This window comes from Juglans microcarpa x Juglans regia, chromosome 2D (genome assembly GCF_004785595.1).
Source record: "Juglans microcarpa x Juglans regia isolate MS1-56 chromosome 2D, Jm3101_v1.0, whole genome shotgun sequence".
Classification (NCBI taxonomy): Eukaryota; Viridiplantae; Streptophyta; class Magnoliopsida; order Fagales; family Juglandaceae; genus Juglans; species Juglans microcarpa x Juglans regia.
This window is the reverse complement of record NC_054596.1, coordinates 20977311-21049399: the sequence shown is the minus strand read 5'-3', so window position 1 is coordinate 21049399 and position 72089 is coordinate 20977311. Positions and strand designations below refer to the sequence as shown.

At 37.3% G+C, this 72089-nt stretch overlaps 2 protein-coding genes, 1 non-coding gene and 1 pseudogene across 3 annotated transcripts; all 4 read right to left on the bottom strand.

Annotated features, from left to right (window-relative positions):
• Positions 1-4832: 4832 nt before the first annotated feature.
• Positions 4833-10346, bottom strand: LOC121248883 (annotated as a pseudogene).
• Positions 10347-24371: 14025 nt separating this feature from the next.
• On the bottom strand, positions 24372-24479 carry LOC121251323. Its single transcript, XR_005937990.1, has one exon. It is a non-coding gene; the product is annotated as a small nucleolar RNA R71 (small nucleolar RNA).
• Positions 24480-36432: 11953 nt separating this feature from the next.
• On the bottom strand, positions 36433-39433 carry LOC121248882 (protochlorophyllide reductase). The gene is made up of 5 exons (XM_041147492.1): positions 39272-39433; positions 39036-39134; positions 37849-38383; positions 37101-37459; positions 36433-36962 (listed from the first exon to the last, which is right to left on the bottom strand). Exons 1-5 carry the CDS (start codon positions 39323-39325, stop codon positions 36807-36809), a joined length of 1203 nt encoding a protein of 400 aa, XP_041003426.1. The 5' UTR covers positions 39326-39433; the 3' UTR covers positions 36433-36806.
• Positions 39434-51997: 12564 nt separating this feature from the next.
• LOC121248881 (ethylene-responsive transcription factor ERF054-like) lies at positions 51998-54811 on the bottom strand. The gene has a single exon (XM_041147491.1). The coding sequence runs from the start codon at positions 54186-54188 to the stop codon at positions 52791-52793; it is 1398 nt and encodes a 465-aa protein (XP_041003425.1). The 5' UTR covers positions 54189-54811; the 3' UTR covers positions 51998-52790.
• Between the last annotated feature and the right edge of the window lie 17278 nt (positions 54812-72089).

The window sequence follows — 72089 nt, the reverse complement described above, 5'->3', positions numbered from 1 at the left end:
TTTAGCTCATGTCTACACAATGCATATCAGAAAATATTTTTCCTTTTCCACACAGATTTCATGAGTAATGCAAATAAGCGACCGATGCTGGTTTTGTTTCCCAAGTTCTCATTTCATCACAAAATATGCAAGTTTTAAAAAAGTCAACCTCAGTTTTATTCACTTGTATAAAACCTAGAATAGGAACTCCGCTTACTTGACTCTTGCAGCGTATTATCTATGCCTTGAAAACGATCTCTATCAGTCTCGTCACCTATGCATAAAAATAATATATATAAACTAAGTGTTAAAAACCAACAACACAATTTCGATCTAAAAATTTAAGACCCAATTTCTAAACCATATTTCAGCAAATTTAATCCAACTCAAACAACCAAATAACAATCTGGACAGCCCACACTTCAACCCAAAATACCATATACCAACTTCAATATTGTCCTATACGTCCACTAAAACCAATGTCAACTCAAATAATCAATAAATTACACTTATTTCAGCAGCTCATAACCCCAAGCAATCACCAACAATTTAACCAAAACAATATTACACATTGAGCGTTTCTCTCCGTTCACAACTCCACAAAAGAAAAATCCCAACACTTCTAAAGGTTAATCGGCACCCAACAAGACTCACTTCTATATATTTCTAAAACACCAATCCAACAAATCATATATTATTCTACAAGAGAGAAAAAAATACCCAATGAAGTGAAAAACTTAAGGTTGAAGGCTTAACGTTTATGAGAAACCGAGTAGAACGACGTACTCACTGCACTACCACAAACACAAGACGCACATGAAAGAAAATCCACCAAAACCATGGACTGCACTTTGAAAAAAAATTTCTATTCAATAACCATTTCGAGTAAGAGGAAGAGAGATATGAAATCTTAAAGAGAAAAAGAGAAAAGAAGATATTTACCCACTGGAGAAGCTCTCGGCAACCAAGACTGAAATTTTGTTCTACCCCAAACTGCAGCTCCAACAAATACTGAGCAAAAGAGGGATGTGAGAGAGAGAGACGCAATAATCTGCAGCAATAGAGGGACGCGGGAGAGAGAAGTGCAGTAATCTGCAGCAATAGAGGGACGCGAGAGAGAGAAGCACAGTAATCTGTAGCAATGGAGGGATGCGACAGAGTGAGAAATCGATTTTGAGGGAAAGGAAAATGGAGAAAATTTAGGGCATGAAATTTGGACTCACGGAATAGACCAAACGAAAAGAGATGGAATCGGGAAGGGAAAGTGGGTAACGGGTGAGAGAGAGAGACGTCTGGGAGTGGGGAAACCAGAAAAATCGAAAGAGAAAGAGAGGGAGAAAGAATCGGGGGATGCTGAGGAAGAAGGGGAACTTACCCCAAAACGGTGTCGTTTCAAACCCTTCCAAGAAAAGGCTAGGCCTTTACGCACGGGTCTGGGCCTCACATACTTTGGGCCTTACAGCTTACCACCTTCATCTTTATTCATTTGGCTTGCTCTTTTCACTCTCTACTATTTATTTAATTTTAGTTTAAATTTTGTGATGTATTTTTGAGATATTTGGCTTAGACTTTTGGGCAATTTATTTGCTATTTATTTACTTCGTGTTATTTATTTTTTTCGCTTCTTTAAGCTTTGATTTAACAGTGATTATAATTGCTATGGATTGATTTTGAGAATTTGTGATTTGAATACAAGGATGAACTCTAGAATCTTGATTTTGGGACTTTTCAATTCTCAGTTCGTATTTTGTCAATTACCTTATAATCTAGCTTAATTCTTAGCTTAGTTTTATTAATCTCTTAGTTCTATTACATACTAGATTAATTAAAGCTTAATTAGGACTTAAATAATTTCAATTTTGTTATTTAATTTTTAGATTAATTAAGATTTTTTAGTTTAGTTGATTCCTTGATTATTAATTTCAATTTGTTAGTCTTTTACATTTCATTTCGACACTCAAAAATTCAAAAATATGAATTTAGTTCATGACTAGTACCATTTTCATTCCCGTTGCACTCTTCCGTTCATTGCACATATCACTACTTTTATTTTCTCTTTATGAATATTTTCACCATTTTAAACGAGTTTGATTTTATGTAACTTTTCCTGAGGAGACGATCTAAGAATTTATTCCTAATTATTATGCGACACCCTCCTGCACTTGGGATAGCCTTTGTGCTACTCATTTTTAAGTGAGTCATTAGGCATCCTATATATATATATTAGGCATATAGATTTTTCATGATATAATAGTGTTATTGGATTATCTAAAAAAACCTACATTGATCGTGTTTTGCATATGTTCAATATGCAATCCCGCTCTTCTGAAAAAGTACCTATTGTGAAAAGTGATACACTTAGTAAGCCTCAATGTCCTCAGAATGATGATGAGATAATTCATATCCAAGTAGTTTCATATGCATCAATTGTTGGTAGTTTGATCTATGCTTAGGTAGGTACAAGATTGGATATTGCTTATGTTGTGGGTCTTCTTGGGAGATACCTGAGCAACTCGGCTTTTTTTTTTTTTTTTAACAGAAGAAGAAGAAGATGACGGTATCTCAATTTTTTTGATAGCCATCACTTATGGCAAAAGAATACCGTGGTTACAACCGGATGCTTAGGGGTTACATATAATCATAAAATCTAAACCTAGGCATCAAAAAAAGATATAGACTAACTCAAACCTAGGCAACTCAGGTTTGAGTCACTAGAAAGCTACAAAGAAAGTATTGAGGTATTTGTAGTGTACTACTAAAGATTATATGCTAATGTATTGTTAATCTTATATTCTTGATGTTGTTGGGTATTCCAATGCCAGTTATGCAGAGTGTCTAGATGATAGAAGGTCCATGTTTAGATATATTTTTATGTTGGCAGGAAGAGTTGTTTTGTGGAAAAGTGTTAAACAAACACTTACAACTTCTTCAACTATGGAGGTAGGGTATGTGCTTTGTTATGAGGGTATATATCATGCTATATGGTTGCGAAATTTTATTTCATGATTGCGAAGCCGCTGGCAATATTTTATGATAATTTTTTCTATCTCGTATTTGGTTTAGACATGTTATGATAATGGACAAATATGATTTTAGAGAGTGGTTTGTTTGCCATGTACTAAAGATGTTGGGAGACGGAGAAAAACCATAGCTAAAAGCTCTCTCTCCCTTTTCTCTCCAAAGAGCCGCCCTAACAAAAACCCAACCCTGCTCGCGGGGGGGGGGGGGGGGGGGGGGGGGGGGGGGGTTCGGCTCCTCCCTCCTTCCTCCCATCTGGTTAGACCAGAGACTGTGTAGCCCTTTATTTTTTAATTTTTTTGATTTATTTTTCCATCCAAAGTATGGCGAAATGCGGATCCTTCAAACAGCCGAAGGCTTTCGTCGAATGGAGTGGCGCATGAGTCATACGCGCGGGTCATAGTAGCTCGTGAGATCCACGCGTCATCGGACCAGGAAGCTTCTACTGCTGCCATGTGCAGTATTTTTAGGACCAGGGACCTCGATTTCTTCAGACTCAACCGGCGACCATACTTCTAGCATCACCACCACAGTCTCTTTGTTTCTTGTATTTTCCTTTCATTCAAGTTGGATATTCGAATCTACATTTGTAATACATCATTTTCACATCTATCTTTATCTTTATTGTTATTTCCTTTTGTTTAGTTAAAAATATAAAAGAAATAATCTCTTGAACATTTTGTCAATAGAGTGAAAGTCCTCTCCTCCTTTGGAGGTGGGGTTTGAAATCTCTGCTTTAAGCAGAGTGTGGTCTCTCAGACGGTTTGTCTGTAGAGAGTTATAGAAGTTAAGACCATACAAGTCATAAATGTTTTGTGTACTGGAGAAGCCCCAACTATGAGTAGTTGACTTATAATTTGAAATTTTTCCTATATGTATTAAGTCAAAGATGTAACTTTATTTTTATGAATGAATGAAGTCTATTTTCTATAAAAAAAAAAAAATAATAATTTTATATTAGCTTTTCCTTCCAGAATCACCATATGCTTCAACTCGGCTGGTCGTAACAACCAATGTCCTGGAAAATCTAGAAAAAGCAAAGGTAGGGTCATGGTGGTGCATCTAGCTACAACGGTGCCAATGCTCACCTTAAATTCATTTAATTTGTAACATATCCTTCATGATCTGTATTCAAATTATTATTCTTGTAACGGAACTTATCATAAATACATATATGGGTTGTGATAGGGTTACCACCTAAGTGTATTTTAATTTTTTTTTTTTTTTTTATCATTTTCTTTTTAAGTATTTTTTTAACATCCTTAATCATTAAAAAAAAATTTAAAAAAAAATATAATTTTACTAATACACACTTCCTTAATCATTAAGTAAAAAAAAAAAAAATTTAAAAAAAACTCAAATACATAAAGAGTAATAAATGAATAGTAATAGAATAGTAACTCTATCATTATTCAATACGTATATAGCCTCAACATCAATTACGGTGAGGCAGAACAAACACTTTATTAAGGAAAAGATAGGAATTTCAATAATGGGTGCTGATGGTATATTTTTTTTGTTAGTAATTAAAGTGTTTTCTAATGATGTTATGACTTTTTTTAAAATGTTTAAGATGATTAAAAAAATACATGAAAAAAAAAAAAAGAAAAAGAAAGAAAATACACATGTTGGGAGAATTCCTCGGTAATTCTCGGTGGTTGTAGTCCCACCCGTTTATCAAACACTACTCTTCAAACTCTCACAACCAGTAAGCAACAGTCGGATAACTTGGTTGAATTATTTCCATCTATTAGCCATGAGTTTAAAAATATCGAACCCAAATTGACACCAAAATGCAGGAAATCCAAGTTCATATATAATATATATATATATATATATATATATATATATATATATATATATATAGTTTTAGAACCATTTTCAAGATTCAAGCAAGCACATCTTGATGACAAACTCACACGTGAAAGAGGGTTTCAGTGCTTATTCCTAAGGATGCACTCTAATTTCCAGGTAGTAGTAACAGTATCCTCATCAGACACTATATATGTTTGTCGAGGAAGGTGATGATGAGCTCATTCACCTGCTTTGGAAGCTGTTCATGGACAAAATGGCTCCCTTCTGGCATAAATTTGATTTCTAAATCAGGTACAATCTGTTTAACGGCTCCACTCCTTATATAATCCTCCATTCCTGGAAATTTCAAAACATAGTCCTTCTCACCCATAATTAGCAGCGATGGAGCTTTAACTTTTGGGTCAGTTATGCCGCAGTCCACTGTTAAACTCCTGCACCAAATTAAGGAATAACAAGTCAAATACGTCTGAATGTCAGTTTTGGGAGATGCCTATGTTTTTTTTTTTTTTTTTTTTGATGAAAAGTTAAAAACTTTATTAAATAGAGCTCTATAACAGAGATTGAATACACTGAGGGATTTCCTCCAGTACAATGATAAGAGTCACTGATGCCTAAAGCATTTCTTCCTAAGGCATGAGCAACTATGTTATTAGCTCGTAAAGTATGCTTCACAGACCATGAGTTAAAAGATGCCAATGTCAATCTAGTTTCTGAAATAAGCTGTCCTGGGTAAGAATCTCTCTCAATAGATGAATTGAGACCTTGTATCACTTGCAGTGAGTCTCCTTCCAAGATTATATCCTTGTATCCCAGATTTTTGCAAAAAATAGTGGCCTGTAGAGCTGCATATGCTTCAGCCAGTAGAGGGTCAGGGAATAAATCTCTCTTCATTCTCAATGAAGCCAGCACCTTCCCTTCCTACTCACGAATGACAGCACCTAACCCCACCTTACACTGAATCTTGTCTAAGCTGCATCCCAGTTCAACTTGAACTTACCTCTTGGTGGAGCCTCCCAAGATCTGTGTGAAACCAACCCAGAGGAAGCCTTGTTGTTGGTTTGTCGAATCCGTTTGAGGTCCTCTAATAACTGTTTTGATTGTTGTACAATGGCATTAGGATGAAAGAAAGTATCCTTGAACACGTACTCATTTCTTCTCTTCCAAATCTTATATGATATAATGGCAAACTCAAGCATTTCTTCTTCATCTAGCAAACCAAAAAGACCTTCTACTATAGCTTTGAGAGTATGATTCTGGAAAGGCAAACTCAAGCATTTCTTCTTCATCTAGCAAACCAAAAAGACCTTCTACTATAGCTTTGAGAGTATGATTCTGGAAACTTGACTTTTGGAGCTTTTTGGCACTTTTGCCCAATACATCACGAGCAGATGCCTACGCTGGTTTCATTAAAATCAATAGGTTGTTTGTTTTTTATTTTGTGGTATCTTTGAATTACTCTTTTATTTTGTAAGTAAAGAAATCGCTCTTTTCTGTAATTTTCGGCTTAATATTTAGGTATTTATGTATCAACACTCTTATATATGTATTTAAAAGAGAAATATAAGGACGTTAGTCAAGAGTTCAGTCATATGAAGGTTGAAAATAATGCTCATTTCTCAAAATAATAATAATAAAAAGAAGTTAGAAGATGAATTTAAGCCATTTTCAGCATGTTTTGTTTTTTTTAAATTTCTTTGGTTTCCTTTCATTCTTATTTAATAGAAACAAACAAAGCCTTAACCGTGGGGGAACTTTTCTTTACCTGTAAGGAACCCGCAATGCAAAACGGAATCCAGATTTCTCATATAAGGATGCATAGACTGAGAGATCTTCCTCGGAGAACCATGGTGGCAGAGGAGTAGATGGGTCATACAAGTCCATGATTTCTTGACCCTCTGCTGCTACTGGAACCTCACTTCCGGAGAAGAGAAGGTAGATGTTCCTTATCACTGTCTTCACATCAAAACGGCCAAAATCCGCTTCTGCCCTCCCTGGCTCCTAGTGACATAACATCATAGCATTCATAAGATCAACTAGAGTTCACTTGGAGACAATTCCATGTTTATGTCTAAACTATTACATATACCTGCCACCTCGTTATATAGAAGCCTTCAGGAAGGAGATGATTTTGGATGGCGGAAGGACCAGGTACTATGAAAGGAACACCAAGTGTTATGACGCCTGTCACCCTTTCTGGGTGGACAGCTGCCACTAGGTATGCCGGCATAGCTCCGAAGTCCTTCCCAACAATAAAAGCCTGCCACGAAAACACAAAGTTGCGGAGATACACGTTGCAAGTTACATTTCCAAGGTCACATTTCATGCACGGAAATGAAATACAGCTAACAATAGAGAAAAAGTTTCTTAGGTGATGAAATCCTGTCAAAGTCGATATTATCAATCTGTCTCTCAAGTCTTACCCTTTTTTTTTTTTTTTTTTTTTTTCAAGAAACTCGCATTGAAATTAAACGGGAGAATACAAGAGATGAGAGCAGATGACCTTGATAAAAACCTTTTTTATTTTTTTTGAAATTGTTGTGTATATGATAAAAAAATATATATAAAACAGGAATGAGACCAATAAATTAGACTGGGGCCCATATTTTTTGGGCCAAGCAAGGAGGGGATTGCTAAAATCCAACGGGTGGAATTGTCGAATGTAGTTTGTAATCTGCATCCGCAAAAGAGGCATCCGCGAAGGAGGCATTGCATTCGTTGATTCTAGAGTCGTTGACGAAGATCTTCATATCATTTTCCCCTAGATTCTCGGTTAAGAAAAGTTGAAACATAGTCAGATAGCTAGGATCGGAATTTCCAGATCGTTGACAGCATTTGGGAGGAATCCCTGGCAGAGTCGGCGCCTAAGCTACACGTGCCGGCAGATACTGGGCAAAAGGACCAGGATTCGACAGTGGGGAATCCAGTTGTGCTGCATGTGTGGTGGTAGGAGGCTGGAAAAATGTGCCGACACATCAAAAAGTCGCATGGCCTGAGAGGCGCACGTAGTTCACGCGAAGGTCGTTTGGAGGCTGCCAAGCACAGTGGAGGGGCGCGCTTTGTGGTCCGAAGGCCAGAAAGCATCGGCTGAGAAGGAGGAGAGGGAGGACTTAGGAGTTGACCTCCTCCCTCCCATTCGTCCCCTCCGGCAAGAGTTTCTGGTGGACGTAGGTTAAAGGATGAACAGAGTGACAAAAAACTTGGTACGTTTGAATAACGAGAGTAGATGAAAAATTCTCGAACTTTCTTTATCAAATATTATTCAAATATAAAATATTTTTTAAAATTTAATTTAAAATTTTTTTATTTAATTATTACTTAATTTTTATAATTTTTATAATTTTCAAAACAAAATATAAAAATAATAATAATATATTATTATTATAATTTTTTTATTTAATTTTTTTTAAATTTAATAAAAAATTTTACCTTAAACATTTTATAATACTATTTTATTACTATTTATCAAATTTTAAAACTATCCTAACACGAGGGGACTTTGAAGTCTAGCGGCAAAGGTTACTTTAATTTTTAAAAGAAAATAATAGGTTAATCCCTCTTATTATTTATTTATTATTTGTTTTTATATTTAATTTTTTTAATTTTATTTAATAATAAAAAAATGATTATTAATAAAATTATATATATTTTTTTATTTTTTTTAATGATTAAAGAGGGTAAAAATTTACTTGAAAACATAATAAAAAAATAAATATATTATAAATAATAAATAAGTAGTAAAAAAATAATTATTCAAAGTAAATAATACACTTCTCGCTGGGCTACCGCCGGTAGCTCTCCTTCTTATTTTTTATTTTTTTAATATATATTTTTATTTAATAATTAAAGATGTATTTTTTAATAATATTATATTTTTTAAAAAAATATTTAAAATATTAAAAAATATATATAAAAAAAAAAACAAAAAAACAAATCTTAAAACTAACGGTAGTGGTTGCTGCAGAGCTATCCATTATCCAACTATCATTTCTAAGTTAGGACAAATTGTCAGTGACATCTCACCAGCAGTATGGATCTCACAGGTTGACAGGTGTGTGGTAATGTACGATATTTGACAAAATGAAACCTAACACATCATGTTAGTGACGACGTTTGTACCGACTTATGAAAATTGGTAATGTACGATATTTGAATTTTTTTCGGCTATGAAAATTGAGAGCCCTACAGTTAACTGGTATCAGATATATTATCAATTTTATCAATTTTTTTTTTCATTCGTTATTATTTATTATTTTATATTTTATATTCTATAAAAAATATTCTTATATTTTAAGAAAAATATCTCTATATCTTATAAAAAAATTATAAATATGAGATATAATAATAAATAATAATTGATAAATTATTTTTTTAAAATTGTAATTATACAGAAAAAAACTCACTAAAAAGGTTACAAAGATGTAATAAAAAAATTCAATTTTTAATAGTAGGTTTCATCTTCTATTAAAAAAAAAAGTGTGTCTGATTTGTATATTTTTAAATTTATTTATTACAAAAAGAGATATCATCGTAAAAATGAACATATTAATTTTAAAAAAATTGATTGGTTTGAGGATAGAAAGTACAACGATTAAAAAAAAGTGAGGTTACTTTACTCTTTTACTCTTATTGTTGGTCGTGCCGTTTCGTATTTTTTTAATATATTTAAATATTTTAAAAAAATAAAAAAAATATAATAATATATTTAAAATTATTTTTTTAATTATTAAGTAAAAAAAAAAATTGACCGGCGGTCAAAGTTAGAGGTATAGTAATTTTATTCTTAAAAAAATGGGTAGATTATCAACCTATTCAAAAAAATGGGTAGATTATCAACCTATTCATATACTGTTAATATGTTACGTTTTTGATAATCTGTGCAGCTTTCGATTTCAGGAATGGTTCAAACTTGAAGAAACTAAAGTAGTTTAGGAGAACTGGGTTTATTGTTGTTTTCGAAGATTTGTATGGATGGGATTTAATCCCTGTATATATTAATTCATTATTAATGGCAGATTATTACCTTATCGATTCCCAAAGAATCAAGGAGGCCAAGAACATCATCAACAAGGTCTTTGAAAGTGGCTTTCTCCGGCTCAGGAGGCTGCTCAGACAGTCCATAGCCCTGAAATCTATGGCTATTGCTCGGTACCCAGCATTTGCAGCAGCAATCATCTGGTGCCTCCATGTATACCATATTTCTGGGAACCCATGCAAGAACACCACTACCTTTTCACCTATATACCAAAACCCATTCATGATTATCGATCATAGAAACTATAAAACTAAATTGGATGAAGCGAAAACAAAATAATAAGCATATGGGTCGTACCGGTTGCATTAATCTCGGCTACATGAAGCTTCAGTCCTCTTACTTGTACCTGGCTGTGCTGGATCTTTTCCATTTCTTCTTACGGGATGAGAGATGGGTGAATGAACTGACTTAAATAACTGAACTGTGATTCTTCTTCTTCTCCTGGGAATCTTTTTTTCTAATAAGGTACAGGGAGTACTGCAACTGCTTACATCTCACGGCTGCGGTGCCCCTTTATATATTATGAAAAAGTTTTACGGCACACATTTTTGTAATTATCAATATTCTCTGCCCATTGAGGCATTCTTTTAAACATCTTATCTGTTTATCTTTTATTGCTTTTAACATGGTATCACGAGCCCCGTAACAGACTCATCGTCTTTATCCTGGCACTATGGCCTCCTCAAACCCAACCCCCCAACACACACCACCTACAATCAACACCTCCATACTCAACTCAACTAGTTATTTTGTCAGTATTAAACTTAATATTGATAATTATTTGTTGTGGAAGGCACAAATGATTCCTTTTCTTGAAGGACACCAGTTGTATGATCATGTGGATGGTACCTCTACCATACCAGACCTCATGATCAAAGACAAGCCAAATCCAGAATACACCAAGTGGTGCTTAATAGATCAATTTATAATTTCTGCTCTTAACTCCTCCCTCTCTGACAATGTGCTTGCTCAGGTGATGGAGTGTGAAAACTCTCGTGAGATTTGGACCGCATTGCAGGGGCTTTTCATGGCTTAGTCCTTAGCTCACACAATGCAAACTCACTTTTAGCTTACAACACTCAAGAAAGGCTTCGAAAGCATTACTGAGTATTATAACAAGGCCAAATCTCTATCTGCATCCTTAAGTGCAGCAGGTCAACCCCTTTCTTCCTCTGAGTTCATAGTATATTTACTTGCTAGTTTAGGCTCTGATTATGAATCACTTGTTACATCCCTTACGACTCGAGCCGAACCACTATCCTCACATCAGATTTACAGCTTTCTTTTGAACCATGAGTCTTGTATAGCTCATCAGTCCCATTCTCTTTTGTCTAGGAATCCTTTGTCTGCCAATATCACAGTCACCAAACAGAATCACTTCTCTCCCAATACATCTCCCAACTATCGTGGAAGGGGTGGTAGATTTGCAAGGCATGGTCGTGGGGGTGGGCGAGGTCCTCTGAACTCTTTCACCAATCGGACTGACTCTCGACCCACACGTCAGGTTTTCCATAAACCTGGACATATTGCTTTAACCTGCTACAATAGATTTAATCAGTCCTGTCAAGCTCTATTTCCTCCCTCACTCACTCCACCTCAGTTCAATGCCAACCTTACTACCACAAACCCTCCTTCTGTCCCACCACACTTTAATCACTGGTTTCCAGATAGTGCTGCATGAAATCACTTTACAAGAGACTACAACAATCTCAACTTAGACTCTATATCATATCAATGCTCCGAGCAAGTCAACATTGGAGATGGCTCTACCATACCAATCCAACACACTAGTTTGGCTCATCTTCATACTCCTAATGGAAATTTTCTATTCACTTAGTTATTACATGTTCCATCTATGTCTAAAAATCTCTTGTCAATTAGGCAATTTTGTCTAGATAACTCTGTGTTTTTTGAGTTTTACTCCACTGGTTTTTGTGTGAAGGATTTACAAACGCAGGAGGTTCGACTTCAGGCCACCCCTAAGGATGGCATTTATGTACTTCCTTCAAGTGTTTCAGCCTAACCTTCCATCTCTTCAACTCCTCAAGCATTGGTTGGCATTCGCACTAATCCATCCATCTGGCACATGAGACTCGATCATACATCTCCTAGAGTTACTACTTTTGTTATCAACAAGTTTCAGCTTCCAGTAGATGCTAAGTCTAATTCTCCCACTTGTACAGCTTGTTTTCAAGCTAAATCCCATGCACTTCCCCATCCTCCCTCTCCCTCCATCTCTCAAACACCTTTTCAATTGTTATTTTTAGATGTTTGGGGTCCGGCACCTACCCTTTCTACAACTGGATGTCGTTTCTATCTTGCTATAGTGGATGATTTTACAAAATATTGTTGGTTGTTTCCACTTCAATCCAAGTCTGATGTCTCATCTATTTTTATTGCTTTTCTTCGTTACATCAAAAATCAATTTTCTACTAATGTTTGAACCATTCAAATTGATGGCGGGGGAGAATTCCAACCCCTTCGAAAAATTTTACAAGAGTGTGGCATTGGACATAAACTCACTTGTCCTTACTCTCATGCTCAAAATCGGAGCATTGAGAGACGTCATCGACACATTGTTGAGACGGGTCTTACTTTATTAGCTCAAGCTTCCATGCCCTCAAAATATTGAGTGTTTGCCTTTCAAACTATAGTATATTTGATTAACCAAATGCCAACATCCATTTTACAAAATCAGTCTCCATTTCAAAAATTATTTGGTGATACACTAGATTATAAATTTCTTCGCATTTTTGGGATTGCTTGTTGGTCAAATCTTTGTCCCTATAATAAATACAAAATGGATTTCAGATCAAAACTGTGTGTTTTTATGGGTTACAGCCCCGACCACAAAGGGTACTGCTGTCTTCATATTCTGATGGGCCAAACTTACATCTCTCGGGATGTACAACTTGATGAGGCCCACTTTCCCTTTAATACCTCTGCCTAGTCAAATTATGTCTTGACCCCTTCACGAACAATTACATCTATTGCTGCTGACTTTCCCTCCTTTACACCATTAACTCCTTTGGTTAGTTCTCAGTCCAACCCGTCTGTTTATCCTGGCCCATCGCACCAAACAAACTCTTCACAAAATCAACCTTGCTCACCAACTCTCAGCCCATTGCACACATCTAAGTCAATGGCCAGCCCGCTTCATCACTCAATAGACCAAACATGATCATCTTCTTCAACATCGAACCCTAGTGCATCTGCCGACATACAAAATCCTCACACATCCTCTGCAGATTCCTCATCAAATCATCTTCTCTCCTCTAAACATCCCATGGTCACTCGATTACAAGCTAAAATAAGTTGTCCTAAAATTCGAACTGATGGTACTGTTGTTTGGCCCCTTCCCGACCCTCTCTCTCACTTGTAGAGTCCATTCCTACAATTATTCCCGAGGAACCTAATGCATATACTGAGGCTGCCAAATACCCTAAGTGGAGAAATGCTATGAAACTTGAATTTCAAGCTTTATTGCAGAACTCCACTTGAAGGCTAGTTCCAGCGTCTCCCTCATTTAACATTTTGGGTCCCAAATGGATACTTAAGACCAAAAGAAAAGCTGATGGCACGCTTGAAAAGGCACAAAGCGATTCTAGTTACCAAGGGTTATCATCAACAACCTAGGGAGGATTACACAGAAACTTTCTCACCTGTTGTAAAACCAGTAACCATCCGCATTCTCCTCTCTTTGGCTGTCTCTTCCAATTGGCCCCTTCATCAACTAGATGTCCAAAATGCTTTTCTGCACAGTGACTTAGAGGAGGCTGTCTACATGAACCAACCTCCTAGTTTTATCAATCCCGACTAGCCGAAGCATGTGTGTAAGCTCAAAAAGGCTATCTATGGTCTCAAACAGGGGCCAAGGGCCTAGTTCTCCAACCTAAGTGCTCAACTCATCTCCCTTGGTTTTCAAGAGTCCTGCTCAGATTCTTCCCTGTTTATATTCAGAAATTCAACCCATGTTGTGTTTGTTATAGTATACGTAGATGACATAATTGTCGCTGGCTCCAATTCTCAGCTTATTTCTGAATTTATTTTTACTCTTGGTTCATATTTTCTAGTCAAAGATTTAGGACAATTGCATTTTTTCCTTGGGATTGAAGTCGACTGAAATACAAAGGGTTTGTTTTTGAGTCAAAACCGATATGTTTCAGAACTTCTAAGGCGCACAAACATGCATAATGCTATGTATGTTTCAACACCAATGTCTACTTCAACAAAACTCACTGCTTTTGATGGAACCTCATTTGAGGATCCGCATCTCTATAGGAGCGTCGTTGGAAGTTTACAATACCTAGCATTTACCCGTCTTGACATTTCATTTTCACTCAATAAAGTTTTCCAATTTATGCATTGTCCAAAAAATTCTCACTGGCAAGCTGTCAAACGAATTTTACACTATCTGCATCTTACTCCCAATTTTGGTCTTCATTTCTTAAAACAGTTTTCACATATCATTTCAGCCTACTCTGATGCTGACTGGGCTGGTTGTCCTGATGATAGAAAGTCTACAAGTGGATTTTGTGTCTTCTTTGGTTCGCATCTTGTTTCATGGGGCTCCAAGAAACAACCCACTGTAGCTCGGTTATCAACTGAGGCAGAGTACAAAGCTGTGGCCAACACGACCTGTGAAATTATTTGGATTCAATCTCTTTTGCAGGAACTTGGAATATTTTTGCGAACACCACCTACTTTGTGGTGTGACAATTTGGGGGCCACCTATCTCTCAGTCAATCATGTTTTACATTCATGTACTAAACACGTGGCCTTGGTTTATCACTTTGTACGAGACCGAGTTGCATCTAAATCTCTCATTGTCTCATTTGTATCTAGCAAAGATCAAGTGGCTGATATCTTAACAAAACCAGTCTCTTCAACATGATTCAATTTATTGCGATCAAGCCTCACCATCACTCAAGTGCCGCTTGATTCGAGGGGGATATTAAGGAACAAATGATACCTGGACAACAAAGCAACCAAAAGGCTGAAAAAGAAATTCACCAGCTGCATCACACAGCTCACGGCAACACTGCAGGACATGGCTTATAGCAGCATTCCATAAACATCCACAAGGCGCCTGCAATAAGTAAAGATGAATTACAGAATACCCATGTAACAAAAAAATATTCTCTGTAGTTACATGTGTCAACAATATAGGAAAAGAGGTTGTTATGAATTGTGTCTATAAATAAGCGTGTAAATGTTAGAAGGTGGTGTGGGAAAAAAGGCTCTGTTCTTCTTATCAATATACTCTGCCCATTGAGGCATTCTTTTAAACATCTTGTCTGTTTGTCTTTTATTGCTTTTAACATGTAGCATTGTTGACTGTTATCAGTAGAAAAAAGACATTAGTTTGGATAATGAGATGATATAAAATAATTTTAGATAAAAATTAAAAAGTAATATTATATATCACACTCTCATTTTATTTTGATCATATTAAGTAATATGTGATACATTAATTACCATTAGATAATAAAGAAGCATTAAATAAATAATCATTTAGTGGTAATAAATATGTCACATCATACCTAATGGATGCAAGTGGCATGGTAGTATGATATATAAAATTTTTTAAAATTAAAAGTTAAATAAAATATTATTAAAATATTAATTTTTAATATTATTATTATTTTTAAAATTTAAAAAAGTTATTTTTTTTATTATATTTTGTATAAGAAGGGAAGATTTAATACACATTTTTTGTTTCTTTTTTTTTTACAAAGGAAACAGTACTAAAAAACTCTTTCACTGGGTACGAGTATAAAAAACCTAGGCAGACTGAGTATTGAATTTAGAAAAATTCTACTCTGCCGCCCCAAACGTACTGCTTGGTTTGACCGCTCGGTATTTTTTTTTTTACCGAATGATGAAAGAAGTGATTTTAAATGTATCGATGTATTTAAAAAAAAAGACATTTAAATACATTAAAAAATGTGAATAGAAAAATGAAAAAAAAAGTTGTTTTACAACTAGCAGTAACACCGAGCAGTGTTACTCGGGCGGCAGAGTAGCACCGCTCTTGAATTTAATCTAATGACTGCTTCAAAAATTTGGTTAGTTTTTATAGCATTGGTTTTGAACTGGATTGCAGGGGGATTTTCCTGCCGGGCCCATTGGACTTCGGCCCTATAAAAACCGGCCCAAGGGTATCCTTGCCGGTAGGAAATAGGGGTGTACCAAGGAGAGACGCCAAATGGACGTCAAGACTAATCAGCCTAACATTGCACAACCCACTTCAGAGCCCAAGGATCTGCACAGAGCGTAACGGAAAATGCGGAGAGCCCTTGATCTAGTGGTGCTAGACCATCTACAAAACATATGGCTTAGACAGGTCAGGAAACCATGTCTCATTAATGGCATTACTGCTAAGTTACACACCACGTTTATGAAACCGATGCAAAGCCACGCCTCATTAAAGGAGGTGTGACAACAGACGCAGGAGAAAAGGCACAGACTTTGTGGTGGAAAATACCATTGACGCCTTCCCCAGACCACATTATCCATGTACTGAAAAGCTCTCTCGGATCTCTAGACTACTATTTACAAATTTCCAAAAATATTTACTAACTTTGACATCGAAGGTTACCCAACCCTTAGGCCACCCTCTCATAGCCGCAATCTTCTCTACCTTTTGCAGGGCTAGTTTTCGAAGACCTAAGTTGTTGGAACTTGGCCCAAAAGTGTGCAAAACACGATGTTAAGTGTGGCACCGACTGTGGGATCGTAATAGGTCTTGCGTGTCTTTCGTGCACTCAAGGCAGCCCATTCCAGGCAACTCAAAGATTTGCCAAAGCTATTGAAGATATGGAAATAGGCCAGGCAGAGAGCCAGGCGCACAGGAATGGAAAGGCCGCAATGGGAGATGGCCATGCATACGTGGATGGGGTACTGCCTATAACAGAGGATACCGGCGCTCTGCCGCCAACCCCAAATCGCGTGGAGGTTATAAGCGAAGTTCGAGATGAGCAGGAGCTCTGGAAGGCCAAGCCAATTGGACCATTGGAACTTGTCACGCTCCACCCAAATCGACCAGAAGCTACGGTGATGATAAACAATGAAATGGCGTCAGAAGCTCGAGACGCCATGCAATAACTCCTCGTTGAACATCTAGATGTGTTCACATGCCCAGGATAGTGCCTGAAATCATACAACACAGCTTGAGTGTGGATCCAAAAGTCAGAGGGGTAAGGCAGAAGCACCAGAGCGTTAGTGTGGAAAGGAATGCCACCATAGCTGAGGAAGTAGACGACTACTGGGGTCAGGGTTCATCCGAGAAGCTAGCTATCCAGAATGGTTGTCTAATGTAGTGTGCGTGAAGAAGCCAACGACAAATGGAGAATGTGCGTCAACTTCATTGACCTCAACAAAACTTGTCCAAAGGACAGCTTCCCGCATCCTCGCATCGACCTCATTGTCAACTCGATGGTAGGTCATCGCATGTTCAAATTCATGGATGCCTACTATGGGTATAACCAAAGCCGTATGAAACCCGGACACGAGGAGAAGACTTCGTTCATCATAGACCGAGGCTTGTACTGCTACACGGCGATGCCCTTCGGTCTTAAGAACGTGGGGGCCACCAATCAGCAGTTGGTCAACAGTATGTTCAAAGACTAGATAGGAAGGAATATGGAGGTCTATATGGATGATCTGGTAGTCAAGAGTAAGACCTTAGAACAACACTTGAACGACTTAAGAGAAGCTTTTGCGATACTGTGGCAGTACCAAATGAAGCTGAACCCGGCAAAGTGTGCTTTCGGTGTTGGGTCGGAATTTTTTTGGGATTCATGGTATCCGAACGAGGTATCGAAGTCAATCCCGAGAAGGTGGAAGCCATTCTCAGTATGATCCCACCACAAAATATAAACAAAATGCAAAGGCTGGCTGTGTGAGTGGCTGCCCTTAACAAATTCGTTTCAAGATCAATTGACAAATGCCTACCGTTCTTCAAAGTCTTGCGGAAAGCGAAGGCATGGGACGACGAGTGTGACTAGGCATTTGAAGCCCTTAAGAAGTACCTTGCCAGCCTGTCACTCCTTAGTCAACCCTGGTGGGGAGAAACATTGGTATGTGAGGAGGAGGGGATCCAGAAGCCAGTCTACCATTAGCCGAGCATATAAGGGAGCTAAAACCCAGTACCCACGCATAGAGCAATTAGCTTTTGCATTAGTAGTAACCACGCGAAAGCTACGCCCATACTTTCAAGCTCACCTGGTGCAAGTCTTCACAGAGACTCCTTTGAAGAAGGAAGGTATTGCAATGACCGAACACCTCAGGATGCCTTATGAATTGGGTGGTAGAGTTGAGCGACTTCGATATTGATTACGCGCCTCGAAACACCATAAAGGGGTAGGTGTTAGCAAACTTTGTCACCGAGTTCACAAGGTTCCCAACAGAGGACAATGGTGTGCATCCTGTAAGCCTTGACAAGTATTCGTTGATGGCGTCTTGTCAGGTTGGAGGGGAGTGAGGGTGCACATCATGGCACTCAAAGGAGAAGAACACAATTACGCCATTGAGTTGGCGTTCAAAACAACAAATAATGAAGTAGAGTATGAAGCGCTGCTTTCAGGATTACATGTAGCCAGAGCTCTGGGGGCTACAAAAATCAAAGTTTGGGCCAATTTTCAAGTGGTAGTAAATCAAGTGTGGGGGACGTTTGTTGTAAATAGTGAAAAGTTAAGGAGATATTTGGCATTGGTAGAGGCTGAGCACCCTCACTTCAAATACTTCCAAATTCAATAAGTGTTGAGGACGAAGAATCAGAAGGCGGACAAGCTGGCACATGTAGCATCCGGACAGAAGAAACTCCCCCTACCAGAAAATTCGGTGGTTAGAACAGTGAAATTACCCGCTGTCGAAGTCGAGGTAATGGAAATACAACCCAGGACCCCAAACTGGGCAAAGAACATAATCAGGTACTTGGAAACCAATGAGGTACCTAAGGACCGATAAGAGGCGAGAAAAATTAGGAATGGAGCAGCACACTACGTAATGATCGAGGAAGTCCTATACTGACAGGATCACTCGACACCTCTCTTAAGATGCATCTCCCCGGAGGAGGCGCAATACATGTTAGCAGAAATACACGAGAGAGTTTGCGCGAACCATTCGGGAGGACGGGCGCTAGCTGGAAGGGTGATGAGGACTGGTTATTACTAGCCTTAAGCCCTGCGAGACGCCAAGGATTATGCATGAAAGTGTCAGAACTGCTAGGAATACACCTGAATTCTCCTTTGCACACCAGAGAGGTTGACATTGATCACATCGCCTTAGCCGTTTGCCTAGTGGGGAGTCGATTTAGTTGGCCCGCTTCCCCCGGGCAAATGAGGAGTCAAATTCGTGGTACTAGCCGTGGACTACTTCACCAAATGGATCGAAGCTGAGGCCTTAGCCACTATCATTGTGAGCAATATCACGCGATTCTTATGGAGGTTAGTGGTTTGCAGATTCGGCATCCCACACACCATCATCTCAGACAATGGAAGGCAGTTTGATTCAGACCACTATCGAAATTGGTGCCGAGAACTGGGAGTTAATTTCCGATACTCGTCCTGAGGGCATCCTCAGTCCAATGGGCAAGTCGAGACAACCAACAAGAATCTGATGAGAATGCTTGAAAAGCGACTTGAAGACAGAAAATGAGCATGGGTGGAGGAGCTTCTCGCTGTGATGTGGGCGTATCGGGTCACGGTGAAGACACCGATCAGGGAGACTCCCTTCACCTTCACGTATGGTCACAAGGCAATGCTGCCAGTAGAAATTGGACTCCCCATGTGGCGCCCTCGACCCCCACCTATTATTTTTGTGGAGTTCGTGACACCGAGATCATGACCACAAGGATCACGCACCCCAACGATCAGTGCTCAAAGTGTGTACAACATACAATAAATGTACAACATATTATTCGCAGCAGAGAAAAATAAAAGGTATTTCTTTATTAAGTACCAGAATTGTACAAAAAGCAGTAAAATAACTTTACAAGAATTTTACAGTTTTTCGACAGATAATTTAAAGAAAACAAATAACATAAGGGAAACAAATCCCAAAACGCTGAACAACATATCAACAACTTAAGCTTCTGGCGGAGTCGGTCCTTCAGGTTCATACTCAGGCTCTGCGTCAAACTCTACGGCACCATAAAATGGAACCGTAGGGTAAAACACCACAATGAGATTATGACATCTCAGCAAGTAATTAACCAAAACAACATCCAAGAGATTTAAAACACATTTATATAAACACGCGTCCCTATACGGACAGAATAACAACCCACATTCAACTTCCCAAAAATACCATTTTTATACTTACACCAAAAATCCCATTTTTGGTCCCAATCATATTTATTATGAAATTACGCATGCACCACGGTCTCCCCTATGGACCGTCCGCACACCTTGGCTCTCTTCGTCACATCACGAGTAACGTCCGTGCATGAGACTTCGTAACGAGCGATGCCCAGTTCATGCCCAGCACGTACATGGCCAAGTATCCCCTAACCTCGCTAGCCAAAAGGTCACGGAATCGGTACGAGAGCGTTACCGTCTTGTTCGTTCCCGTCGTCGCCCTGCGACAACTCAGGGGATGTCACGTTAGTCTGTTACGCTCCCGAGTGACCGGAAGAGCTCCACCGAGATAATACCCCATCTCGACTTGGGGTCGTGATACACATATACCCACATATTCAGTAACCAATACAACAGACCAGGTAACATCACAGCACATTTTAATAAAACCATAAATATACAGTTCAATCATTTAATAGGAATATATAATTCATTTATAAAATTAATCATTTATTTACAATTTCACCATTTCACAATACACGTCATACCCCGTCCTCCAAACCGGGCCAATGGCCCAATTCCAAGAAATCATTACAATCAACAGTTACATAAAAAATGACAGTTTACAAAATACAAAGACAACAACTTTATTAATAAAACTAGGAAATTACATACACACGAAGATTGGAAATAATCTGAAAGATCAAGCGAAAGGGCGTTGCTCAAGATGGCGGCTCAACGGCAGCACTCGGCGGTGCTCACGGCTGCGCAAGGTAAAACTCACAGTGACGCACGACAAAATTGTTCTAACACACTTGGATTTTCAACCAAAATTCACCACAAAAAATTATAAACTAAGAATCAAGAGGGAAAAACATAACACAAGAAGGAGCAAGAATCATCGATATGTTTAAAATGAGGAACCCATGGCCTATTTATAGGCCAAGCACGGCGGTTTGCGAGACTGCGTGTCGCACGGGTGGAAGAAAGGTGAAAACGGCAGCTCAAGCCGTGGAGGAGAGATGGCATTTGGTACGGACGCGTGGCGTGGTAGCTGGACAGCGCAACCTGAAGCTCACTACCGGTCGACACAGAGCTGCTCAAGGCGAAAGATGGTGGCCGCGTGGAGTGGCAGCTGGACAACAGTTCTACGAAATCCCTAGCCGATCGACAGCAAGAAGAAAAAATAATAGAAGGAGGAGGTGGCTCACGGCAACTGCTGGAACAAGAAGGAAATCAGAAGAAACCGGAAGAAACTAGAAGAAGAAAGAAGAAAGAAGGAGCTTAGCGGCGCAAGGGAGAAAGAGATGAAGCCCTAGAGGTCATCCTCCAAAACGACGCCGTTCGGAATAAAGGGCTGGGTTCTTCATCACCGCACGGCCTGGGCCCTGCTGGGCTGGGCTTCGGCTCAATCACACACACACACAAGGCTGAGTTGGGCTTCGGGCTTCACACAACACTAAGCCCAAAAACAAATACTCACACACAGCCCACAATATATAATCACTACAAATAAAATTACACAAAAAAAAAAAAGATACTAACACATATATATATATATATAAAAATAATAATAAGGAAATTAAAAACCCAACATACCAAAATAATTAACAATAAAATAATACATTTAAAAATAAAATAAATAAAATAACACAATAATATTTTTAAATAAATAATTAAAAACCCATAAAAATAGGGATCTTACACCCCACGTAAAGAGTTTAGCACTTCGAGCAAGAACCCAATAGCGAATGACTAGAATAACAACTAGACCTGTTGGAAGAAGTCCGACTAAGAGTTGAGATAAAGGTCACAACTAGCAAGAGAAGGGCCGAGAGGCGATTTAACAAATGCGTGCGGCCTAGGACATTCAAAGTCAAGGAACTAGTACTCAAGGAAACAAGAACTACAACGCGAGATGAAAGAAAGCTAGGCCCTCGAGGGAAGGGCCCTTATGTGGTCATTGCCACAAATTGACCGGGCACTATTGCCTCAAAGACTCCCAAGGAAACGAACTACCACACCCATGGAATGCCGAGCATCTGCCCAAATATTACTACTAAGCCAGTTTCTTGCCATAACTTCAATATGTCCCTACGCACCTACTACAGGCCTTAATAAAAAATATTTTTGTCCTGTTCAATGACTAATTTATGGAACATAACATAACGCGCCAAGTGAGCCCTCAATCGAACAAATCGGTCTACCCCGTCAGCAAAGTTGATGAGTGTACGAAAGTGCACTCTAAATACCCTATTATTGGATTAAAATGTTAATATAAATCATTAGAATTAATGTGTATTCTTGAATTGAGTTTTTATTTACTTTGGGATACTCCTAAGCAGATTTTTATGTTTAATTTCAGATTCTATAAAAGAGCAAGTCCAAACCTATTTAAATTTAAGGGACTTTCAAGTGGGCAAGTCGTTGGAACAATCTAAAAACTTTCAACGAGTGTAGGACTCTTCAAATAAGGATAATGATGGGGTTTGAGAGTAATTTGGATCAGAGTCCAAAATGCGCTAGGAGACAGAATGGACACACTTTAGTATTTTAATCATAACTTTCCACTTAAATATCATATTGATGTGATTCTTGATGCATTGGAAAGCTATCGTAAAGAGCTAAAAAGTTGTCTCTAATAAGGATTTCCAAATTCAAACTCCTGAAGTGCGTAGATGGTTGCCAAGTTGAGTCTTAAAATTTAAGCGATTTCGTGTGCAGGAATATGAAGACATTAAGGTTTCTTTCCTACCCTATTTAAGCATATCATTGGCACGAAATTGGAGAGTTTAGAAAAGGGGAGACGGCTCAATTTGAAGGAGGAAAATCTGAAATTAATTTTCATGGCCACCGTTTGCTCTATTTTTCTCTTGAGATTTTTGTTGTCCATTATATTTATGGGTAACTAAATTCTCATGTAGGGTTAGGATGAACTTGCACATTAGATGATATTTTTAATTTATTCTTGATTTATGTATTTGATTTTCAATTGCTAAAACTTTTGTTTTATCATTGTCAATTCATTGTTAATGTTTTCTTCTCCGAATAATTATAGAATTTATTCTATTTATGGATTCAGTCATATTTTTTTTATTGAATGGATTAGCTATTTGATTATGTTTGGATCAATTATTTATCTATATTGATTTAATTTTTTGCTGCAATATCGCTTCCTGAGTATATTGTCTTCGTTGGATTTTCTCAATAATGATAATAATTTACATATTTTAAAAGTGGTGAATGATTTCTCAAAGGGTTACATTTGGTTTAATCTTGGTTTATAAATCTATATCTTCCGATTGAGAATATTAGAAATTGAGTTCCCAATTGAGTTACTCAATGAATTAAGAATAATTTAAATACCATATTTGTGCAAGGGATTCCCGACGCCTTATTGTTTGTCAAACTTGAGTACTTTTTTCATTAGTCACTTTGCTTCACTTTAATTTGCATTTAAAATTAATCTTTGTTCTCTATTAATCATTTAATCTATTTCTTTAGTTTCTTTATTCCTTCTACAATTCTTTTAATTTGTCTCTCTGTGGAATCGACACTCCAAAGTTGTGCTAGAACTACCGCATTATTCTTTGGGCGTAATCAAATTTTAGTGTAGTTGCTGGGGAGACATTAGAAGAATTGCTAGATAGGTTTTTATTTCAGCAGTTTGTAAAGGCGGTAACTTCATTCCCTCTTTTAGCTTGCTGCATTATTTTTTTTTCTTTCTTTTCATAGTATTTTTAGTTTTTAGTATTTTGTTACCTTGTATGCAAGGATATAGAGACACTTTGGGTAGATTTGTTTGTAGGCCTATGGAAAAGTCAAAATCAAGTTTTTTAAATCCTTTATTTGACAATCCATCTAGTCTCGAGAAAATGAGTAAACACGAAGATCAATCCATTAGAACTCTTCATGATTACCTCCACCCTACACGCACAGCCACACCATCATACATGATGTTTCCAGCTAATACTTGCCAACTGGATTTTCAAACAGGGATGATACAGTTACTCCCTACTTTTCATGGCTTGGAAAATGAAAATCCATATGTGCATATTAGGGAGTTTGAGGAAGTAGGTTGATGTTGTGAGACTTAAGTTCTTTTATTTCTCTTTGAAGGATAGAGCTAAGAGTTAGCTATACTCACTGAGACCCCGATCTATTGAGTCATGGAGTGAGATGACTTAGGTTTTCTTTAATAAATATTTTCTCCAACATAAGACCAACGCATTAAAAAGGCAAATCTCCACATTTGCACAAAAGGACAGTGAGACTTTGTATCAGTCTTGGGAGAGATTTAAGGAGTTGATGAGTATGTGTCCTCACTATGGGTATGAGAATTGGCGCTTAGTGAGCTATTTTTATGAGGGACTTACACCTAGAGAGCACCAATTTGTGGAGATGATGCGTAATGGTGAGTTCTTACATAAAGATTCTACTGAGGCTATAAAATACCTCAATGAGCTTGTTGAAAAAGCTCACACTTAGACTGGACCTAGTGTTGCTGAAAGCACAAATAGGTCATGGCCTGCAGGAAACTCAAATGGTAGTGGAATTTATCATCTCAGGGAAGATGATAGCCTAAAATGCTAAAGTTGAGATGCTCACTAGGGAGCTAGATGTGTTAAAGACTAAGAATTTAAAGCCAACACACGTGGCTAATCATGCAGAGTCTTTTGGACCATGTTTTGTGTGTGGTGGGGTAGATCACCTTGCCCAAGAGTGTTTCACATTTGCTGAGATGAGAGAGATATATGACGAACAATGTAATGCCTTAGGTATGTACAAGAAGCCTTTTACTCCTTACTCTGATACCTATAATCCAGGGTGGCGCAATCACCCCAATTTTAGCTGGAAGTCTGAAATCCAGCCGCCTGCACAACCCTCTATATCATATCCTACACCATATCATGCACCTTCATCTTCTATGAGTCCTTTAGAAAACACTTTGCATGCTTTTATTAAGGCACAAGGTAAAACTAATCAAAAGGTTGAATTTTTAATTACGCAGGTTGTTGAAGAAAATAAGAAGATAAAAAGCCAAGTGTCTAAATTGATGAGCTCCTTGAGTGTCAATGAGCATGGCAAGTTCCCTTGTCAAGCTCAATCCATACCCCAAGGTCAACATATGGCTAAAGGAAATTTGAAGGAGGTCAATGTCATTGTGACACGAAGTGGTAAGTCCTCACACATCCCAACAACTGATAAGTCAGAGGATGTTGAAGAGTAACAAAGTAAGGATAATGCTGAGTTGCCCAAAGAAGCTGAGGTAATCAAGAGTCCAGTTAAGGTACCATTTCCTCAAACTTTAAAATCTGGTATACGAACTTTGGATTATAGTAATAAAATCTTGGATAACCTCAGGCAGGTAAAAATCAATCTTCATCTTTTGCATGTTATTAAACAAGTTCCTACTTATGCAAAAGTTCTCAAAGATTTGTGTACAGTTAAGAGGAAGCACCATGTTAAGAAGAAAACATTTCTAACAGAGCAAGTTAGTGCTCTAATTTAGCAGCGAATTCCTCCTAAGTACAAGGATCCTAGTTGTCCAACCATTGCATGTAATATTGAGAATTATGAGTTTGGGCAAGCGTTGCTGGATTTAGGAGCTAGTGCAAATTTGATGCCTTATTCCATTTATTTGCAATTTGGTTGGGGTGAAATTAAGTCTACTTCTGTTGTGCATCAATTGGTTGACTGTTCAGTTAAAAAAGCAAGAGGGATAGTTGAGGATGTTTTGATCCAAATTGACAAGTTTTACTACTCTGTTGATTTTTTTAATTTTGGATACTCAGTCGTTGTTGACTCTAACTCTAAGATTCCTCTCATATTAGATAGACCTTTCCTTGCTACGGCTAATGCACTAATAAATTGCAGGAATGGGCTGATGAAACTATCTTTTGGAAATATGACCATGAAGGTCAACATTTTCCACATCCATAATCAGCCTAGGGAGGATGATGAGTGCCACTAAACATACATGATTGACACATTCATAGACAAGGGAGGGAGTTCACACAACTCATGATTCTGATTCCCTTGAATATTTTATTGTTAATTCTGAGTTTGATACTATGAATGATTCATATGATGTTGTTGATGTTTGTGCTATTTCTGATGAATCTCGATTATGGCCCACATATTTGGCAATCGAAATTTGAGGAGCTGTTTAAGAAAAGTGAAAAGCAGATTCCTTCAAGCATGGATAGTCTCAAATTGGAATTGAAACTACTGCCCTCAGGTCTTAAGCATGCATCTCTCGCTCGGGGTGACACTTTTCCTATTAGTGTTTCTTTGAAATTAAATGCTGGTAAGCATAGGAAATTTCAGTTGATTGAGTTGGAAGAGTTGAGAAATGATGCTTATAAGAACTCTAAAATCTATAAGGCTAAAATGAAAGCGTTTCATGATAAAAAAATTCGTAGGAAAACGTTTAAGCCTAATGAACTAATGTTCTTATATGATTCTAGACTCCATAAGCACCCAGGAAAACTTAGGTCTAGGTGAACCGGCCCTTTTGTAGTGAATAATGTTTTTGCAAATGGGGCGGTGGAAATAGAGGATCTTAAGGATGGTCGGATCTTTAAAGTAAATGGTCAACGCCGTAAAGTATTAATTGATAGATAAGTTTTGGAAGTGAAAGACATTCCATTTGTGGATCCGGTCTATCAACCTTGACCACACCACGCATGTATATTTTTCTTTATTTGTTTTGTTTGTTTTATTTTATTTTTGTTTTCTCTTATTTTCTTTTTTTTTCCTTTTTGTTTGTTGTTTTTTTCTTTGTTTTTGTTTGCAGGTTAGTTTCATTTTGTCATTTCAGGTTACCATCTTTGGTGCTTAGCAAGCTACCCATGTCACTCATCAGGTGTATTCTACCATTTTTAGTTATTCTCCCTTCAAATTTGAATCTTAAACATTGAGGACAATAGTTCATTTAAGTTGGGGGGTGGTGGTGCAAATTTACTATTGAAAATTTTTGTTGGAACTATGTGGCATATTTTCATGTGTCAATTTTTTTTTTAATTTTGCATCACACGTCATCATTTTCACATGTGTACTCATTCTCATTCATAGTCATCTTCTTGAATTTACCAAACCCACCATAATCATTTTTGCTGAGGCATTCACAGAACCTCTAATGCACTCATCTAAGGTTTGTGGTAAGATGGTGGTTTGACACATGTAGCTAGAGAACTCTTTTGCTTAAGTATTCATGTGAGTTTTGGAGATGATTGAGAGCCTACAAATGAAATAAATTGTGATAAACGTTCATTGATTTGTTGAATTGGGCACTTCTTATGAGAATATCATTACATGGTTTGTGGTAAGATGGTGGATATACTTGAGATATGACGAACGTCAACTTAGGATCAACGTTTGAGCCTTTCAAGCTAACCCTTTCCATCATAGACTCCTAGTAGCCAACTTTGAGCTAATAAACACATGTAGCTTTTTCTTTTCATATGCTCATATTATCCTTACCTCTCGACATTGGAGTATAACCTACACACTTATTTTCCCTACCCTTGTTACTTCCAAGTGTATATTAGATGTGAAATTCTTATTTTTTTACACGGAATAAAAAATAAAAAAAAAAAGAGAGAGAAAAGGGAAGAACATAAGTTACAAAGTGTTCAAGTGAGTGAGATCCAAAGGCAAAAATACCAAGGCTAGGTAGAAATAGCAAAATAAAAATGTGACATAATTGTTCACCAAATTAAAAAAAAATATAAGAAAAAAGAGGCATTATTCGATGATCTGAAAAGTCAGAGAGTACATTAAGTGAGAAGTGTGGTTTACGGAGATATTTAATAAGATTCCCTTTGTATGTACTTGGAAGTTTTTGAATCCTTTTTTATTTTTTTCATATAACCCCGAACCTAATCCACGTTACAACATTTTGTGTTGACCGTTCTGATTCTAAGTAAGGTTTTGGAAAGAATGGTTGAATTCTCATTTGTTAGTGTTCCTATCATGAGATCAATGCTTACTTGTTGCTTGTTCATAATTACCTAAATCTCTATGTGATTGTGTGTACACCATTTGTCAACTCCATAGAGAGAGTCCTTATACGAAACACTATTATACCCGTGAGTTATGGAGTTGAACCTTTTGCTTGAGATGTTCTTGATGTTGCATGTGTCAAAGTTAGTGGTAAGATGGTTATAGCTTGGAAAACACACACACACTCTGTGAATTGCTATAAGTGGATTGATCTTGATGGGTTATTAGATTCCTTAGTTTGTTTTTTATATGTGAATCTGGAAAATGTGAATTAGTGGTCTATTTTAGTGATTCTCATCTTTTTAGCATAGAAATTGCTAGGGACTAGCAATAAGCAAGTTGGGGGTGTGATGAGTGTACGAAAGTGCACTCTAAATACCCTATTATTGGATTAAAATGCAAAAATATTAATAGAAATCATTGAAATTAATGTGTATTCTTGAATTGAGTTTCTATTTACTTTGAGATACTTCTGAGCATATTTTTATGTTTAATTTCATATTCTATAAAAGAGCAAGCCAAAACCTATTCAAATTCAAGGGACTTTCAAGTGGACAAGTTGTTGGAACAACCTAAGAACTTTCAACAAGTGTAGGACTTTTCAAATAAGGATAATGATGGGGTTTGAGAGTAATTCGGATCAGAGTCCAAAATGCGCTGGGAGACAGAATGGACACACTTTAATATTTTAATCCTAACTTTTCACTCAAATATTGGATTGATGTGATTCTTGATGCGTTGGAAAGCTATATTAAAGGGCTACAAATTTTTCTCTAATAAGCATTTTCAAATTCAAACTCTTAAAGTGCATACGTGGCTGCTAATTTGAGTCCTAAAATTTTGGTGATTTTGTGTGCGAGAATATGAAGACATTAGGGTTTCTTTCCTACCCTATTTAAGCATATCATTGGCACGAAATTGGAGAGTTGAGAAGATGGGAGACAGCTCAGTTTGAAGGAGGAAGATCTGAAATTAATTTTCATGGCCATCGTTTGCTCTATTTTTCTCTTGAGATTTTTGTTGTCCATTATATTTATGGGTAGTTAAATTCTCAAGTAGGGCTAGGAATGAACTGGCACATTAGATGGTATTTTTAATTTATTCTTGATTTATGTATTTAATTTCAATTACTAAAACTCTTGTTTTATCATTGTCAATTTATTGTTAATGTTTTATTCTCCGAATAATTATAGAATTTATTCTGTTTATGGATTCGGTCATACTTTTTCTATTGAATGGATTAGCTCTTTGATTATGTTTGGATCAATTATTTATCTTTATTGATTTAATTCTTTGCTACAATATCGCTTCCTGAGTATATTGTCGTCGTTAGATTTTTTCAATAGCGATAATAATTCATGTATTTTAAAAGTGGTGAATGATTTTTCAAAGGGATATATTCGGTTTAATCTTAGTTTATAATCTATACCTTCCGATTGGGAATATTAGGAATTGAGTTCCTAATTGAGTTACTCAATGAATTAAGAATAATTAAAATACCATTTTTGTGCAAGGGATTCCCGACGTTTTACTGTTTGTCAAATTTAAGTACTTTTTTCGTTAGTCACTTTACTTCACTTTAATTTGTATTTAAAATTAATCTTTGTTCTCCATTAATCATTTAATCTATTTCTTTAGTTTATTTGTTCATTCTACAATTCTTTTAATTTGTCTCTCTGTGGAATCGACATCTCAAAGCTGTGCTACAACTACCGCATTATTCTTTGGGCGTAATCAAAAGTCAACTTCAATAAACAAAATCTCTAACAACTTACCTCCCTGCGAGATAAAAGGGAAAGGTAGGCCCATAATGATGCCTTATTCCTCTGACAAAGGAGTGCGGGTCAGTCCTCGACCACTAGAAGACAAAGGCTTACCTTCCTCGTAAGCGTCAAAGGATGGGAGCAAGTTCAGTAACAGATTGCCTGAATGACTTCCTTCCTGGCAGGGTACCATAGGGAAATGTGGGTCTAAATGTTGCATTATCCCTTATACAAAGAAGAGCGGGATCAGTTTCGTAGCTACCCGAATAATCTACATCGATCCCCGTAATGACGAAATGTGGGATCAGCACCAGTCTGATCCAAATGTACCATTTCCTATGATGTCAACGGGCGGAAGCGGGTCCTGAACAAACAGTCTAAACAATTTACCTCCCTACGAAGGATGATAAGTGAGCAGGCGGCTTGACCTCCTCGTCTGGGAGAGCAGGCCAGACCTGAGGCTGCCCAAATAACTTACCCTAACCTCCATCATGAAAAAGGAGTTGATTAGCCACATCGTGGTTTGAACTACCTCCTTGTGGGGCAACTGAGGGAAATATAGGCCTAAAGGTTTCCTTATCCTTCCTACGGAGGAGTACGGGTTAGACCTTAGCTACCCGAAGGAAAAAGCTTTTACCTTCTTCGTAAGCGTCAATGGGCAGGTGCGGGTTAGGGTTAAGTAATAGATTGCCCGAACGACTTACTTCCCTGCGGGATACCATAGGGAAGGGTAGGCCTAAAGGCTACCTTATCCCTCCCGTAAAAGAGAGCAAGATCAGCTTTGCAGTTGCCCGAATAATCTACCCGACCCCAGCAACGAAGAAGTGTGAGATCAGCACCAGCCTAACCCATATTTACCCTTCCCCACAGTGTCAACGAGCGAAAGCGAGTTCAATAGCAAACTGCCCGAACGACTTACCTTCCTACAGGATATCATAGGGAAAGGTGGGCCTAAAGGTTGCCTTATCTCTCCCGCAGTGAAGAACGAGTCCAGCCCCAGGGCTACCTGAATACTTACCTTAACCCCTCCCATGGTAAAGGAGTGGACCAGCTAGAAGTGGACCAGGTACGTCGTTGTCTGAATTACCCCCTGGGGTTGAAAGAGACGGTTTGGCATGAGGCATTCTGACCTCTCCCAGCGGAGAGCGGGCCAAGTCCACGGACTGCCCGAAAAAGGAAGCAAGAAACAAAAACATCATCATCACAAACAAAGGGGGTGTAGACTGGGCATCATCAACAAGTACCATCCAGCATAGGCCGGGGAGCGCAGTTTTGCAACACTAATTCCTGTAACGAGGAGTTGGGCATAAGGCTACCATGGGCTCCCAACGGCAACGTGAAACAAGGCCAACAGAAAGAAGGCAAGCCGAAAAACCACCAACAGGCGGGGTCGTCAATTGCAATCAGGCGCCGATGGGGTGGATCGCAAGAAATGCTGCAAGGAGAACCTTCATAGCCAAGTTCTACCCAGACTGGCCCCCTTTAATAATAAAAAAAAAGAAAAAAAAAAAGAAAAAAAAAAAAAAAGAGGAGAGGAGGAAGAAAGAGATGCGGCGAGAAAAGTGCGGAAACCATAGAGCCAGATACAATCAATGAAAGATAATTTTATTGATTACTGAGAACTACAAGGAACAAGTTACATCATAAAGCCGCATAAAGTCGTAGGACCACAAGGAACAAGATTACATCATAAAACTCATATCTTCAACAAAACAAGTTTCAGTGCTGACCATAGACCTATAAGGTAAAACGACTAGGACTAAGCTGGAAAGACCATAAGACCACAAGACCACGCTATTCTCAAACTGACGTAGAACGAGATAAGTAAAAAATCTCCAACAACGATGAAGATACTGCCAAGAATCGGAACATCTTGGAGTTGATTTCTACGTTAAAAATCGCTTACCAAATGAAGGTCATTCACCACTACAACCAAGCTCGATCGAATCACTCTTCCATATGAGCAACGAGCAAAGATTTTGACCTTTACGACGTGTCAATAAAGCCCGAGGTTACCGCAAAACATCAACAGGGATGTAATGAGGCAACTAATTGAGTTGTATGGTGATCGCATCATCTTGGAAGTCCCCAAGATAGCCCATCGGCTATGGAGAATGGCTTTGAAGTCGAGCCCTGTAAGCAAAAGGGCGAGAATGAGTAAGACACAATAAGCAAAAGGGCGAGAACTAGAACAAGGGGCCTGGGACCCCGATAGCAGAAGCTTGGCAAGGAGATCTATTCGAAAAATCCATCCTCAACGAGCGGGTTCGTTCCCTGCAGGGCCATCACCAAGGCCGCTTGGAATTAGACTCTTCCCGAGAATGTTACGTCGCCGCTGGGACTACTCGTGCGGGGGAAAATCCCCCACGCCCATAGCCTGAAGGTCAAACTGGGGGTTCTTAAGAATGTAAATCCTCATTTGCTCTAAGCCTTCTGTATAGCCTAATTTCCACGCTCATCCTGCAAGCTCCGGAGGATAACTTCGCGGCCTTCAAGGACCAACTTATTCACTTCTAGGGCATCCTCCGCATCTTTCCTTCGATGCATTTCCTCCTCCAGGGTCTTCCTTGTCATCGTCGCTAACTTGTTAAGATTTTGAACTTGGGTCTCGAGCCATTTGACCAACTGACCACCTGTGTCTCACTACTGGTGCAGTTCCCGAATATCGGCCTACAACTGCTCGAGCTTTAACTAGCACTGGTCAAGGGATTGTTGTAGCGTCTGCCTTCCTCGCAAGTGAGCGAGGCCTCAATACGGAGCTGGCCAATCACCCCTTGGGATTTGATCAGGTCGGCTAGGGTTTCCTCGGCCGCTTCCTTCTGCTTCTGCTCAAAGGCCGTGTAGTCGAAGACCACCTAAACCAACGAAAAAAATTCTCGATTCTCGTTCCTCGATTCCGCTTGGGTATCCACGATGAAGGCCGCCTAACGGTCCAACCCCTATCATAAAAAGCCAAGTCAAGACCAAAAAAAAAAAAAAAAAAAAAAAAAAAAAAAGAAAGAAAGAAAGAAGGAAATATGAGGAACTAGCATGCAAAGTTTTACCCCTGCAAATAGCCCTCGGATTCTCCCCTCCATCTTATGGAGTTGGTTAGCATGGCTGTGCAATGCGATCGTCTGAAGGTCCGCCAAAACTTCTTCAACAGCTTCCGCACCCACTCCATCGTCAAGTGCACTAGGTGTCATGACTCCCTCGCCTGAACATCAGCTTCCGCCACCTTGGCACTGCCTGGGGGAATAGCTACAGTCACATGGGCATTATCGACCACACGCCAGGATTGAAAGCACAAGGACAAACAGCCCCCTAAGAGGGATGGGGAGATTATCAGAGTTGGCAGGAGTGGGCGAACTCCTACGGGGTCTCTTCCCCCTTCCCACAACCGACAGGCTTGGGGAACAACTACGAGCAAATGGCACAACCGGGTTCATCGGAATTCCCTCATCAGAGTGCACAACTGGGTTCATCGGAATACCCTCATCAGAGTGCACAACTGGGTTCATCGGAATACCCTCAACAAAGTGCAAGTTAGTAGGAGGAGTCAGATACCTCGAAGACTGCCCTCCGTCAACAAGCCTCCAAAGAAACGTTGCCTGGATGCGCTCTGACCCAGGCTCGAACAATCCCAAGTCTCAACCTCTAATCAAGGCTCGGTTCAGGGCGGCTGATCGAGTCGTCATCTATCGTGCCCTAGTTGGCACGTACGTAAAATCGATTCTTAAAGGTCTACCCGATCGGGTACTCCCATCCGTCACCCGACAAGAAGAAGAATCTATAGGCATATCCCCTCACGACCGTATGCCGCTCCTCTACACGGGCCAGTTCCTATACTTGCTGGAAACTATAGATGTACCGGCCTTTCCGCACCAGGTTATGAGTGATGAAGAACTCAATGGCTATGAGGTCAAGGAAATATGATCCAACCTCCTCCAAAGCGCGATGCCAGATGACACAGCACGAGACCAGAATCCTCCATGCAAGGGGAGGGAGCTGAGCGGGCACCAAATCAAAGAAACTCAGCACTTCACACACTGGTTGGCAAAATGGCAACCTAAGGCCACAGGAGAACATGGCGCAGTACACCACCACTTTAGTACCATAGCCCTCAGAATCCACCTCTTCGTCAATGTGATCAGGCACTACGAACTCTACCTTTGGGGGGGGGGGGTGGGATCATGTAAGCTCCCTCAACTCCTCCAATTCGACAGAGGTAACCACCGACCACCATGAATATCCAACAAAGCCATCAAGGAGGGAACCGTCTTGACCGACAGAAACATGAACAATGCCCGAGAGCCTTGCTAGTTCAACAGAACACAAAAATTTCTTCGGAGCCATAAAGGACATGAGGAAATGGTAAGGAACTTTGGAAGGGAAGCAAAGGAAAAAAAATTATTAACTCAAGGAGCAAGCATCACAGAATGGTAGGAGAAAGGCAGAATGAGTATAATGGGTTTCTCAACGTGAAAGGGAGTCCTTATATAGGCGGGCTTGACGTTCGCCCTATCAAGGCATCATAACAACGCGTATCTCCACGTGTCCCTCTCAAGTACCAGAATCTCCCAATTAACGCAACCGTTGCAAGATATATATGCTAATACGATGTGTGAAATTAATGGTTGCAAAACACGAGATCAAGACACAGTGATTGAAGGGACGCCATTCAATGTGGAAGCGTAACTGACGTCGTGTTTCCACGTATGCGAAATGCCGATGGTCGATCAAAGTACGACAAGGAGGGCTAGGAATTTGGCAAAACATGATGGGTCAAAAGAATAAAGAGGAATTTGAATTTGCAGGATAATTATAGGGGGATTTTCCTGCTAGGTGAGGCCCATTCGACTTCAGCCTTATAAAAACCGGCCCAAGGGTATCCTTGCCCGCATAGGGAATAGGGGATCTACCAAGGAGTGGTGCCGAATGGACAAAAAGATTGATCAATCTGACATTCCACGACCAACTTCAAAGTCTAGGGACCTGCACAAAGCACAACGGAAAATGAAGAGAGACCTTGATCTGGTGGTGCCAGCCATTTACGGAGCATATGGCTTGGACAGGGTCAGGAAACCACGTCGCTTTATTGGCATTATTGCTAAGTTACACACCATATTTATGAAACCGACTCAGAGTCACGCTGCATTAAAGGAGGTCTAACAGCAGACGTAGGAGAAAAGGCACAAACTTTGTGGAGGAAACTACCATTGACGCCTTCCCCAGACTATGGTATAAATAGTCAATTCCATGTACCGAAAAGCTCCCTTAGATCCCTAGACTCCATCACTTATTTACAAACTCTTAAGAATAATTACTAACTTTAGCATCGGAGGTTACCTGGCCCCTAGGCTGCCCTCTCATAGCTGTAGTCTTCTCTACCTCTTGTAGGGCCTATTTTCGAAGACCTGAGTTGTTGGAGCTTGACTCAAAGGTATGCGAAACACGACGTTAACATAGATATTAAACTAAAATTAAAATTTTTACACTGACATATATTTCAATTAATTCATTTGGTTGCATCGACAGTCTAAATTGGGACACCTATATAATGCACCAACCATGTTGGTGGAATGTATGATTGTTAGTGTCTTGGACAAAAGAATTAACGAATTTGAGTTCATAAAAATAAGAGCATATGGGACAAAATGAGTAATTAACATGTACGCCAGTCCTAAAACTCATATGATTGTTCGGGTTTGCTATTTGGATGTTGGTGCACCAGGACGCACAATTGCTTCCCCAACGTCCATTTCGAACTCATCCAAAGAAATACAATATTTATGTAGTTCAACAAGATGCTTATGTTCATAAAATTGGAGAAGATTTTATTTAGAAAAAAAGTTGAATGCACATGAATTACATAAAGATAATCCTAAAACCTGATATGGTATGATGTAGTTCATCAAATTGTAAAATTATTTTTATTATAAAATAAATATAACGGATTAAATAAAACCATATCAGTTTGTGAGATTACTTTTGTATAACTGTTTGTGGCTGTAGTAGTACTCTATAAAAATATATAGCGAAACCTTTCTTCGTGGATAAACCCTAATTAGTAGGTCGGTTGAATAGCGAAGAACGGTTCTAACCCTACGCTCCATGGCCCAAGTCTTATTTAGAATCCATTAAAAAAAAAAAAAAAGGACAACGAATTCTTGTCGAGTTGGGTTATCAAATCGGACCGCTACAAAACTAAAGCAACCTCCCCACAAAAAGCCAAACATTTCTCCCACTTGGAGACCAATACACCCATAACTATCAACCACCTGGCTTTAAACCTCCACCCTATAACTCATAACTCCTGCCCTCAAGGCTAGAAGACTAATTGAAATTGTACACAATTTCAGCTTTTCAAGTGTAACACCCTTAGTTAACATATTTGCAATTTTCTTGCTTCCACAAATCTTTTCATGTATCACCTGACCATCCTTGAGAAGAAATCGAATAAAATGATATCTAATTTGAATATGTTTAGTATTGGAAATAAATGTTGGATTCTTGGCAAGAAATATGACACTCTGACTATTACTATAAAGAGTACTCTTCTCATTCTTCTTACCCAACTTCTCTAAGAAATTATGTAACCAAATCATCTCATTTGAGGCTTCGGATATAACAACATACTCTATTTCTATGGTAGATAGAGCAACAGTCTTTTGCAAGTTTGAACTCCAAAACACAACAGTTGTAGATAGAGCAATAATCTTTTGCACACCAAGACACAACAGTACCACCCGAGTATATACAAAACCTATAGTACTCTTCCAGCTATAAATATCACCAGATAGATCAGCATCAACATAACCTTGCAACTTCAAACCAGGTCCATTAAAGCAAAGATACGTAATTGAAGAACCGACAAGCTGTATTCAGGATTTCTTTTTTCATGGTGCCTATTTACGCCAAACCGACAAGCTTTTCACTGATCTCCCACAGCTTACGTGCTTTCTCTCGATTGCTGGCTTCTTTGGAAAGCTGGTTTTCGAATGAGGATGAATTCTTGTTCCAGCTCCAGTAAACACCTGATTTTGTCAGGCTTGGATCGCTCACTACCTGAACAACCAAAGTTCCATTTAGTCTGTGTCCAAATTAACATGCATTTCTTCAGGTGCAGATGCATGCAATTAAACAGATCAGTATGTAAATATGAATGTGCGTATTCATCTTTGCATATTGTAGATTTCAAGCGACCTGTGCAAGTCTTTTCCCAGCCTCCTCTTCGGAAACATAGCCTTTGGTAATGTACTTCTGGAAAGGTGGGAATAGAAGCCTGAACAGGGGAATATGCTCCCTAAACAAGCCTGTCGTAGCAATGCAACCAGGGTAGAGAGAAGCAAAGGTGATTCCTGTCTCCTCATGGTAGCGCCTATGGAATTCTTGCATGGTGAGCATGTTGCAGACTTTACTGTCTTTGTAGGCCTTGGCACCATCGAAATCTCCTCCATCTATCATTGGCGAGCTGTTTATGCCATTCAAGCCTCCTGCAAGACCCCTTAGATCTCCAAGGTTTGCCTTTGGTGGTACATTCCCAGCCAAGGTGTTTGTGTTACCTAGAATTTCATCCATAGTGAATTCACATTTAAAAATATGTATCTTTTCATTATGAATATTTTTCTTAAATTGTTTCCATCAAATGTCTAGACTATGCTGGACCATTTTGTTCAAGATACGATCCTTATATCATGTTTATTCCATTAGTTAACAAGTCACCTAGGAATTCCACAAGTATATTCCTTTGCACATAAAATAGCGATATCTCCCTGATATGCATTGCTTTCTACATTTGAGTTTCTTCAAGATCTTAAAAAGTATTACCAGATTTTGATGTGAAGACTAACTTAGAAAGTTTAAATTCTCTCCCTTTAGCTTATTAAGGTTTGATTGAGAAATGCTGGATCAAACTTATGTGGAGTTCATATTGTGGTGTGCATGTTACTACCTGTAATGGAGCCAACAATGATGAGACGCTTGAATGGGTAATCTGATTGCTTTATGTCGTCGAGCAGAAGCCGAGCAAGGAGGAAGTGCCCAAGATGGTTTGTCCCCACACTCAGTTCAAACCCCTCAGCCGAGAAAGATGGCTCCTTAGCTGTGGGTTGGTAAACAGCAGCATTGCAAACCAGAACATCAATTGGCCTGGCCAAACCACGGAGGTTATCTACAAATTGCCGAACGCTGTCAAGGGAGGCAAGATCAAGATGCATAACAGAATAGTTTTCCTTGGCAATGCCGACTGATTTGGCAGCTCTCTCAGCCTTGAGGAAATTCCTGCATGCCATAATTACGTGCCATTTCCCCGTTTCAGCTAGAGCCTTTGCTGTGGCCAGGCCCAGTCCAGAGGAGGCTCCAGTGATTATCACAGTGCCCTTTCTCAAAGTCTTCTTTGCTTCTGGTGTAGCCTGGTCGATAGCTGAAGTTGTTGTTGCTGTTTGGGATCTAATGGTCCCAACAAGAAGTTTCCTTTTTCCAACTTCCTGCAAATGAGGCCCCGTTGGTTGTATCCATACAAACCCAAAACCAACAGCTTGAAATTGCTGTGTTAATTCACTGTCAAGTTTAGGGTGATTAGGGCCTTCCATGGATCACAATTTATCGTATGTAGTTCCCAACATTCGAATTAAAGTGTATGTTGTCGTAACAATTTAAAATGAGTATACTCCTGCAATGCCAAGGGTCATTCTTGGAATACCATAGAGGCATTTTGGTTTTTACCATTTTATCAGCAGCTGTGGGCTTAAGGAAGCGAAGCTAAAATCATATTTCCATAACATCTTCTGCACGGTTGAGTGTATTTACATCATAGAAACATGAATTCAAACACATATTCTTGCATTATATCCTAATTCCAAATTTTCCAGGCCATGATTGGAGGTTTAAGGGAAAGAAAATACTGGATTTCAAATGAGAACAAAACCCATTTTATGAAATCCCGAGTCTTTCGCTTTTGCCCAGCTTTGTGGCAGTGTTCGAAACAAGGCAATGGTTTGAATTTCCAAGGTTTTCTCTCATACCCAGTTTCAAATAAGAAATAGACAGCATTTTAAGCTAAATATTTCTTAGGAATAAAACCAGGAAAATTAATAGAAATTTTCAGGAAAAGAAAAAGGCAAGTGATAAATAAAGCACCTGGCTCCTAATCAGAGGACACTTGATTTCATTTTTTAAAAGGTTGGATATTGAAGCTTCAAATAGATCCGAGTCCTTGAGAGAAATATTGGACTTCCCCTGTGAAGAAGGACAACAAGAAAATTACTTTGCATGAGTCATAACAATAATAGAAGACCTGAAAGGGCCCATTTTTCTTAAGAAAACACCACAATATATGCAACAGAGGAAAGGAAAACGTTTGAGAAGGAGTATACCCCCTTGTGGATGGAAACAGCAGAAGGAAGTGAAAGCGCTGCTTGAAGAGCCATGGGAGAACTGGTATGTTTTAACTGGCAACTGATATTATTTCCCTTTATCTTTCTTTGTGGTGAGAGAGAGATAATAGTTATGGTGTTGCTGACTAACCTGCCACGTGGACGTACGTTATCCAGATTGCAATCACGTTTTGAAATCATGGACGTACACTCCACGTGAAGTGTGGAGTGAGTTGAACGTTGTGTAGCAAAGCTTTAACATTGTTATTGGGGTTTTCATCCATCCAGAGCCTTCTAGCAAAAACCCCCGGACTTGGGCTCAAGCTAATTCATATCTTTGTTAGTGGGCCACTCCAATACTGTTCTAATACCTATTTAAACATTGGCTAACCTACAAAGATAGATAGTCATTGTTAACCATGTGGGAAACCTTCTTGGACTCTAGCCAATAACATATATAGATCGGGAGTGGGTATGTCGTCCTCTTTGCTGCAGTCTTTTTAAAAACAATAGATTTTTGTCCTAGGTTAGATCCAGCATTTCATTTTGTAGATAATCGACAAGCATACATTTTTGGCTATTGTTCGAAGAAAAATTCTTCTTATTAATTATTATTTATTACTTCACACTTTATACTTTATGAAAAATATTCTTACACTATAAAAAATACTACCACACTTTATAAAAAATATTATAAATATAAATTTTAAAGTAAATAGTAACTGATGTATAGAATTCATCTTGTTTGAATATCTAAAGTTGCAAATTTTACTCGTTATTCTATATTTGAATCATATTAAATGTTTTTTTTCTTGGAATGAGTGAGTGGAAATCACTAGTGACAACTTCAATACAAATATTTTGTGCTCATCATATTGTTGGAAAATATGACATAAGATCGAAACCATTATTAACTATCATTTTTTATTATTTTTTCTTTTTCAAGCACTCTAATGTATATTTTAGAGGGTTTAATAGGACCTTTCACCCCATATTGTATCTTTAATTATAGTCAGTTTAATTGTCCATGAAAGAAAAAGAAAAAGAATAAAAAAAAAAGGAGGCATTTGCATGAATTCATCTCATCTTTGTACCTATGCAGTCGTATGCATAAGTAGGATTGTAGCCCTAATCATGCATACTATTTGCAGACCCTTTCGACCCTTTCAAAGAGCTAAAAGATAGATAATAAAAAAAAAAAAAAAAAAAAAAAAAAGACCCTTTCAAAGAGCTAAAAGATAGATATATATATATAAAAAAAAAAAAAAAAAAAAAAAAAAAAAAAAGACCCTTTCAAAGAGCTAAAAGATAGATATATATAAAAAAAAAAAAAAAAAAGAAAAAAAAAGAAAAAAAAAAGAAGGAAGGTTACGAAATATTAACAAATTTATGCACCTTTAAACTGTCGCCTTTTAAGTTACACGAACTAAAAAATAAATAGATCCATTACAAAATGGGTGTTAATATGGAGATAAAGTGACAATTTTAATAATTTAGTGCTTGTTTGGGATTTCAATAGGAGAAAGATTTTTTTATAATAGCACTTTTAATTATAAAGTTTTATTAAAATATTTTACTATTAAAAAATTATTTACTATTTGGTAAACATGCACCTAAAACGTTTTTTAAGTTAGTCATGGTGGTTTTCTTAAATGTAATATTAACTACAGTAGCTTTACAACAAAGTTTCAATTTGGTACTTTTTTTTAAAAGTGTATTTTCAGCTTTTTTTAAGTGCTTAAAAGAGTACTTTTTGTACAAATTTAAGATTACAGTGGATAATATAGCTTTTAGCTTTAATGTTTATAATTTAGAGCTCAACTATTAAAAAAATATTTATTGTTTGGTAATCATATGTTTAAAACATATTACGTTTATTTGAAAACAGTTTTAAAAGTACTTTTTGAGATAGTAATGATATCCTTTTTTGCTTCACTTGAGCGATTGACGGAGTTTGTGTGGTAGTTTCTATTGTCTAAACTCTTGAGGGAGACTTTGGGGGGTAACAATCCTTTCCAATATGTAACCAACAAGCTATGAGTTTAATAGTAAGTACTATATGTAAGACTAGGAGCTCTACTATGCCTTAAGAGGGTGTCTAAACATGCTCTATCTAAAGGTACTTCTATCTTATATCCTCTAATTGTTGTTATAAGGTCTTCTATTAGTTTTTGCTTTACCTTTTTGTTTTTTATTTCTCCTGCTGCTATTCACTCAACAAATTAGGAGTAGGGCACAGTGGAACTAGGACTAGAATTAGGACAGAGATTCTTTTGCCGATCCCACAGCCGCTAAAGGTAGCTGGAGCCAGGTTTTTTTTAAGGTTCTTTCTTCCCTACTTCCGCTGCCAAAGCTTAAAGATTAGTTGGTTTTTTAAAGATTATGACTACATTTTTTATAGTTTGAAAGTTGTAATTATCTAAAGTTGTATGGTCCATTGGCAATCTTTTTTAAAATTGGAACTACATTCTGCATTATCCAAAAAGCACGTTGGAGGAAAATATCAAAATTAATACTTTTTCTCAAACATACTTTTTAGCTTATTTGAAATTAAAAAGTACTTTAATATATGACACACAAATAACCTAATTTTATCATTCAAGAGTTTTTAAGTTTATTTAAATATTTTTTTAAGACTCCTAACACAATCTCAAACAGACCCTTTATAAATTTACCAAACATACTATTTTTTCTTCAAAAGGGCTTTTAAGTTATTAAAAGGATTTTTTAAATCTCCAAACTCATTTTCAACCTTACATTTAGGCCCGGTTTGGATATAGAGGTGAGATGACCTCAATCTGAACCAAAAACTCACCTCTTATACAAACGGTGAATGTGAGATTTGAAAGATGGTTTTAAATTTTTTCATGTAATGACAAATTGTCATTACTTCCCTCGAGCCACACTCGAGGGAAGTCTCGAGCGAACAATCTGTGTGATGTTCGCTCAAGCCACAGTCGAGCGAACATCAAGTGGACGTTGTCTAAGGGCACTATTCGATTTTTTGGGTTGGTAATTTATTAATAGTATATTAGTATTATTTATAAATATATTTATAAATAAAAAGAATCATTGTAAACAAAATATATTTATAAATATATTTTTTTAATGGATCTCGCGATAGATTACTTATTTACATACACGGGGAAGTTTGTAACATATTTCTTTACAAATTAGCATCTCTGATTTTAGAAGGTCTATACATAGATTTATTTTAATAAATGATTGGTTTATACGTAATTTTTACAATAATAAAATTATAAAATAAAATGATTTTATATGAGACAGACTATACAATAGATATATAGACAAAACATTTTCTTTACTCTATGCTGAGTTGTTGAGAATATTATAGGATAGAATTTTGCCAAAACAAAGGAGTAATTTTCAATCATCAATGGCATATGGTGTTTGCATAAAGTAAGTTTAAAAGCTGGGCAAAATGACCATTAATACTTGAAAATGGAAAATGATTTTAAGCACAATATTTTTATAAAAAATATTTTATAAATATCTTTTTAATTATTTCATTTTTTGTAAATAAATAATATTTTTATTTGATATTTTATAATATTATTATGAAATATATAATAAAAATGAAATTAGGGTAGGTAATTTATACATTACTATTACTTATTTATAAATATATTTATAAATAAAATAAGTTCAAACAAAAACTATGCAATAATTGGTGGGACTTACATCTATCAAATCTCGAAAAGTTAAAACTATCTCATCTCACTTCTAAATCCAAACATACTAAATTTTTAAAAATCATCTCATATTATCTTAACTTAATAATTTTATTATTATTTATAAATCATTTCAATTCATCTCATCTCATTTGAGTATTCAAACGGAGTCTAGTAAGCATATTACAAAATGAACAAAAGTTTGAAGGACGAAAAGAGAACGAACACTATTCCACAAAACTTATTTATATATTGGTAGTTTGAATTTGCAGGCCTTGGGTTGTAGAAACCCTCAAAGTTCAAGTTTGACCAAGCTTTAAATATTTTATTAAACAATGAAATACACTAAGAACTCTCCAATTATGTGTTAGGAAAGATAAGAAAAAAAAAGTATAGAAATACAATATTTATGTAGTTCGACAACGTGCTTACGTTCACAGAGTTGCAGGAGATTTTATTCAGAAGAAAGTTGAATACACAATGCGTCAGTATTGTGGCCGTGCGAAATAATACAATATATAAATGAGAAATACTCTAGCCACAAATAAATTACACAAAAGTAATCCTTCAAATTGGTGTGGCATGATGTGGTTTGTCAGATTATGAAATTATTTGTATTGTAAAATATATCTAATAAACTACATAAAATCATGTCAGTTTGTAGGATTATTTTTATGTTATCTTTTTCTGGCTGTAGTAATACTCTATATAAATATATAGTGAAACCTTAATTAGTGGATAAACCCTAATTAGTGAGTCAGTTGAATAGCGAAGAACAGGTCTAAGCCTATGCTCCATAGCCCAAGTCTTATTTAGAATCCACAGGAAAAAAAAAAAAAAACAATGAGTTTTTGTCAAGTTGGGTTATCAAATCGGGCCACCACAAAACTAAAGCAACCTCCACACAAAAAGCCCAACATTTCTCTCACTTGGAGACGAGTACAACCATACTATCAACCACCCGGCTTTGAAACCTCCAACCCTATAGCCCATAGCTCTTGTCCTCAAGCTAGAAGACCAATTGAAGTTGTGCACAATTTCAATTTCTCATATGTAACACCCTTAGTTAACATATTTGCAGTTTTCTTGCTTCCACAAATCTTCTCAAGTATCAGCTAATCATCTTGAAGAAGAGATCAAATAAAATGATATCTAATTTGGATATGTTTGGTATTGAAAATAAATGCTGAATTCTTGGCAAGGAATATGACACTTTGAATATCACTGTAGAGAGTACCATTCTCATTCTTCTTACGCAACTCCTCCAAGAAATTATGTAACCAAATAATCTCCTTTGAGACTTCAGATACAACAATATACTCTTCTTCTATGGTAGACAGAACAATAGTCTTTTGCAAGTTTGAACTCCAAGACACAATAGTACCACCAGAGTATATACAAAACCTATAGTACTCTTTCGGTTATAAATATCACCAGATAGATCACTATCAACATAACCTTGCAACTTCAAACTAGGTCCATTAAAGCAAAGATACGTATCTGAAGAACCCCTCAGATACCTCAGAATCTACTTTACTGCTTCTCAATATTGTTTTCCTGAAACACTCATGTACCTACTCCCAATTCCCACTATATGGGCAATGTCTGGTCTCGTACAGACCATAGCATATGTTAGAGAGCCAATAGCTTAAGCATAGGCTGCCTTACTCATTTAATCATGCTCCTCCTCGATCATTGGTGACTAATCCTTCCTAAGTATGAAATGACTTCCCAAAAGTGTGCCCATTGGTTTTGCTTTGTCCATATTGAACATGCTGAGAAGTCTTTAACATACTCTGTTTGTGAAAGTCTCGATGCGCCTCTGACTCTATCTCTAATAATTCTCATGTCAAGGGTTTGCTTTCAGCTCCCAAATTCTTCATTTCAAACTTTTTCAACAAATGTTTCTTCAAATTGTTGATCTCATCAATAGACACTACAATAATCATATAATCCATATACAACAATAGAATTATATAGGAATTGTCAAAATACCTAGCATAACAATAGTGGTATGCCTGACATTGTATTTTCTGCATTGCACATGAAGTTGTCAAACTTTTTGTAGCACTGCCTTAGAGCTTGTTTCAGTCTATGCAAGCTCTTCTTCAATTTGCAAATGAGACTTTCCTTTCCTTGTACTATGAACCCTTTTGCTAATGTATATAGATATCTTTTTTCCAAATCACCATAAAAAAAAAAATACATGTTTCACATCTAGCTGCTCAAGATGTAAATTCTTTGTAGCCACCATTTCTAGTACCAACCTATAAATGTTGTGATTTTAACAACTAGAGAGAAACTTCAGAATAGTCAATACCTCTTTTCTGCTGAAACTATTTCACAAAAAAGTTTAGTTTTATACCTCTTGTTGTCATCATGCTCGATCTTTAACTGATATACCAACTTATTGTGTAAAACATTCTTCCCTATTGAAGTTCAGTTAGCTCTCCATGTATGATTCCCTAATAAAAAGTCCATCTCATCTTTCATTGCTGTCTATCACATGCTCAAATTCTCATCTTGCAAAGTTTAATAATAACTCTGCTGCTCACATCCCTTAGTCAATATAATATAATTCAAAGTGGGTGAAAATCGCTCCTGAAGTTTGGTAGTCCTGAAAGACCTACTGATATGAACCCGTGGGAATAAAATCTCTTGAACCCACAATCAACTTGAAAACTTATACAGGAAAGCCAAAATCAAGCCAATGGAAAATTTAGACTCGTTGAGAAACTCGTTTCAAGAACCTAGATTATATGAAAATCTAGACCCGTTGAAGAATCTATCTCAAGAACCTAAATTATAAAGAAGAATGCCACAAAGGCTGTGATTTGTCTTTGATAAGTTCAAAAGTTCATTGAAAAATAAGAGGAGATAAACTCAACTCACAATGAATAAATTCATCAAATTTCATAAATTAATTAAAATGAGGTTACAAAGAGTATTTAAACCAAAACCTAATTAAAACCCTAACTAAAATAAATCTTCATCCTCCAAAAATACCCCTGAGTGAATAGTGCCTCGACTACTGTACTCGGCTACAGTAACTTATATATCTCAATCCCCTAAAAATCCTTTTCCAAAATACCCTTGGGCGAAATACAAGGCCTTCCCAAAAGAAACCTTAGCTGTAAATTAAAACAACTCCTAAACTACCTTTAAAAACTTCTTTTAAAACCCTAGTTCATAAAATATAAAACATATGTTGGCCAAACATCCTCAAGCCCCATTATTCTAGGCTAATTTATTTAACTAATAAAATAAGCTCTTTTAATGAATTAAATAAGGTCCAAACAATAACTCTAGCTTATGTCTTCCATAACTTGTATCAAGTGACTCAAAACTGGATCTTCATCCTTCAAGCTCATCTTGAATATTGGGCTCTTGCTAGACTCGTCCCAAGTAGATTGCATCAATCCTTACATTGACTCCTTGATCTTCTTGGCTCTTGATCTTGTAATTGGCTCATCTGAAACTTGCAAATGATCTTTAAGACTAGGTTCATTTTGGTGCCCATCATTACAAATAGCAACTGGAAGTATAGACAACTCTAGATCTGACTGTGGAATAATATGAATGGATGCACTAGACTCACTCTCTCCTTGATACTTCCGCTCTACACCTTCATCTCAAGAAGTTCATCCAGGCTTACAAACTCATACTCATGGGGAATTGCATCTACAGTATTTGCTGTTGTACTAGATTTGTTCTTGGACATGGCTTTCTCATAAAAATCACATTCTCACTCTTGATGATTTTCGATTATGATCATCCCAAAATTGGAAGCCAAACGACTCATCCCCATAGCCGATAAAGTAACACATTCTTGATTTTTCACCAAGCTTGTTGCGAGCATTAGAATTAATATGAATATAGGAAACACAACAAAAAGTTTATAAGTGAGAAAGTTTTATCTGTTTTCTGCTCTAAACCTCATCGAGTAATCTACACTCTAAAGAAATTGATGGCCCATGGTTAATCAGATAAGCTGCAGTGTTAATTGAATCTACCCACAATGTTTATGGTAATCTAGCATGCAACCCCATGCTCCTGGCTCGTTCATTGATTGTCCTATTCATATGGTTAGCGACGCCATTCAATTGTGACGTCTCAGGAATAGTCTTCCTCATTTGATATCATACGTTGCACAGTACTCCTTAAACTCTCTATCAATGTACTCTCCACCATTATCAAATCTCAAACATTTCAATTTCAAATCTATTTTAGTCTCAACCCTGGCTTTCTATTTATTGAATGTTTCAAATACATCAGATTTATTTTTCAGGAAATAGATCCATACTTTTTTGCTATAGCCATCAATAAAGGTGAGGTAGTACGGAGAACCTCCAATAGATGAAACCAAGGAAGGCCCCCACAAGTATGTGTGTACAAGTTCCAGCTTTCTTAACCTCAGTACTCTGCTACCCTTCAAGAAACTGACCTTTTTTGCTTCCCTAGAATACAACTCTCACACATATCCAGATGAATTGATTTCAGTTATGGTAGCTTTCTCTTTGACATATGTATCTTCATCCATTTTTGTCTCATATGACCAAGCATGCAGTGCCATGGCTCTGCATTATTCTCAGTTTTAATGACAACAATCATATTTCTTAATCCTAATATCGTATACAAAATGTCGATTCTCTGACCATCCAAGACCATCGTTCCTTTTGTAATATACCATATACCACCCAAAAAACCTATCGAATTACTGTCATCATTAAGCTATTCTATAAAGATAAGGTTTTTCTTCAACTCGGGAACATGTTTGACTTTATGTAAAGTCCACACATTTATGTTTGAGAGTATAATGCATATATCTCTCATTCCCACGACATCCAGTGCTTCTCTACCAGCCAAATACACCTTACCAAAGTCATCAACAATATAGTTTTGCATGACTTCTCAATGTGAAGTGGTGTAAAATGAAGCTCCTAATCTAACACCCAATCATTAGTGGGACTATGAACTACAAGAAATAGAGCATCCTATACTTCCTCAGTCACTGTTTTTGCAACGTCATTTTGAATCTTCTTTGTATTTTTTGTAATTTCTCTTGAAGTGACCCATCTTGCCTCAATTCCAGCAAGTACTTTGTTGCCCAGACCTTGACTTGCTCTGCTCCTATTTCTCGATTTTGATCTACCCTTATTTGAGTTCCTCTCAAGTACTCTACCCCGAGTGTCAACATTAAGAGTAGAACCTGAACCTGATGTCTCACTAGAATCTCTCTTGCACACCTCCTCAACAAGAAACAAATATCATATATCATCATATATCAGTTTCGTTTTATCGGTAGAATTACTCACAGTCATTCTGATGGCCTTCCAACTATTAGACAATGAGGTCAAAGAGAATCAAACTCAATTTCAACAGATGACAATTGATTTGTGATACTATTAAACTCGTTTAGATATTGTGCAACAAACGTTTCAGATTGAATAACTTCTTCATTAGATGCACCTTGTTATTAGCAGACGGCTTCTCATACATGCTAGATAAGGTTGCCATATGATCCACAGTGGTCTTTTGCTTGATAATGTTGAGTGCAACTGATCTTGATAGGGTAAACTAAATGATCCAAAGAATCTGTTGATCTAATAAGTTCCAATCTGCATCTTCCATGTTGTCCGACTTCTTCCCCAACAGAGGAAAATGAAGTATTTTCTTGTAAAGATAATCTTCAATCTGCATTCCCCAATACTCAAAATTCATGCAAACTTCTTGATTCTGGCCATCGTTCTCACTCAAACCCGGACATGGCTCTTGATACCGATTATTGAGAATGAAAAGAGAAAAAAGTAAAGCAAAACTAAAATTAATTACACAAGAACATGAGATTTATGTAGCTTGGCAACATGCCTACATCTACGGAGGCGCAAAGTATTTTATTCAGATGAAAGTTGAATACATAGTGCGGCCGTACGACGGCCGTACGAAATGATACAATACATATAAGTATATAGTGAAACCCTAATTAGTGGATAATCCCTAATTAGCAGGTTGGGTCAGTTGAATAGCTAAAAATGGGTTTAAGTCTGTGCTCCATGGCCCAAGCTTTATTAAAAATCCAAAAAAAAATGGCAACAAATTTTTGTTGGATCGAGTCATCAAATTGAGAGATCACAAAACAAAAACAAAACCAGCCTCTACACAAAAAGCAAACATTATGTTGCGAATAAACGCAAAACATTTGATTATAGAAATGGTATATTTTCCTCTTAAGAGTATTGTCATTGGTTTCATCAAATTTATATCTAAAACTTGATGAAAAGTACATATTTTTCATAATTCCAAAATCTTCCTAGCCATAACTCCATATTAGATTAACTATTGGATTAGTCAAAATAATAATATAATATTATTTTTTTAGTAATAATATTTTTAATTTATTTTTTTCATATTTTACAATTACACTGACTATATTTTAATTAATAATTTAATTTGATACTTAAATTATTATTTCTCAACTTAAATATATTGTGGCTCAAAATTGAAAAATAATAATTTAAGTAAATAAAATAATGGTTATAGAGTGTGAACAATTAGTCTTTAAATTTGAAGATGAACTTAAATGTGCTGTAGCTCAAAATTGAAGATTTTAGTATATATTGAATCCAATACAATTATTTTAAATACAAATTCATCAAATTTTAAAAATGGCACTCATTTGATGAGTCTAATGTCAATACTCTTAGAAAGAGTGAGGTTGAAATTGAACAACATGAGAGAGATTAATCAGTTTGAAGCTGAATAAAGAAAACCATCACTTCCACAATATTAATTAAAAATAATAATTGTAAAAAAATAACAAGCTCCAAGAACTCTTTTGACCCAAGATTTATACCTGACATCTCACTCTTTTAGTTTAAAGTTTACATGGTCCAAGTTTTTACACGTTCATCTGGCCATCTTTTCATGTTGTTGAATGAACAATGGCTGGATGTCCAGTCTATGCCCTAAGAACTTGGAGAAGCAATTAAAAAATGCAAATTACATTGAATAATATATATATATATTATGGTAGTCACATCCATCTTGAATTCTATATACTTACCCATACCAAATCTCAATATAAAAACATGCAAGCCCAGCCAACTGCCAAGATTGTTTCATATTTTAATCTTACTGCATTATTTTCCAAGTCTTATCACGACCTAATTAAGTTTAAAATAAGTTTTTTTCTGATCAAGTTCATCGTTATCGTGCCGTCAGAAATAAGAAATGTGAGTGATCTCATGGGACGGCAACAGGCCCAACCTTACCCATACAGTCAATGGCCTATCTCGAAATGTTTATATAATTACACAATTAATGTGGGAAGCTTGTCTTGGAGTATGTGCTGATCCCTGATTACTTCTTTGTTTGTGGAGTTCGGAGATGGGATAAACAATTCTTAAAACTGCAGAAAATGGAAGGCTTATCATCTCTCCCAATTATGAGATTCTATTCCACCAAGCCATGCAGGTTTTAATTAACATCTTTTGGTAATCGGTAATCGGCTAGTTGTCACTACTATGAACATGTTTTTTGAAATTAAGTATAGAATATTTGATTAAAATATATGGTTGAAAATGGAGTCGGAGTTCAAATTAAGATGATATTATAATAAACTAACTGGAAAAAGAAAAAGAAAAAGAATTTAATCATTTGATAATATTCTAACATTAACCTTGATGGACGGTACGGGAAAAAGCTACCAACTCTGTGACACAACATGCTGTGACGAGCGCATGTTTCTTTTTCCCATCTTTTGGCCTTCCTTCTTAGCCTTGGAATACCAGCTTTCACCTGAGTTCTGATCAGGATATAGCTTCTTTGTCCAGAAACTGGCCAATTTGGAGCTGCTGTTGGTTCTTTTGGGCAACAAAACTCTCATGGCACTGTTTGATTGTTGGACTCTACTAAGATCAAATCAGTTCAGTCTAATTTTAAGTTATGTCTAACATTCAAATACTTAACTATCAAATCATTAAACTCATCTCAACTCAAAACCTCTTTACACGTGGGACTCATAATATTTTTCAATTCAATACCTCTTTACACACGGGACCCACAAACTTTTTTAAATTTTTATAAATATATTTAAACTCATTTTAATATCCAAATATATCTAAACTCATCTTAAATAGACTCCACAAAACTTACTCCACCATCTCAACTCACTACTATGCATAAAGAACTCAATTTATTTCAACTCAACTCAACGTCCAAACGCAATCTTACAATAACCTGGAAATACCCCATGAATGCCATGGAATTAAATGAGTTGTGTAGGTTGTTTATATCTTACGGTGAGATATTGATTTTGTATAGTTTGTGAAGTTTGTGTGTAGTTCTTTCAAGAAAATGCTTATTTATGATAGTTATTTCTTAAAAAAATAATTATTAAATGACAAAATGAATCTATTTTTGTTACAAATGATCATTCTCTATCAAAGAACACATCAACCTCAGATTTTCTGATCTCAAAGCTTACTCGGAGGAGTAGAGTGCTTTCTTCTTTGAATGGAAATATCAAAACACCAGATTCATTTGCATTGCATATAAGACAAATCAAGCCTCTCCAAAGTTTATAAACCCTTAAAACTCTCTTGGAATCTGAGTCTTATCCAAATCGAGTCTCGAAATCACTTCACCATCCTACTTTGCAAGCAAATCCACAACTTGGCTGACCGCAGTATACACATGGCCAACCTGAACACTCAACCTTGACTTTGCTGCAACTATGTCCTTCCAAACAGGCAGCAATGAACTCTAGCAACCCCATTCAATCAGAATCAGAATTAGGCTCAATATGAAGGAAATTTAAATTGATTGACCATCCAACACATGAGTCTTGACTTCTGTCATGGTATTAGAACCCTGCCAATAATAAGAGGAAAAACCAGCTGTTCTCCCAGCAGAATCCGAGGACAAGTTCACAACATGTTACCAAACAATTCGAAGCTTCATATTTTGGAACCCCGAAGAACAATCTGAATCGTACTGAGTGTGAGGTAAAATCAACAAGCCTAAGCACAAGTAGTAAACAAATAAAAGTGGAACATCACCCATACATTAATGACAATGAGAATGCTGCAAATTGTTTGATCTGTCATTACAACTAGTACTGAAAAAGAAAAGGGAATTTAACATTACAATGGTACGATTAAAACAAACTACTCAATGTACAGAATCACAAACTGATTCCATCTTCCGAGCTGAAAAACAAAGCTCTTGATGGACGGGCCAACTAAGGAGATCACAAAACCGTCTCCTGTGCCGGTCCAGCACTAGATCAACTACAACTATTGCATGTCCTTAACAACAACAAAAGCTAAAACATCACTGCTGAACAATGCCTACAGTCTACAGACACGCATGATACTACTACAACAAGGATTAAAAGCCTTGGCACGCAAGGAATGAGCTGTACTGCCACTGCTGAAAGGCCGGGAAAAATAGGCAGCCTTTTGAAGCAGATTGAGTGGGGGAGAATCTAAGGTATAATTAGGTGGGGAAGTGCTTATTAACTGCAGAAGAAGTTAAAGCAAAGATGTTTTGAACTTTGAAGCTTCAAAGATCCTATGAAAGTTAGGAAACCTCCAAATGGAATCACAGGTTGTTTTGTGAAAAAAGTGCAACCAGTGAGAGGGAAAGGTGGGACTCAAGACTAAACTCTCCTAAAATGCAAATTGCAAAGAGTAGAAGGATAGTGCGAGGCTATCTAATCTTCCTTCCACAACTTAGTGAAGAAGTTCTGCCTGGGTGGGGGAGGTTGTGGATGTGGTGTGTGCACGGCTTTCGACCACTAATGATGATTATCTAATAAATGACTTTCAATCGTGATCCTTCCGAAAGAAGGGTTTCATTGGACAAGATGAGGAGGAGGAGGAGGAGGCCGAGGTTAAGTTCTCTTGCTGCCTCTGAAGATCAGAATCATTGAATTCCTGCTGATTCCGATTAGCAAAGGGAAGCTGTGTCTGCAACAGTAGATTATTGGTAGTGTCCAGATCGTCCCACACAGGACTACCCGGCCCCCAACCTCCTGCTGCAATTGCATTGAACCAAGCCTCTTGCATGTCTCCCCATACTAATTCCTGTGACTGTGAAACACCTTCACCTACATCAGCACCTGCTGCAATAGCCTGGATTTCATCACTCGCTGCAGCCTCGCTTGAACCCAATCCTGAATCACTGTCTGGATTATCTTCTCGAGTCTGTAGCGGTGGCTGTGGAAGTGGTGGTGGTGGCATCATCTCCATATTCAAAGCCTGAAAATCACGGCCTTCCGGAGCTTGTTCAGGTTGCTTCGAGGACCGACTTGGCCTTGAACTTGCATGCGGAGTTGAGGGAGAAGAGGTAGTCGAACTAGGTTCTATTGACGCTGCTTTTTCCTGATTAAGAAAGAGCTCAGGAAAATTGAGCCGAGCATTCTCGCCTCTCAACTTGAAGGCCTCGCGATCATATGCCAAGGCAGCATCTTCGGCTGTGTCGAATGTGCCGAGCCAAAGGCGAGTCCTATTGCGAGGGAGACGGATTTCAGCGACCCATTTTCCCCAATGTCGTTGTCTCACACCCCTATAGAGCTTGGTTGTATTTAGGGGCTGCAACGGAGGCCTAAACAACGGCCTACCGTCCGGCCCCAACCTATTCATCATCAGCATCCTTCCTCTGGGGCTTAGATTCAATGCATCACTCCAATATTGAAGAAGGTGCTGCTGTTGCTGGGGGTGCATCAGCGCCGCGTCTCCGCCCAAGAACGGCGGATAAGCGATGTTTTGTTGTTGCTTTGAGGTGAAAGAAATCATGTCCTGCTGATTTTGGGGTACTTGCAGCTGTGGTGGGTGGTACATCGGCAAAGTTGCACTAAACTGGTGGGGATATTGAAAAGATTGTTGAGACCCATCAAAAGCAAAAGGAAACACAATTCTGGAAGGGGGACAAGGAGTGAGGGAGGAAGTTGAAGTAGGAGATGGAGATGGAGAGCTGGGAATTGAAAAGGTAGGTGGTTGGTGAGATAAAGAAGCAGAAGACATAATTGGGTCTTGACGTTCCGGGCTTCGGATCTTCTTGAGAGGCCTATTCGACATGGAAGCATCATCAAAAACGGGCTTCCATCGCCGTCTCTCAGAGCTAAAATCAAGATCCTTGCCTTTGTCAATCTCCCAATCTTGGTTCATCTTCTGTGATTCATCAACACTCATCTTGGATTTGCCACTATTCTTAGAAGCCATCGGAATCCAAAAACAAATGACAATCACAAACCAATATGTATTCGCTCTGCTCTGCTCTGCTCTCTCTCCCTGACTCGCTCTCTTAAGGCTCCGATAAGGAAAATCTGGCGACAATTCTATGTATAGAATGACTGAAGAGAATACGAGATGGATCAGCGGATCACCAAAGTAAGTGGATATCAGAACAGGTTCCTCTTCGAATCGAAAGAATAGATATCCCAAATACAAAAAGCACGGAAATTTAGTCACCGGATTAAAATCTGGTCAAGAATTTTTTTTTTTTAAAATAAAAAAACGTATATTGGAACCTGGTTTTGATTTCAAAAACTAATCCGACCGAACCAAAAACAGAATCGGATACCAAAAGCGTTTAGGTGCAAGTAACCCATCCCAAATCTCCGAACATGAAGCAGAAAAACGGAGGAGAGAGCGAGCTCGCTGTGAATAAAAAGAGGAAATCCCAGTCGGGCGTTGATGTTTTTGAAGGGTCTGCGTGGGTTCCCTCGGCGTGAATTGGAGAGAATTCGGAGGTGAAAGCAGAGGAGCTAGAGGTTTCTTTTGAGTGAGGTAAAGAGAGACTTGGGAGGGGTTTATAGGAGAGCAGAAAAAGATTGTGGAGGCCTTTTTGGGTTTAGAGATATAGAGAGAGAGAGAGAGAGAGAGAGATAGAGAATATGTACAAGTCTTGTGGTTGGTTGGCTCTGTTTGGGCCCACGCGGCTTGATTTCTTTTTACTTTCGTTGCTTCCACTCCAATTCCTCTTCACCTTTGAAATATTATTAAATTATTTCGCAAGAAAAAAAAAAATCTTGGGTTATTTTATATTTGTTATTATAAAAAGTATTTATATTTTGATTTGCACAGTATATAGTATAGTTATAATAAAAAGTAAAATATCATCTTTTTTACTAGAAGAAATAATATATTTACACGTCGATTTTGGAAGTCATTTTTAGAATTGAGGAATAATTTATATAAATTTTAAATATACAAATCTCGCATAAATTCTTTATAAAAATATAAACTCTAACATAAAAACTATGTTTTCAGATGTGGCTCACTTACTTACAAAAGGGCCTACGCAATACTTGAATATCATTTGTATATCATTCTCAATCCATTCATTTTATCTTATTTTTTTAGTAAATATCAATCAAATATAAATATTTTTTAATATCAAATTTTTAAATTTGATGTAATGTAATCATTACAATTTTATCACATTTTTAAATAAAATATAAAAATAATTTTAATTTTTATAAATCTTAAAACAAAAATAATATTTAAAGATATATTATAATAATATTTTAACTTAGAGAAACGATATTTGTAATCGTAGAGTATACAAACGTCGTACAATCCATTTGAAAAAATTAAGTAAATACGAGACCCTTTTAATAATGGACCACGTTTTTTTTCAAAACTATTGAAAGACATTTGCGCACTCCACAACTGTCCAAAGCATTAGTACTCTTTAACTTAGTAATATTTTTATTCAATTTTCTCACTCTCATTTTTCAAAATTCAATAAAATATCTTAACTCAAACTATTTCATTACTATTTACAAATCATTTCATTAGCATTCACAGATTTTTTATCTCATCTCAACATTCAAATTAGACCTTACTCGTCTATGATTGATATTTAATATTACTAAAAGTAAAATTCTCGAAATATGCATGACATGTATTTTAATTTTTTTTCAAAAAAAGTCATTAATATTGTTTTACTTAAAAATTTTGCTAGACACATCAGGGTGTATCGATCCTGAGGGGGATAATGAAAAGGGTGGCTATACAGTCACCATTGAGAATTTTGGCAGGGCTATCCTTAGTTCATTTTATATTTTTTTTACATGTATTTTTTAAAAAAAAATCAGAATATTATTATAAAATACTTATTTAATTATTAAGTAAAAATAATAAAAAAAAATTTAGCAGTAACCCCAACCAAGAGCTACTAGCGGAAAGAGTAGTATTTCCTTAATGAAAATTCTTAAAAAAACAAAATCAGAAAAGGATTACAAATGAAATGGGAAAGGTTTCTGATATTTTATGGTCAAAGAATTATATAAACCGTATGATAGGCCATGATTAACACGTATTATTTGAAAATCTCTCTCTCTCTCTCACCTTCAACTGTTGCAAAATCAGTGGTCGCCAATGTAAAGTTACTTTAAGGGCTCGTTTGTTTTCAGAGATGAGATGAGATGAGATGAGATTAAAATCAGTGGTCGCCAATATCGTGGGGGTTTCAAAATCTAAGGAAAAAAAAAAAGTCGCTGTCAGTTCGTACGTGGCCGACAGTGACTGGCTTGGGAATCTGATATATATATAAACAACGTGCTTCTCTGACCCAGAAAACAATAAAATTAAAAAGTTCCGCGCGTAGTGGAAACACAAGGGTCTGTGGTATGATATTCTTTCGGTAGTACTAGGTTTTTATTTTATTACTCGACAAAAATTAAAATCAATTAAAAAAAATGATCCACTGCCCTAAAGCAGCACTCCCCGGGGCGGAGGTGCCCACTTCCCAACCCGCCCCTGCATGGGTCGGGTGGTGCATCTTGAGGGTGGGGAGTCTTGTCTGTATGTTGGGAGCGGATTGGCTCCCTGGTTCGTCTATCTCTCACTGTCTATCGCCCATTAACAATAAAAAATAATAAAACAAATTCAAAAAAATACAAAACAATCAACAAACAACAATAAATTTATAGATCTAGTACAAATCTATTATCCAAAAATAAACCAAAGAAATTACAAAATCCAAACACCATGGCACACAAAAGAAAAATACCATCACGGCACACGTCAAGACCACAGCGGGACCGTGGGTTTGAGCAAATGAACTGGGTCACGAATGGTCGTGGTTCCATGGCCACGCTTCAAGAACTAGTCATCGAGAAGAAAAACAACAAACTAAAAAGGAGAAGAAGAAGAAGAAGAAGAAGAGGAAGAGGAGGAGGAGGAGGAGGAGGAGAATGTAAGAAAGAAGAATTTGTAGAGGAAGAGAAATTGAGATAGAAGAGAGGAGAGGAGAGGAGAGGAAAAGCGGCAGAGGGAGAGAGAGAGAGAGAGATAAGAGAGGAGAATGATTTAGGGTTATTGGTAGGGTACCATTTAAATCTTATTGGTAGGGTACCCTTCCCCCACAATTAGGGGTGGGCGGTTGGGCACCGCCCCTGCCTACTCGTGTCAATCGCCCTGCCCCTGCCCGTAGGAAGAAAAGGGTGTAGAGACAGGGGGCGGGTTGGGCCCAGACTTGCTCTCATTTACCCCTCCCTGCTCCGGCCCAACCCATTTTTCTCAAAATGATATCATTTTATACTTAGGTCCTTACGTATAAAAGTTAAAAACGCTAACTCTAAACCATTTTTCTCTATTCTCTCTCGCTCTCCCTCCCTCCGCCGCTTCTTCTCTCCAACTCTCCTCCCTTCTTTCTCAATTTCTCTCCCTCCCTCCGCGAGTTCTTTTTTCTCTCCCCATCCTCTTCTTCTCTTTTTCCTATTTTTAATTTTTAATTTTTCTTCTTGAATCTGGACGTCGAGTTCTGTGAATCTATATTAGTTTATTTTATTTTATTTTATTTCGCACCAAACTTGTTTTTGTTTAACTTGTTTGTTGGTATCTTGGTTGTTTTCTGTTTTCTTTGAATATGTTTATTTTTTTCGATTGTGACAGCTATGTTGGTTGGCAGAAGTGAAGGGGGAGGGGGAGGGGGAGGGGGAGGGGGAGGGGTGGACGGACCACTGGTCCGTTCCCGCACCCCAGAACATGGATGGGGGCCTTGCCCTCGGGGGCAAAAACTCCATCCTTGCCCATTGTGGGCGTGGGGTGTACCCCGCCCCCCAGGGTTGCCCAAGCCGCCCAGGAAAGACAAGGTTGGTGGATGGCAGGGTGGCGGAGGGCAATGCCTCGCCACCTATCAATATAGTGCCGTGAACAAATAGATTACTCATTTACAAGATAAATGTGTGATTATTACGTAGCCATAAAGTACGGATATGTGGTATTTTTAACCTATCATAGGATGTCATATAGTTAAAAACTAATATTTATATAAACAATTTTAATGTTATGACATGTTGTGAGAGGTTGGGAGTATCTTGTAGTTCATACTCCAGGACAACCTAATAATTTCCCATGACAAATGAGGCATTACCCTACAACTTCTAACTCAATACTAGAAACATTGACCATTTGTTTTGTGTGATTACCTCCCATCCTTCTTACCATGTCATTAATGTTCACCAAGTTTGTTCAAGTGGCTCTTGTCTTAGAACTTCCAACCATGCATGTTATGTACGCCAACTGGAATGTTGATCATGACATCATTTTTTCTACTAACCAGTCACCATGACAGAATAGATAGGTATTGAGAGAACTTTGTTAAATGATAGAACTTATGAAATTAGTTTGCGACCCCACGTTTGTATTAACATTCATTGTTTGATTTAGGTCTTCAAATTTGATCTTGAAAATAAAATTAGAAGAGATGTGACAAAAATATAAATAAGATATTGATAAAATGGACATCGTCAAGGATATATTATGATATGTGTGTGCATGTGCGCACTCATGTTTATAAAGCAATCTATTTCTTTGAAACGTACGATCAACGGCTCCAATCTTAGCCATAAGCTTATTACATTATGAAAAATGACTTGTGCAAGTCTAGAACATGCAAACCTTTGCAATAAAGAGGGACTCATCTATAAATCCTCTTATTTTATGGTGTTTTTTTTTTAATTTTTAATATATATATATATATATATATATATATAATTTAACTGTTTGCATGCTTTGCTTTAGGCTTGTATCTAGCATGCTTGCTACAATATATACATAAAATACCTTGCTTGCAAAACCATAAGAACAAATGAGTGTGATGGAATTTTAAATATGAATGAGGCAAGAAAAATGATATTTGCAGTCATGGAGTGCGCAAACGCCGCATACTCATTTTGAGAAAAGTGAGAAAATATGATACACATAAAAAATTAATTTTTTAATAATGAATCTCACTCTTTTTCAAAAGAAATGCATGGCGCTTATACAACTCATAACTGTATCAAGCATTACTTGTGCTTAGACTTTTCATATACAAGCACCCACCTATTTCTCATTGGGTACTACTTATGGGGGTGATCCACTGAGTCTGACCCCTTGGGGGAAGATCAAAGTTAAAGGTTGTGGCCAGATCGGCGAGGGCTTGGCCCTTGAGCCCATCAAGGTCGCCAAGTCCAGGAGACGCAAGTGGCGACACATGCATAGGAGAAGCAAGGGGCGTCCTGCGCCTCGTAGTCATATTAACACCAGAATCAACGGCCACCTCTAGCCCAACAACATCAACAATGCCCTCAACATCTTCAGTAGAGTGAGTAGCGGGTGCCTCACTCTCAATACGGCGGAGATGTTTTTTAAGAGTTTCAGAAGGCAGGGAAGCGAGCCTTTTCTTTGAAGAAGGCGTTACAACCTTTAATTTATGACCCCTAACGTGGGAGCGGTCAGGCACAACAATGAATTGGTCAATGTTAGTGGGGGTCAAGAGTTTCTCGGTCCATAGGGCATCCTCATTATCTTTGGCCCAGCTAAGGACTATGTTGACATGAGAACGCTCTCGGTTAGTTAAATCAATAAGGATCTTTTTATCATTGGGAATCCTTCCCCAATTAGTTCGGGTGGGAAAGTCCCATATGGCCATCTCAGAGGCTGGGAATTTTCAGTGACGACTAGAAATAAGAAAAAATTTCTTTTGACACTGTTTGGAATTCGATTGGTGGCTTTCAAATGCCGCCAAATGTTGTGCGTGAACACGGAAGCTACAAATGTTACATGGTAAGCTTTTCACAGAGTAGAAAGATATGAACTCACGAGCGGTCAAGTCGGGATACGTCTCCTCTAGAGGTTTAAGAACCATGCGAAATGCCACACACGAGCATAAAAGTACACGCCAAGCGTGTGAATGAAGTTGAGCAGGAGCTAATCCCAGGTAGTCAATGACATCGTGAACGAGACAGCAAAATGGAAGGCGTAAACCATGCGTTAGGGCACAAACAGGAAGAGCAACTCTCTCCGAGAAACCTTTCTTGTCAACAGCACTTTCAGAGGGAAGGTTGAGAACCACGGTGTCAGGGATGCAATACAATGTCCACAGCCTTGTCAAATCTTGAGCGATAAGTGTGGAGCGCCATGTAAATCCCTCAAAGAAAGGTAGAGTTTGACCATCAGAGGATTTAGGCGCAAAGTTGGAGGAAACCCTTGGCGGGGTTTGGGCAAAAGCACGGCTGGGCGCACAAGAAGAACCACACTGAGCCATTGTTGCTTTGTAAAATGGAAGAAACAAGATCGAAAATGTAGAAGCGTTGCGGGAGAGAGACTTGAGAAGAAGAAAGGTTAAGGAAACTTGAGAAGAGGAAAGGTTAAGGAAGCAATGAAACGAGAAGAGAAAATGAAGCAAGAAAAGGTGAGAATGAGAGAGGGATGAGGGGATTCTTGGGAAGACGAAACGGTGACAGCACCGTCAACAATCGATTTTGAATAAAATAATAAAAAAATACTGGAACAGTTACAAATGACGTGGGCCATGTAATGAGAGATTAAGCCTGTACTTCAGTTAGCATAAATACCCAATGGGGTAGGGAGAGCACGAATTAATAAATTTCCCACGTGTGGGCACAGAGAAAATTAGTGAGGTAATTAGAAGGGATATTCAAGGCCCCAAAGGGATAAGCCCATGTGTTGGAAGACCCAAGTCATTGGCATCAAGAGTCGAGTTTAGTTAGTAAGCCTGGGGATTCAACCTACATACGCATGATAGATAATGTAGTGAATAGATAATGCCACCTTCTTATCTGGAAGGTTATCCTACCAATTTATTTGAAGTTATCGAAGATAGACTTAGAGGTTAGGACTTATCATCACCTTCATGGTCCTATAAATAACATCCAAAGGTAACACATAATGACTCATTCATATATGCTCATTAAGACTACTTCTCTCTAACTTAGACATTGGAATCCCGCTGAGCATCCCATGCCGCTATCTCATCTGTTGCAGGTCATCCATGCAGTTGGTGCTATGAAACACATTCTTAACAGTGACCTAATTTACATCTGTTTTCAACTTGCATCCTTAATAATTAAGATATATACGATTGTTAAATGTGTGTTACATAATTAATTTTTTGTTCATTTTCATTTAGATGTTGAATTGAGTTGAGATGATAAAATATTGTTAGAATATTATTTTTTAATATTATTATTATTTTAATATTTGAAAATGTTGAATTGTTTATTATATTTTATTTTGAAATTTGAAAAAATTGTAATGATGACTGATGAGTTGAGATGGGTTTATAAACTTAACGAAACGGACCATATCTTAATTGACGGTGCAAACTGATAACATAAATAATTTAGTATGCAAATTGGGATTCTAATAATTTGACGTGTAAATAATACAAAAAAGAGATAATTTATAGGTGAAAAGTGTAATCCCCGAATTTATTTTCAAATCAGCTTATTTGAGCTAGAAATAGACTCGGCAGAAAACAAAATCCATGGTTAATGGCTAGCTAGGTGCCAAGAAAATACTTTTTAGATGGGAATACAAATATGGTCTAATTTTACTGAAGTTAATTCATTTATAAATATATATATATATATATATATATATGACTTTATATAAACCTAACATGTTGAATTAGGCAGAGACTAGATATTAGGGTTGGATCGAAATAACAATGTAGTCAACTTATTTAAAATGTGCATCTTCTGGGTACCAAACTAATCCCTTTTTGGATGCATTTGGAAATGGTCAAACCAAAACCGACCCTAGTCTATTATATTAATTGCTTTGGGGGCCCCACCATGAGGGTTTTGGAAGCTGTACAGCCGACGGGATTGGTTGGCTCCTCTTATATATTATATATGCAAAACTTTTATAAACTATAAATTATATTAAAATGAAAAATTAATTAACTTATGAGAATGCCCTTACTTGGATTATGTATATTTGAAATCATCCAGACATCCACTTCCATTACTTTATTTCCCATATTACAGTCATATCATTGTAGAATTTACCATTATATTAAGTAGGGTTTTTTTATCATTTTTTTCATTGGAGGGTTAAGGTATGGTTTGGATAGTGAGATTGTGATATAAATAATTTTAGATAAAAATTAAAAATTGAATAAAATATTATTAAAATATTATTTTTTAATATTATTATTATTTTAAAATTTAAAAAAATTAAATTATATTTTAAAAAAATAAAATTATTTATTTAATTTTATATAAAAATTTAAAAAATTTATAATAATAAAATAAAATAAAATGAGATGGTTTTGAGATCTACACGGTATTAAAGTTTAAAAAAGATATATATATATATATATATATATATAAAATAAAGAAAGTTGCGTGTGATTGGGTGCTAGTGATCCACGTAATTAGGCTCCATGTCTTTCACTTTCGGCGCTGGTTTCATAAAACGTCAGACCCGTTTGTCGTTACAAGAGTCAACAACATTAGGGTGTCGGTGAAAATCGGCACGTGTCGGTGGTCCATACTTAACTCTAATCATTTTGTTCTTCTTTAATATTTTTCCAAGTCCCACGACACATGACACCATAAAGAAAAGAAAAAAAAAAAAAAAAAGAAGTTATCTAGCTTTTTGTGCATGACAAAATATCAGGCCTCCCAAGGCTAAGGGCATGCACTATCATAAGGACACCCTCATGATGAATTCGATCACAATCTTCTAAGCATGCATGCATGCCAATTTAAATATGTAGGAATAGTATTCTTGATTGGGTTCTTGAATCATTATAAAAAAAAAAAAAAAAATTAGGTATTTATGATTTTTTTTTTACAAAAATAACTATTTATAATAAAAATAGACTAATTTAACTGAAAATAATCATTTCGTCAAAAATAATTAGTCACAAATAAACAGTTTCTTGTATTGAACCATGAAGCATGTTAATTTTACATAAGATATCAATAGAGATCGATCAAAGGTTCTAAAAGCTTATGATAAGATAAGCTCATCCTAACATTTTCTCATTGGGTTTGAAGAAATACCAGTCCGCCTTAATTAGCAACATATACAAATCTTTCCTTTGAAGTTTAGGTGACCCCATTTGGTAGACACGTGGCCTCCATACCTGATGCATTATTGTGGTTGTCTAGAACCTTTGGAAAATATCTAATTCTATAAATGTTAGAACCATTCTTCATGAGGTACATGGTGACAAAAATGGAGGGGTCCTTTTCTTTGACCCGCAACACTCAAAATTCACCAACTTTTTCTGGCTTTTTCTACACAAATTTTGGAACACATGCATGAATATATATGATGAAAGGGTTTTGGGAATCTCTGGCATGTGTTCGTGGCTGTATATAGTTTGATCTCTGCAGTAGGAAAACATGCATGATTGGTCTCTCAATTAATTATACGACTCTTTGAATCGGACTTATCTCATGTGCGATTGATTCAATATGCATCTTCATTTTTTCCTTGACTGACCGGAAACAACTTTGTTTTTTCCCCAGTCATTTCAAATCATGAAAATGGAATTAATACCCCCTTTAAGATTAGAGTAAATGGAATGAACTCCCATCTTGGTGATCAAAAACTGAAATTGTTAAGAGCCAAGATGTTTGGTAAGAACATCTGCAAGTTGGTGCTGAGAAGCAAGATGAAATGTTTTGATGATTCCAGCTTGTATTTTGTCTCAGATGAAATGACAGTCTACTCAATGTGCTTAGTTTGCTCATGAAAGATTGGATTCGCAGCGATATGTAGAGCAGCTTGACTGTCACAAAAAAGTTGAGTACTATGAGAATGAGGAACATGAAAATCAGAGAGAATGGGTAGAAGCCAAATTATTTCACAAGTAATGGATGCCATGACCCTATATTTAGCCTCAGCTGAAGAACGAGAAATGGTCTACTGTTTCTTAGTTTTCCAAGAGATCAAAGAGTCACCAAGAAAAATATAGAAACCTGTGGTAGATCTTTAGCTGTCTAGGACAAGAGGTCCAGTCTGAGTCTGCAAGAGCCTTGATTGTTAGTGAATTGTGAGCTGGAAAAAATTGATGAAGACCAGGAGCATTTTTAACATATTGTAAAATCATGTGAGCTGCATTTAGATAAGGTAGTCTATGTCGATCCATATATTGACTAAGTCTCTGAACTAAGTAAGACAAATCTGGTCTTGTAATGGTAAGATAGAGAAGCCTACCAATCAACCTTCGAAACACTGTAGGATCTGGCAGCAGGTTACCATCATCTTTACTAAGCTTCAAATTTTGCTCCATAGGAAAAAATACTAGTTTACATGCTAAAAAACCAGCATCTTGTAATATTTCAAAAGCATATTTTCGCTGACGCAGTGAAATACCATTGGGTGATCTGACCACCTCTAAGTTAAGAAAATACTTGAGGGGACTAAGATCCTTGAGCTTAAATTTGGCATCAAGTAAGGATTTCAAAGAATTCACAGCCTCCAAATCACTACTAGCTATCAACATATCATCAACATAAACCAGTAGAGCAATAAAAGAATGATTAGTGGACTTAGTAAACAAGGAATAATCAGATCATGACTACACAAATCCCAAATTAAGAAGAGTGGTAGAAAACCACTGCCGAGAGGCTTGTTTGAGGCCACAAAGGGACTTATTCAGCTTACATACTTATGACCCCCATTTAATATGAAAACCAAGAGGTAACTTCATGTATACCTCCTCCAAAAGATCATTGTGCAAAAAGGCATTGTTGACATCAAGTTGAATAAGATGCCAATTCTTAACAGCAGCAATAGTTAACAGAGTTTTGACAGTAGTCATTTTGACAATAGGTGAAAAGGTTTTAGAATAATCTAAACCTTATTTTTGAGTGTAACCTTTAGCAACCAGTCTTGCTTTGTACCTTTCCACAGAACCATCAACACGATACTTGATATTATAAACCTATTTACAGCCTATGAGTTGTTTACCTGGAGGCAAATTTACAACAGTCCAAGTATTATTGAGTTCTAAAGCAGCAATGTTAGTAGTCATAGCATCTCTCCAATGAGAGTGCTTGACTGCTTGATGATAGAACTTAAGGTTCAATATCAGGAGAAATAACAAATGCAAAAGATTTATAACCAAAAGACAATTGATCATAAGAAACAAAATTGAAGATATCATATTTGATTGAAGAAGGAAGGGAACAAGAGATATAATCTATTGGAGAAACTTATTTAGAGTGTGCAGTAGAGGAATTACAAAAATAATGCTGCAAATAACCAGAAGCTCCTTAGATTCTGGTGGATTTTCTTGGTGGTAAAGGGTAAAGTATCATTTGTTTCAGAAACAGGGGAAGATTGGGATGATAAAGTATTATGTGATTCAGTAGTAGGGGAAGACAGAGAAGAATCACTAGATGCTGTTGAAGGCACATTAAACATATCAAATGTTGAAGATTGAGAAGGAATTGGAAGAGGAATTGATGAAGAAGAATAAGAAGACAAATCAGAATAAGAAGAATGAAAAGGAAAAACATGTTCATGAAAGATGACATGTCTTAAAACAAAAGATTGATTTGTCTTGAGGTCATATAATTTGTAACCCTTGATACCAAAAGGGTAACCAAGGAAAACACAAATCCTAACTGTAGAATCAAATTTGATTCTAGACCTTTGTAAGGTAGAAGCAAAGCACAGCAACAAAAAAAATCTCAAATGCTCATATGAAGGAGATGTATGACATAGGATTTCAACAGGAGATTTATTTTTGGTGATAGGAGAAAGTAATCTATTAATTAAGTAGCTGTTAAAACAACATCACCCGAAAACTTGAGAGGCAAATGAGATTGGAACAATAAGGCCCGAGCAACATTAAGAATATGCTAATGTTTCACCTCCACAACAGAGTTTTGTTATGGAGTTTCAACACAACTATGTTGATGAATGACTCATTTGGAGATGAGATATGAGGATAAAAAAAATTCAGTATTGTACGATTTTTTTTTTATTATCTTTGTACTAAACTGAGTTTTGATCATCTTGAAGAACGTCTGAATTAGAAGTGGAACTTCAAACTTATTCTTGAAAAGATAAACTCAAGTAGCCCAAATGCAATCATCAACAATTGTTAAAAAAAATTGTAACCTTCAAAGTAGAGACTGAAAAGGGACCTCAAACATTACAATGAATAAGGTCAAAAGATAATTCAGAAAGATTATTATTATTTGGGAAAGCCAACTTTCTTTATTTGGCTAGTGGACAAACAATGCATGGGTCATCAGACACAACCAAATTAGGCACAAATTTATTCAAGAAAGACATTCTTGAAAGAGATGGATGTCCTAATCGATTATGCCAAAGGTGAAACAATGAGCATTTAGAGGAAGTAAAATAGGCAGTTGGTAACAAAGTATTATTGTCCTTACAATGTTAATTATGAAAAAATAATGGCAATTGAGGGGAAAGAAAAGTCCTTGGTTGTTGCAAGATATAGAGTCCTCCTTGTTGTCTATCCACTCCAATCAGCTTCGAGGTGGTTAGGTCCTAAATTAAACAAAGGTTAGAAGAAAAAAAGTAACAAGTGAGAGATTTGGTGAGTTTACTAACAAAAATCAATTTAAAGGTAAAAGTAGGTAAAGAACATCTTTAAGAACAAGATGTTCAAAAAGGTAAATAGTGCCAAAATGTGTAACCGGAACACAATGGCCACTTGGTAATCTGACAGAAGTATTTGGAATAGGGGTAACAGATGTAAAAGAATCAATAGAAGAGATCATATGGTCTGTAGCCCCTGTATCACGTATCCAACTAGAATTATAAGGACTAAATGAAGTATGTCTATTAGAATTAAAAATAGAATGTTTAGATGAAACAATACCAGAGAAAGAATGAGAGGAAGAGGCTACAACATTGACCACATGGCTAGAATAATCAGACTTATTTTAAGGATTGAGAGTGAGCATAGACAACAATTACTGATATTGAGCCTCAATCAAGGAGAATGGAGATGCTGTTGAAGAGTTATCATTGAGGATAACTTGGTTGGCCATGGACTGCTGCTGCTGCTTTTACTTGTATCCCGGAAGAAAACCATGGAGTTTGTAGCATTTTTCAACAACATGACCAGTTATTCCACAAGACTTACAAACTGGTCGATCTTTTTTAGAAAAAGATTTTACAGATCTCAAAGTATCAGAGTTAACAATAAAAACATGAGCATTAACAAGAGGAGGAGTAATAGAGATTTCTCTCTATTGCTCTTCCTGAAGAATAAGAGAAAAAACCTTGTTAAGCGGCGGTAAGGGCTCCATCAACAAAATCTGAGCCCTAGCTGAAGAAAATGTCCATAAGGAACTGTAAACTACATTCCTACTGAACATAAGAATTCAACATATTCACAACACCACAAGAACAAACAGAAATTGGCTTGTAATTAACCAATTCATCCCAAAGAGCCTTCAATCGAGTGAAATATGCACTAACAAAAAGTTGTCCCTAAGACAAGGACGAAACCGATTTCTGGATTAGAAAAATCCTAACGCCTTTCTTTTAAGAGAAACGTTCCTTTAAATCGGTCGAAATCTCAAAAGCAGTGGTAACATACAGTACACTAGTAACAATTTTAGGAGAAATAAAGTTAAATATCCAAGAAATCACCATGTTATTACAACACAACCATGAAGAGAAAAGTGAATCGGTTAAGTCTGGTTTGAGAATCGTACCATCCACGAACCCTAACTTGTTTTTCGCGGAGAGAGCCGTAGCCATCGAACTAGACCAAGTGTGATAGTTGTCTCCAAGTAAGAGTTGTGTGACTAGAACAAGACTAGGGTTATCGTTGGGATGAAGGAGGAAGGGGCTTGCAACATCTTGAGAGGAAGAAGAAGGATTCTGAACAGTCGGTGCCATGAGATGAGAAGAGGAGATACCATATCAAGAATGAAAACCCTAGAAGGTTCTTGAATTTAAGAATGCCGAAACTGCCCAAAATGCCAACGTATGTAAAATAAAACAATTACAAGTATTTATACTGAGAGCTAAATTAAATTAGCCTAAAGAATACAAAACAAATGTAAAAGACAAAATAAAATACAAGTACACGTGTAAAAGAACTATTTTACAACTTAATAAGCTCTATTTTATGAATTCAAGAAATTAGAAAAATAGAGGTATATTAATATAGTTTATTGTAGAAATATGACCTTATTTTTACATGGAATATTAATATAGTTGAACAACTTATACTTATTTGGTTTATTCAAGTAATAATTTGTTGTTGTCTTAGATCGGGCGCACGATATTCTTGAATTTAAATATTATTTACACTAAACACCCCATTTATCGATGGTATTTTTTAAGATCATGAGTAATGCTACTTGTAATACCACTTGATTAACATGAATACTAGTATGACAAACATGCATCAGCCATAAAAAATTGAAATTAAATAACAAATTAAACCACATACAACTTTCTATACATGAATGCTTGTCACACTAGTGATATTAGTTTGGGTGTGAGGCATGATGGTGTTACAAATAGCATTACACCGGTGGAGACATATAGTGGATGACGTTAACAATATTTTTCGACATATACGAACATGCATTTATCATTTCAGGATTGGCTGAGGTTCGTGATCCTTGATACTCAACTTTTCCATGCAGTTCACATTTAATTTCAGATTTGTCAACTTTTGAATGTTGTGGTAAAGCACCAGAGCTACCACACCCACACACACAATGATAACGAGACATACAGTGAAATAACTATAGAAACACAACAATCAAGCACACACACACGACACATAGAATTTAACGTGGTTCGATAACATGCTTATGTTCACAGAGTTGTAGGGAATTTTATTTCAGAGGAGATTACAATCACACATAGTGGGTTACAAGAGCACCACTTTACTCACTCAATCTCAACTCTCTCTCTCTCTAGGGTTTTTTTCTTTTCTCTCTCTTGCTCGAGGCCTCTTACCTCTCAATATTCTCTCAATCTAATTTGCTGATACAAAACATATGAAATAAAATTCATATTTATATAGGCCCAGGTGTGAGAAACCCTAAGGCGACAAAATTTGGATTCTTCGCTTGAGCAAAGTGTCAAGAGTGCTACCAGCGAACCATCTGTGCAACATTCACTTGGGCAGATTTTTGAGCAAACATAAGGGTTTTCCTTCGCTCAAGTCGATTGTCATGCGAACCTTGAGCGAACAATCTGTCTGGATTTCACTCAAGTCAATTGTTGAGCGTACCTCGAACGAATTCTCTGTATGAGTTTCGCTTGAGTCAAGGTCGAGCAACAGTTGAGCGAACAATCTGCCTAGTGCTTTTCAGCTCTCAAACCACACATATAACCTAACAATCTCCCTTTTTGAGACTGGTTCTCCACGTGCTAGCCACTGTCTCCAGCATCAGCCCGATCACCTCTGCAGCTCATAGCTCTCGTCTTCAAGCTTGAAGATGCATTGAAGTCGAGCCCGACTTTAGTCTCTCACGTGCATTGACTTCAGTCTGAATATCTACTGGACGACTCACAACTCCCACTGCACTGAGAATATCAGGTCTTGAACCGACCCTCGCAAACATTAGAGAACTTGTTGTTAAGGTCCCCTTCTCTGATCTGGGTGACTGATCCCACCTTTTATTGTTGACATACTCTGTCTTCAGTCGATGTGCTCATCTTCTATGCAGTCCTTACTTTCTCCGTGGAAACATAGTTGGCTTCCTCTCAGCTAACTCCCACTTGCTAATCACCCGTCTCGCAAGATTTTCCTGTTGTTCTATGGCACACTACCTTCTGTCAACAGGATATAGTTCAAGGTAGGTGTCCACCTTGGAGGTCCAGTTGTCGTAGCAACTCTGCGAGAATGAATTGTAGGTGTAGATGTCCTTGGAGGACCAGACACTCTGTTTTCGTGTCTCATACCTTTGCTCCCCACTGTGGTAATGGGAGATTTCCCTAGACTTACATGAGGAACAACAAAACTAACTCCCTTTTGCTTCCCCATTTGAATTATGCAATCAAGCCTGCTCTTTTGCAACTTTGCATTTACCTACACATCACTAGATCCTATGTCAAATACAAAGTGTCAGTCTTCTTACCACGTGCTAGGACTATCACACCCTTCATGACCTTTCAGGTTCCTCTAGAAAATGCTACTGTATAATCGTTGTCGTCAAGCTGTCCCGTAAAGATTAGGTTTTCTTTTAGATCTAGAACGTGTTTGACCTGCTGTAAAATCCACAAACATTGGTTCGAAAGTGTGATGTGCACATCACCCACTCACACGACATCTAGTGTCTCTCCATCAGTCATGTACATCTTTCCAAAATCACCAACAACATAATTTCGCATGATCTCTCGATATGTGGTGCTATGAAACAAAGCCCCTAACCCTATCACTCAATCATCAACCGGACTGTGCGCTGCAGGAAATAGATCTTCCTCTATTTTCTTAGGCTCGGTGTTCATAGCATCATCCTCAATACTTTTCTGATTTCTGCAGTTTCTCTTGATGTGGTCCAGCTTGCCACAAATCTAGCTAGTAATCTGCTGCCCAGATCTCGTCCTATTCCTATTACTGTTCTTGGACTTGTCAGATCCTCAGCCCCAACCGTCATCACTCAAGGCCATACTCAAAACATAAAACTTCCCAGAGTCTTTTTTGTGTACTATCTCATCGAGGATCATGTCGCATACGTCATTGTAACTTAGTTTCAACTTGCTGGCTGAGTTACTCACCGCCATCCTCATGGCCTCCCAACTATTTGGCAATGATGCCAGCAAAATCAAGGCATTAATCTCGTCATCAAACTCAATTTCTATAGAAGACAATTGATTTGTGATCGTATTAAATTCGTTTAAATGTTGGGCCACATGCGTACCTTTTGACATTCTTAGATTGAGTAGTTTCTTCATTAGATGCACCTTGTTAATATGTTATCAACCAATTCCTTTTCATACATACGTGACAAAGCCGCCATGAGATCCATCATGGTTCTCTCTTTAATAACCCCCAAAATCTGTCGATCTAACAAACTCCATTCAGATTTGTCCATGCTCTCCAGCTTCAGTTCCAATTGAGGAATGTGGAGCCTCTTCCCATAGAGATAATCCTCGATCTACATCCGCCAATAACCAAAGTTTGTGTCATCAAACTTTAAAATTCCAACCTTTACGTCCTCTCTTGCCATCGTTCAGCCCCGAACTCCAACCTTGAAGTTCTGATACTAGTTGTATTGGTAAAGCACCAGAGCAACCACACCTACACACACAACAATAATGAAATAGAGAGTGAAATAACTACAAAAACATAGGGATCAAGCACACACACACGACACAGAATTTAACATGGTTTGACAACATGCGTATGTCCACAGAGTTATAGGGATTTTATTCCAGAGGATATTACAATCATATATAGTGACTTACAAGAGCACCACTCTACTCACTCAATCTCAACTCTCTCTCTCTAGAGCTTTTTCTTTCCTCTCTCTTGCTCAATGCCTCTTGCCTGTTAATATTTTCACAATTTGATTTGCTTATACAAAACATATGAAATAATATTCATATTTATTGGAGCGTGAGAAAACCAAGGCGGTAAAATCTGGGTTCTTCACTCGAGCAGAGTGTCGAGCATGTCGCAAGTGAACCATTTGTTCAATATTTGCTTGAGTAGAGTATCGAGCGAACACTATGGTTTTCCTTCGCTCAAGCTCACTGTCGCATGAATCTTGAGCAAATAATTTGTTTGGGCTTTGCTCGAGCCAATTGTCGAGAGCACTTTGAGTGAACTTTATGCTTGAGCTTCACTTGAGCCAAGCTCAAATGATAGTTGAACGAACAATTTGCCTAGTGCTTTTCAGCTCT

Coding starts and splice junctions, on each gene's coding strand:
- LOC121248882 (XM_041147492.1), bottom strand. CDS start 39,325: ATGGCTCTTCAAGCAGCGCTTTCACTTCCTTCTGCTGTTTCCATCCAC. Junction 37,460..37,848: donor CATTGTTGGCTCCATTACAG/GTAGTAACATGC, acceptor ATGAAATTCTAG/GTAACACAAACACCTTGGCT. Junction 36,963..37,100: donor CTGGGAAAAGACTTGCACAG/GTCGCTTGAAAT, acceptor TTGGTTGTTCAG/GTAGTGAGCGATCCAAGCCT.
- LOC121248881 (XM_041147491.1), bottom strand. CDS start 54,188: ATGGCTTCTAAGAATAGTGGCAAATCCAAGATGAGTGTTGATGAATCA.